At 33.4% G+C, this 72,089-nt stretch overlaps 6 protein-coding genes across 7 annotated transcripts; 4 read left to right on the top strand and 2 right to left on the bottom strand.

Annotated features, from left to right (window-relative positions):
- The first annotated feature begins 17,536 nt into the window (after positions 1 to 17,536).
- LOC130960535 (thioredoxin H-type-like) lies at positions 17,537 to 21,637 on the top strand. Its single transcript, XM_057885949.1, has 5 exons — positions 17,537 to 17,860; positions 18,713 to 18,774; positions 19,162 to 19,284; positions 20,871 to 20,993; positions 21,295 to 21,637. Exons 2-5 carry the CDS (start codon positions 18,754 to 18,756, stop codon positions 21,454 to 21,456), a joined length of 429 nt encoding a protein of 142 aa, XP_057741932.1. The 5' UTR covers positions 17,537 to 17,860; positions 18,713 to 18,753; the 3' UTR covers positions 21,457 to 21,637.
- Positions 21,638 to 28,903: 7,266 nt separating this feature from the next.
- On the top strand, positions 28,904 to 30,956 carry LOC130962348 (mannan endo-1,4-beta-mannosidase 6). The gene is made up of 6 exons (XM_057888570.1): positions 28,904 to 29,047; positions 29,137 to 29,413; positions 29,514 to 29,708; positions 29,810 to 29,932; positions 30,112 to 30,323; positions 30,524 to 30,956. Exons 1-6 carry the CDS (start codon positions 28,917 to 28,919, stop codon positions 30,954 to 30,956), a joined length of 1,371 nt encoding a protein of 456 aa, XP_057744553.1. The 5' UTR covers positions 28,904 to 28,916.
- A 289-nt stretch (positions 30,957 to 31,245) lies between these two features.
- On the bottom strand, positions 31,246 to 34,368 carry LOC130962347 (serine/threonine-protein kinase STN8, chloroplastic). The gene is made up of 5 exons (XM_057888569.1): positions 33,536 to 34,368; positions 33,122 to 33,295; positions 32,556 to 32,960; positions 31,975 to 32,338; positions 31,246 to 31,766 (listed from the first exon to the last, which is right to left on the bottom strand). Exons 1-4 carry the CDS (start codon positions 34,136 to 34,138, stop codon positions 31,988 to 31,990), a joined length of 1,533 nt encoding a protein of 510 aa, XP_057744552.1. The 5' UTR covers positions 34,139 to 34,368; the 3' UTR covers positions 31,246 to 31,766; positions 31,975 to 31,987.
- A 2,017-nt stretch (positions 34,369 to 36,385) lies between these two features.
- LOC130962505 (phospholipid-transporting ATPase 1-like) lies at positions 36,386 to 44,023 on the top strand. The gene is made up of 11 exons (XM_057888709.1): positions 36,386 to 37,982; positions 38,079 to 38,409; positions 38,496 to 39,222; positions 39,339 to 39,462; positions 39,581 to 39,800; positions 40,000 to 40,458; positions 40,574 to 40,718; positions 41,872 to 41,952; positions 42,457 to 42,555; positions 43,059 to 43,440; positions 43,521 to 44,023. Exons 1-11 carry the CDS (start codon positions 36,386 to 36,388, stop codon positions 44,021 to 44,023), a joined length of 4,668 nt encoding a protein of 1,555 aa, XP_057744692.1.
- Positions 44,024 to 46,541: 2,518 nt separating this feature from the next.
- Positions 46,542 to 48,293, bottom strand: LOC130962504 (protein MAIN-LIKE 2-like). Its single transcript, XM_057888708.1, has 4 exons — positions 48,231 to 48,293; positions 46,894 to 47,618; positions 46,719 to 46,800; positions 46,542 to 46,640 (listed from the first exon to the last, which is right to left on the bottom strand). The coding sequence occupies exons 1-4, from the start codon at positions 48,291 to 48,293 to the stop codon at positions 46,542 to 46,544; spliced, it is 969 nt and encodes a 322-aa protein (XP_057744691.1).
- Positions 48,294 to 64,782: 16,489 nt separating this feature from the next.
- On the top strand, positions 64,783 to 66,674 carry LOC130960873 (WRKY DNA-binding transcription factor 70-like). 2 transcript variants are annotated; one of them, XM_057886373.1, is made up of 2 exons: positions 64,783 to 65,340; positions 65,904 to 66,674. In XM_057886373.1, the coding sequence occupies exons 1-2, from the start codon at positions 64,943 to 64,945 to the stop codon at positions 66,496 to 66,498; spliced, it is 993 nt and encodes a 330-aa protein (XP_057742356.1). In that variant the 5' UTR covers positions 64,783 to 64,942; the 3' UTR covers positions 66,499 to 66,674. The 2 variants fall into 2 exon arrangements, with proteins under 2 accessions (XP_057742356.1, XP_057742355.1); XM_057886372.1 differs by having other exon boundaries at positions 65,901 to 66,674.
- Positions 66,675 to 72,089: the final 5,415 nt, after the last annotated feature.

The following is a 72,089-nucleotide window of genomic DNA, read 5'->3' as shown; positions in this document are numbered from 1 at the left end:
GATAATACAACTTCATGTAACTATATACATACGATTATACTTTTTACGATACGCTTTTATATATATAAGCCTAATTAAGATCGTATTATATTCCATTTTTTATACAAATAAAATTTAGATTGTGCATGCATCTCAACATACATATTAATAGGAACTTTTAATTTAAATTTATTAAATATTATGTTAACTAAAATCTGTAATATGTTTGAGATTTACGCTTTTAAATTAGCAATTTAAATATTTTTTAATTACAAAGTTAAAATTATATATATATATATATATATATATATATATATATATATATATATATATATATATATATATATGTGTGTGTGTGTTTTGGCAAATAATATTCTTCGGTTGTTGAATTCATTTTTATTTTTTTGCTTTTATCTAATTTTATTTAAATACTTTAATATTCCAAAATTATAAAATTATAAAACTGTAAATTTCAAATCTAGGTTATCATTATTTAAATTAACGATTTCATTTGATCTTATTTTTAACTTATCTATATATATAGACAGCGACATATACATACATAAAAAATATACGTATATGAATAAAATATCTATATGTATATCTTAACAACACGTATATAATTTTTTCAACAAATTATGAACTTGAATATAATCGTAGATTAATAAAATAAATAATCCAGATATATATATATAACTTTTAAATATAATGAAATTTTGAATATTCATACTTGTTGATCAATCGGTCAATTTTAACGCTGCAGCATGCTTACTGTAAACTCAAAAAAAAATATCTGCCATCAAATCATGTCATACCTACTCTTTGTGACCCTTGTGAACTAAACTCTACTGTCCCACCCACATCAACCCTATAATATACATCTGGCATTTTCACAGTAACAATCTCACCCAACCAACATGTGAATCATAAGATTTTCTATTTAAATAAATTAAATAAATCTTTAATTTATTGAAATAAATATTTTTTAAAATTATTACAAAAATAATTTATTTAATCAGAGTAAATGAGATATATATCTTTTTTCAAATTTCATAAACCTTATATTTTTTATCAAATTTTATAAACATTATTTATAGTGTAAATAAAATACATACAAATTTGGTGTAAACGAGATGTGTATTTATAAATATAAAATATAAGTTGTAAAAATAATAAAAATATTAATAATTTAAATTAAACAAAACTCTTAAAAGTAGAACATTTCCTATAATAAAAAAGAAGTGCAGTTTTAAATAATAGAGAAGCTAGACAATTTTAAAATAGCACATTATTTAAAAATTAGGACGCCACGTGTCACTTAACATGTAAAAAGGTTATTCATAATCAAAATAGTCCCTGAAAGTTCAGACGTAACTCATTTTCATCCTTAAAATTTTAAAAATGAGCCAAATTAGTCCTTATATGATTTTTTTTATGTTGTCTTCATAATATTAAATCGAAAATTTTTTGTTAGTACTAATTTGAATATTATTTTTAGACCTTAATAAACAATTTTTTTACATAAAATAATAAAAATAATTAAATTATTATACAGTTATTTCACATATATTTTAAAATTTTACCTTTTCGAATTGTAAATTTTTATAATAATTTTTTTATTTAAACGAATTTATCAAATTATTGTTAATTTATATCAAATTTAATTTTTTAAATCTCACTAATAATATAGTAGTTATCTTAAAATTTAAATCTTTTAATTTGTTGAAAGATCTTTTTAAAATTAAAATATTTAAATTAAAAAAAACTACTATATTATTTAGTCAAATTTAAAAATTAAATTTTTGAATATATAATCAACAATAGTTTCATAAATTCATTTAAATAAAAAATTCCACTATAAAAAATTACAATTTAAATACATAAAATTTTAAAATATAAATGACAAAATAACTTTATAATAATTTAATTCTTTTAATTATTTTATATAAAGAGAATTTTGTTTATTAAGGTCTAAAAATAATATTCAAATTAGTACTATGAAAAAATATTTTAAATTAATATTATGAAAAATTTAAAAAATATATAACGACTAATTTGACTAATTTTTTAAATTTTAAGGATGAAAAGACTTACGTCTGAACTTTTAGGGACTATCTTGATTATGAATAACTTTTTTACATGTCAAGCGGGGCGGCGTGGATGTTCCCTTCCGCCTTCCCCTCTCCCCTAGAAACAACACTCCCCCCATCCAATGAGCGACTTTCCCCGAATCCCATCCCCAACCCTGCTTTCCTTTTTTTTTTTCCTTTTTTTAATTTTATATTCTTTTAGTTAGGAGTAATTTGGTAATAAAAATAAAAAATTTCGTAAAATGACGATTTTAAACTAAGTTAAACCTTCCAGATCATTTTGTAACAAAAAAAAGTCGACAACGAAATACATTTTCGACTTTACGTTAAGAACCAAAATGTATTTAACCCTTTATAATATAATTATATATATTTTTTATTTTAATCTTCTAAAAAATTTATATATTTTTATTAATTATTCTATAGAGTACACAGAGACATACACTAGTATATTATAATAACAGAGATGCATATTAAACATTATATGTATTATAATTATTAAAATAACTCTTTTTCTCTTTATCTCTTTACTTTACTCTGATTACTCTGTTCTCTGTGTTTCTCTACTCTGCTCTGAAACAGTTAACTTTCATATATACCTACACTAGTCGCAACTCAAGTACTAACTAAGTTGCCCTAGTTCGTTCACTAGTCTCTGTCTGTTTTTCTGTTATTAAAACCTTACAGACTTTTCTTTAATTTTATCTTTCTTCAACTTTTTATCTTTCTTTTATCTTTGCCTCACTAATATGTTCTTACACTCCCTAAGTGTTTATGAAAGTAATTATGAGATTCTGCACTTAAAGTTGTCTTTCTAAAGCTTTTACAGAAAACTGCCTTTTTCGCATTATTTTATTATTATTATTAAAATATTATTTTTAATTAAATATTATGTAATATTTTATTATTATTTATTATTTTATTATTAAATTTTCGAAAATTACTTGCCTTACCTTTTAACCTTTAAAATTAACTTTTTACTCCCATAACTTTTAATATTTCTACTTTAACCATCCTAACTTTCAAAAATTACCAAATACCCCCCCAAACACCAAATTAATTACTTCTTCGTGTTCTTCAAACTAAGTGTACGGAACACTTGTAAAAATATCTCTAAAAATTATTTTCTGAGCTACTAGCATAAATGACACTAGTAACAATTTAATATGATAATAGAACATGAATGAGGCCTTAGCATTGCTAAAGTCATCAGAGAGTGCGGGTGCTAAGCTGCACCAGTAAACCGTAAATCCGGTTAAACCGATTTTCTGTTTTTAACAAAAATAGACCAGGTAACCTTATAATATCATTCAAGCATTTTATAATACTAATATAATGATAATATTATACTATTATCTCTCCTCTCATGATCGAGTCCGGTTCATCAAACAGAGACTATTTACGAAAGTCAAAATCAAAACTACCAACCGATACGGTTCAAAAACTAGGTTCTTCGCGATCGAGCTTGCCTCAGAGGAGGTTCTAGCTTAAGGATGACATAATGATAATGAGGATTGAGATGCTTGATGATATAACAGAGGTGTTCCCTTTACTGATCTTCCGGAGAAATTCGTACCTTCAGAAAGATCTCGCATACTCGAAAATCAGGGTTGTTACACTGAATTAATGACTGTGCTGTTTGATTGTGTGGTTGGTTTCTGATTGAGATTTGCTTATGAGAAAGAAAAGACTTTGAATTTCTGAAAATGTTAAATACTGCCTCTTTGAAAAGGTTTTAAACGATTAGCTATTGGATTTTAGAAGTGTTTTTAAGACAGTGATAATCACAGAATCTGAAAACAGTTTTCTTATTGAATATCTTCTTATGACAACTTGAAACTTCGTGGTGAGACCGTGTGGTTAGGTTCTCACCCCCTACAGCTTTACCTTTTCAAGAACCGGATGAAGAAGCGTTAAGAAGAGTTATACTGCGTTTGGTTGATATGTTGTTGTATTAATTAGATTATTTTATTCCCTCGTCTTTGTTATTACAAATTTGTAAGAGGGATAGGAATTGTATGTTTTATATGTATTATATTATGAGTTATTATGTAAGGAGTCTTGTATATGAATCTATGCCTGTTTGTATTTTTATTAAGATATAGTGTTTATTTCCGGTTTTCAAGGAAATCAGTGATACAGTGTCGAGTCACAGGCTCCTATTTTAGTATTTAGTATGTAAAGTAGTCGTAATACTCCTTGCTATCAGAGTAGCGCAGCTGGAAGCGTGACTTCTAATAGTGAGGGTGTTACATACGTTATATATAAAATACAAAAAATAATTAAATAAGAATATTAATACTTTATTTTCGGATAAGTTACTTAATTGAATTGTTTGGAATCTAAAATTATCAGAATATAAGTTTTTAACATTGTAGACGTATTTTTAATATTTACATATCTATAGAAACCATTACATGGTGTAGTGGTTTCAAATTTAAAGTGTAGCAATCGATGTGAGATTGAGTGATAACTAGAAACTGCTACAGGATGTAGTATTTTTTAAAGAACATGAATTATAAAAAAACTGCGAGAAGTTATCACTATTATGCAATTACATATAAATTGTTATAGGATGTACCGATTTACTTTCCAACTTGAAACCACTACATCCTATAACGATTTCTATACATATGTAAATGTTGCAAATTCATTTACAGTATTACAAATTTTTTATTTTCATAATTTTAAATTTCAACCAATTTAATTAAGTAACTTGCCCTTTAGCTTATCATAAGGATAAATTTATTACTACTATTTTTTTATTAAATAATACATACTTTAAGTTACATATAATATAAATGAAGTATTAACGTGATTTTATTTCTAAATCAAAACCCTAAATAATAAAAAGAGGCACCAAATTACTATTGTACTATAAACCCTAAATAATAAGAAGAGGCACCAAATTCACTATTGTACTATAAACCCTAACTCTTGACATCAAAGCACAATTTTCAGTGCTACACTCAACCTCTTAAACCCTTAAATCTTAAAACCTTATCACTTGGCACTACACAATGAAGTCTAAATTTATAAATTTTAAACCACAAATCTCAAATCCTAAATCTTAAACCGTCATTACTCAACCCCAAACACTAAATCCTAAACTATCAACTCTAAACATTAACGTATAAACCCAATAGCACATGCCTATTAATGTTAAATCTTACGTCCAAAATTTTAAAACCACGCCATTTACCTTTAACACTAACTACTAAAACCAAAACCCTAAATCCTTCACCCTAAATCCTAGACCTTTATTCCTAGACTTATACTCTAAATCTTAATCTATAACCCTTAACATTACTATAACCTAAATGTTAAATGAATTACTCTTCATCATCAACCTCTAATTAAACTTCCAAACTCAAGCCTAAAATTTAAACACTAAATCATACGCCATAAATATAAAATATACAGCATAAAGATTAACTGTTAAATCTTAAACTATAAATAATAAATTTTTAACTCTAAATACTCGATTCATATCATATCCTATTATATACCGTTAATTTTATTTTATTGTCAAATAACTCTAAATTATATACTTTAACCCCTAAATATTAAAATTCAACCACTTAGACCATGCACTCTAAATCATAACATGTATATCCTAACCCTATAAACTGTATAAATCCTCAATTCTATACTCTAAATTCTACATTAAACTATAATTCATAAACCTTATATATTTGACTAATAATAAAAGTAATAGTTGTGGACAATTTACCATAGTTATTATTTTTGTTATATTATTCTGGTATTATTATTAACTTCTAACATTATTATGAATTTACTATGTCTATCAATATTATTTTATTCCTTTTAAAAAGTATCGTTAACTTTTTAATTTTATTAATATTTATTGTTATAAAAATAAACAACCATATAGCGTGAATTAATTATTATACCAATTACTGTTATTATTATTATACATTAACACCATATACTAAGAACTACTCATAAATTATCGTCAAATATGTTTTTTTATTTTTTTTTTTTGGTTTTAACTTTTCTTTTTTATGTCACTTTTTTTTGTATTCTTTTTGGACTAAAGTCAAGATCCATTACCTATATGTCTCATAATCCAAAAAAAAAATTAATACCCAATCAATAATATTTATAAACAAAGCCTCATTCTTGTAAAAAAATACTAAATGCTCAAATAAACTTAACTGGCCCAATCCATAATTTACAAAATTCTATGAAAAACAAAAACAATCATTTTTAACCAAGGCCCATTCTCATGTCACATTAGTACTAATCAAATCTAATTCAATCAACTTTACAAATTAAGCTGAGCACATGCATAAGGGAACAATATACTGTAGCTTACTGAAATAGTTCAGAAATTGTCTTTGAAATTTTCTCACTCTAGACACTTGTCATTAATATACTTGGACAACACATTAATATATGTGTAGAAAATTTTTTTTGTCTACACCATAGAATTTACCATGTTATAATTATTTAAGTTAATTATTTTTATGTTTATAATATGTAGAAATTCTTTAAAATTGATGATGGAGTAGCTTGACAAGTGAAAAGATGATAGATGTAAATTGTTTAATGATAATTATAATTGAAATTTTACTAGAGAGCAAAATCTAGCCTTGTGTCCGAAGAGAGTTAAAGTCAGCTTGGAGCAATGAGAAACTTTTATTGATTATAGATTAAGGTCAAGAACTCAAGTAATTGTGTAAACACACACACATTAAATATTTCACTTTATATTTGACAAGTTGCTAATTGAATATGCATGTGTAGAAAATGTGTGAGAAAAATGCAGTTAATCGAGAAAAACAAACAATTTCTCATACACTCAGATCCAAGATGATTGCTAGGAAGAAACACGAGTTGGTGTGTGATTGAGTCTTAATCAAGATAATATTTTGTTATATAATTTTTACATGCGTTGAAATTGAATTTTCATTTATTGATTTGATAGGAAACTGCAAACAAGAGAATTTTTACTAAAATTGAAATGTATCTAATTAGTCACAAGAAAAATTATGGATCTTTTGTTAATGATGGGGCTAGAGAGAAAAGTGTAAGAACTTTCATAATTTTTTGCTTTGTGTTGTTAATGATGATGGAGATTATCATAATAATGATGCCTTTCTCAAATTTTTATCATAAGAACACTTAGCTTTGCTTCAAGCTAATGAGAGTTCTCCTATCGATGATGCCTATATCAAGTTATTTGGAAAAGAACACCCGGATCGTGTTAGAGGTGTGAGATTTGGTATTTGTCCATCCCAAGTGATGAATTCTACTAATAGTTTTTGAGGGGTATCTTCTTCATATAATCATGACTTTGATATGACTAAAGTTTGCTCTATGAAAGTAGAATTACAAGAGAATAAAGCAACAATTTTCTTATTACAAGGCCAAGTGACATATTTCATTAATCATTGTATGGATAAAAAAGTACTACATAACTTTCCTACAGCTACAAACAATAGGATAAATATTATATCTTCTTTTTTTTTGTCTGAATCTTTATTGCCAATGTTTAGTAAATAATGATTTAGTTATTGTTGTTCATTATTCTAATTTGTGCGGATAATTTATGCCTATTAATGTTAGACTTAAATTCTTAATTGGACGGATCATATGATAGATGCATGTGAATAACCACAACGCAAACTCTCGTGACTTGTTTTAATGTAGATTTGCATGCTCTTATTTGGTATTGATGTTTTCCTTGTGCAAGTTCTGTTGTTCTGGAATCATAGCACTTGAAGCCTGTTGTGTGAGTTTCTCTCTACTTAGACACAACTTCTTTTGCTGTCTTTTTGCACTACTTATAACTTATTTGTTCATGAATTATGCTATTATTGCCACTTATGCAAAAAAGTCTTTATTTAGTAAAATAATTTGTTGGTTTTTGTTTTATTCTAACATATTTTTATTTATTTTCAATCCTAGGTTGCAGAATTACCAATGGAGAAAAGGCCACCTTCTACTATTTCATGAAGTGATTGTAGACTTTTATGATTGAAGTGACTGAAGACTTTTATAATCAAAGTGATTGCTTATTTTAGGCTTTCAGTATAGTTAAATATTAGAAGCAAAACTCTTTTTTAATTCAATTTTAGGATTGTGCTATTTGAATTTACTTAATATGTAAATATAGTTGTTAAACCCTTATTGTGTATGATTATGTAAAACTTATTAAATATATGTTATATTTTAAAATGCAATGTTCATACTATTTTGGTAGATTTTTCTACTTTATTTTGAGGGATAGATTCTAATGTTATAGTAGTTATATATATATGTTAGGATCAAAGCATTAGGAAATAGTTTATATATAAATTTGTTTATTTAAAAAAAATGCTACAGGTATTGCGGCGGTTAAAAGAGCCAAGAAAATCAACTTTAATTTCTGTTAGTCTTTTTGTGGCGGTTCCAAACCGTCGTGACTGTTCAACGTAAACTTTCAAATTTGCGTTTTGCGGCGGTGGTGAGGAATTTATAACTCACAAACTAACCGGTAAGTGCATCGGGTCGTACCAAGTAATACCTTAGGTAAGTGAGGGTCGATCCCACGAGGATTGATGGACTAAGCAACAATGGTTGATTAATTTACTTAGTTAGACAAGCGGAAAATGGTGTTTGAGAGTTCAAAAGCATCAAACAGTAATTTCAGAGAATTAAATAAACAGGTAGTAAACAAGTTGCGAATAATATATGAGAAAACAGTTAAGCCTTCAGAGTTATCTATTTTCCGGATTGATTGTTCTTACTAACTTTTTTAATCATGCAAGATTTAATTCATGACAAACTATATGTGACTAAACCCTAATTTCTTAGACCTTTTTAGTCTCCTCTAAAATTCATCAACCGCCAATTCCTTGGTAACTTAATTCCAATTAGAGGGTGAAGTTCAATTATAGTTTATATGCCACAAAAATCCTAATTACCCAAATATAAGAGGATTATATGTCACGTATCCCGTTAAGTCCAGATAATTAGAAATTTAGGAGAATATGTTTTCAAGCTGTTGTTCAAGTAAAGAACTTTTTTAAGTTATACAAGAACTCAATTAGAACCAAGGTCATACTTCCGTTCCACCCAGATTCATAAAATAAAGAACAAAAATAATTCTTGAATCATAAATCAGTACATGAATTAAAATAGAAAAATAATAGTATCAATCCATACAATAAACAGAGCTCCTAAACTTAACAGTGGAGGTTTAGTTGCTCATGGTGTAGAGAGAAAAACTAGGGTTCGTAAAACTGTAAAGTGCGGAATGAGGTAGAAGAGAAGAGAGGAGAAAAGCCCGAAGGGCTGATTCTTTTTCCTTTTATATCTAATCCTAATTAATGTAAAATATATTTTCTAAAACTAAAATAATATTTTTCCTATTTTAAAATAATATACAAATTTAATCAAAATTAATTTATCATTCTTGCAAGCTCTTGGACGTACATGGGACCACTAGTGTTATTGGAGTCCACGCTGAACTTGGCTTTTTCCAAGTTCAGCGTGGAGAAGGCAGTGTGGTTTTGTGCGCGTTCCTTTGAGTCCACACTGAACTTGGCTTTTCCAAGTTCAGTGTGGGATGTGGCGTGTGCTTCCCTGGGAGTTTTCAAATCCACGCTGAACTTGGCAGGAGCCAACGCTGAACTTGGCAGGAGCCAAGTTCAACGTGGAGGAGGCAGATGTTGCTGGAGAAGAAATGTGCACTATTATATATCGTTGGAAAGCCCTGAAAGTTAGCTTTTTAATGTCGCTGAAAACACGTCAATTGAGCCTCTGTAGCTCAAGTTATTTCTGTTTGAGTGCAAGGAGGTCAGGATTGACAGCATCATTCGCTTTCTTCCTTTTCTGCTACAAAATTCCGTCAAATCCATCCGAATGCTTCCTGAAATAAATAAAATTGTACACAACTCAAAGTAGCATCCATAGTGGCTAAAAGATATTTAAATTTTGATTAAACTCAATAATTTGAATGCAAATTCATTAGGAAAAGATAGAGAAGATGCTTACGCATCAGTTGCCAAAACCGCCGCCAAACATATGTGCTTCCTGCTTCAAGCACATAGTGGCAGCCCAAAACTGCCACGATTTGCCGAGTGTTTCTTGCGTTGGTTGTTCCATCGGTTCTTTAAAACCGCCACCGCTGCTGTGTCAACAGTTGACCTAACCGCGCTTTGAGTACCGTCGCGACTTGAACATAGCGGTAGTTTAAACCGCCGCTAACAATCCAAAAAACCGCCGTCACTTCTCTGTTTTGTTGTAGTAATGGTAACCTAATTATTATTCACAAATGTATTTCTTTACTTATCTTTAGTTTTCAATTTTTCAGTTATTATTTTCGCAATGACCTAACTATGTAATTCTCTACCACCAGAAAAACTTTGAGCAATCTTTTAGGATTAATCATTGACTAAATTTTTTTACCTTGATCCACCTGTCATCATATGTACCAACAATCATAGTTCTATTCTAAATAGAACTATCATACCCACCATAAGAGTATATTCACTTAGAATTTTTCAAGAGTTTCACTTCATTACATATCAAATTAAAACTTTGTTAAAATTCATGGTGCAACTTCTTTAATAGCTCTATCAAAAAGTTCATGCTATTGACTTAATTAATTTACTCGCAACAAATCTTGCATCATTGCAACCGGTGTTATTGTCAAATTGTGAATTTGCTAATAGAAATCTATCATTTTCCATGGTAGCTTGGAGTATTATAAGAATATCCTTCTCATTCTAACAAAAAGTTACTAACGTTACACTTGGAAGAGAGATTGAGAGACATAAACTAAATCTCCGTATTGTATTTAGTATAAAATATATTGAACAAAGTTATGCTTCAGTATTATATTTAGTTTAAGATAAATATAGAGATTGAAAAGTAGATTTAGAATTTAAAAAGTTAAATGAGAGTATTTTTGAAAAAAAATATTATTAAAGTTTTAGTTTTCGTCATAAAAAATTTCAGTCTCCTGTGTTTTCATCTTCTGGCACTACCACAAAAACGGTGTTTAGCCACCAAATTTTAACTACGAACACTAAATCGTGATAAAAATAAATGAGCGTGTCTTCTATTTATCACGAAACATTACGACAGTGGCTAAAATTTAATCTTTTGCTACGAATAATATTTTTTGTAGCTGCATTTCTTGCTTACATTAACATACCATGGCTATTCTGTCTTCAATAAATTAATTTTTTAAATAAATTTTTAATATATAGTATCATTTTTTTAATATTCTAACATTAACACATATTTATGAAATTAAATCTAAAAATATAAAAAAATGAATTTAGATAAAATAAAAAATTATAAAAATAAAGATAATATTCTAATATTTGAGTTAATTATAAAGATAAAATTTATTTAACTAAAATAATATAATTTGAATAGATAATAAAAAGTTCAATAATTTGTAAGTATAAATTTTTTTTTAGTTTTTATTAAAAATAAATTATTTATCATTTTTTGAATTTAAAAAAATGAGAATAAGTTAAAAAAAATTAATCTTTATTTATATGGTTTAGTACATACTATATATTTTTGTGAGTACTGTACTCTTATTATATGTATAATTATCTTTTTAAAAATTATTTTGTGAAATTATGAATCAAATTTTTTATTTTTACTATTATTTAATTGGTATATTCCATTAATTAATTATTTTACAATTAATTTCAGTTATAAAAAAATTAATACTAATTAATTTATAAGTCACTTGTATAAAAGTTTGAAATTTTATTAAGTAACAAAGAAATTAATTTATAAAATTTCTTATAACAATTTTATCTGATAATTAATTTGTCTAATGTAATAAAATTTTAGTAACTAATTTAGTAATTAAAATTAAACATTAAAATTTTCAGGACTTAATGTATAATTCTTATTATATTGTTTCATGTATAATAGGTAAATAATTAAATAATAGTATATTGTTTAAATCATCAACTATCAACTGCATGAAATGAGAGATTGTGATGGTCATATATTTATTAAAGTAGTTTTTTGGTTATTTATTGTTATTGTAATAAAAATTAAAAATAAAAATATTACAAAATCAAAATTTAAATTTAAATTTTTTATTATATTTGATCATTAAAAAATAAATAAATAACTATTGTATTAAAAATAAAATAATTTAAGGTATATTTAGTAGATAATAAACAGTAGGATGAAAGAAATATTCTTAAGATTAAAGAAAGTTAAAAGACAATTTAAACAACATTGGTCAAGCTGAATTTTTAAAATTTAAAATTTTAATATGCGCTTAACTTCTGAAGTAGTTTTTGGCGGAAAGTTAAAATAATCACGGACAAATTTTAATATAACTTCCCATCATTCACGTTGTCTTTTAACTCCTACTTTTCTGCAGCACCTTAAAAGCACTCTCTTTAACCACACTATATGAACCCTATCATATGACAGGGTATCCTCCAAACTCAAAATACCGATTTTTTCTTTGTTATTTGTTAGTTTTTTTAGTAGATTTTTTCGTGAAGCAAAAACATAATAATTCAGAAGAGACCCTTTTAGCAGAACTACGATAACACAGAATATCAACAACAATGAAGAATTTGCAGAAGGTTTGGGTGAAATAAGTCTCAACCAACTGTACCTACCAGAAAAGATTATAATGACCCTTTAGTTGTGAATGTAAGTATATGAAATTTCAATTTTTTTTTACGTGATTTTTTGAATTCTAATATTTAGTTTATTTTTTTTATTCAATTTTATATTCATTGCAGACACTTTTATGGGAGAAATTACAACTGGCAAAAGGACGACAATTCAAGTTTGACATTTAAAAATGGATGAAAAAGACATTATGGAACTTGATGGGCATGGACAAAATCGAGATAATGACGTAAATTTATTGATACAATTTCTGGGTGTAATGGCTCGTAGAGCAACGCTGTAAATTGGAAAGGTCTTTGGTGTTGAAAATGTACGATGTGTGATAAATTTAGAGAAACTAGATGAAACTTTAGAGAAAAAGCTATGGATATCACAACTCTGTACAAATTTTTGTTATCAAAATACAGTGATAAAGTGTCTAGTTTATCCAGTGATATGTTAGACATTTAATTGATATATTTAATAAGTAATAGTTGAAATTTTAAATATATTTAATCTAGAAGGGATTAGAATTTATTTTATTTATGTTTAATTTTTTTTATTTCTTATTATATATAAGTTTAGACTATTATTATTATTATTATTATTATTATTATTATTATTATTATTATTATTATTATTATTATTATTATTATTATTATTATTATTATACTGAATTCTTATTAGTATTTTTTTATGGAAAAATTGTTAGATATTATATATTTAAAAAGTTTGATTTTTGTTATTAATGTAATATATATAAATATAATTTTAATTTAATAAAATTATTCAATTAGAGCAAATTAGTATAAATTAGTCCTGAATTGTATGTAAAAAAGATAGTGAGTTAGCCACAAGATAGTGAGTTAGCCACAAAAATAGTGTGATTAAATAATTCAACATTAGCCACACAAAAAATGTGGCTGAAAAACCCGGCCTGCACAAATTAACTATGGATGAAGTGTAGTAGAATTATACTTTTTTATTTAATTATTTTTATTTAGCCACGGCATTATGCGTGGACAATGATATAAAAATTGTAGCTCTTTGAAGGTCTCCACGATGTTTAAAATTGTGGCTAATAACGCTAAAATCGTGGCAAATTAAAAATGCAACCCCCCGATTAGCCACAAATATTCTTTCGTGGCCAATGTATAGTTGCTACGGTTATCTTAGAGTTTAGCCACAATTTTTTTAGTGGCTAAACCCCTTATTTCTTGTAATGTGGAGATACTAAACGGACTAAAATTTGTATTCCATGACTAAAATTTTAATTTCAATCTTAGACCACCAAGCACAATACTAAATCCTAATTCCCTAATCTTAATCTCAATTTCTAAAAACAAATACTGCTTAAGAGAGATAACATAAAACTGTACTTCAAACCCTCTCTTTAAATCTACTCCACATGAAAAAATGTCATACCCAAATTGGATTTTTCTGATGGTGCATATAGCTATAATTGAATCAACACATTCCTGACTTGAATCACTACAAGTCAAAATTTTATCCTTTTGTCATATTTTTCAGTCAAACATCACAACTCCAACAAGCACCTTACAATTAAACATTGAAGTAGTGTGATTACATTGTTAACAGTACACCAAATAGATTTCATACCATATTTTTATAGCATCACACTTTCTTCCAATAAGCAAGGATAATTTTTAAACAACAAGGAACCATTTTTTCCATGATGGGAAAGATTAGATAACAGTGCAATATTAAGAATTGAACATTCCATTAATCACGAGCTCCAACTAAACCAAACTCTAAAAGAAATACTTCCATATTTAGAATAATTAAACAATATCCTTTCTATACTTTTTCAACAAGTACCATTCATATATAAAAAAATAACAGATATGTTCTTAAATATTTCCAATGTATAAACTTTCACATTAATTTTTTTTAAATATATTATTCGCATCTCTTTTAGAGAAAAAACCTCTCTTAGTATGTAATTTAATTGTTACTTTGATCTTATTAACTTTTTCTCGGTCTTCCTTGACACTGCACACATAAACAAAGTAAGTCTCTCGCTATTTATAACCTAAAAATCTTATTGTACATTTTTTCAATGCATAATAAATATTATTTAAATTTATACATTTTCATATTGTTTTAAAATATGACGAAAATATTATGTTTTTTCAAGTATATATTTCGTGTCTCTGGTGCCAAATTTTGGGTGACTAAGTATGACTATGTGTTAGACCAACTAATAATAAGTTGAGATGTGTTATGGGTGGATGGATGTTTAATTTGTAGATACACCAGAGAGAATTCTTAATTATATATATCTCTCGTGGTAAACAATCTTTTTTTACAGCATGATTAATTGCGAAAATTTATGATAAACAAGGGATATAATGATATATCTATAACTTGAGTTTCGTCTGTGTCGTCGGATACAAGATGTCCTTTACTAATGTTACCCAATCTTTCTTTCTTTGGGTTTTGAAAATGTTCAATATTTTCTTCATTGTCATGTTGTAAATATTGTTATCTAAATAAAATAGTTACTATGACCGATTAATGTTGTTATTGTACTTTGTATAGTCAAATTCTGAGTCTTTCACCAATATCCTTTACGTGTTTCAAAGTATTTATTCGGTCACCTTCCATTTCAAATTTTCTTGCCATTATTTACAAAGTAAGTATGATTCTACGTAAACAATACTGCCAAGTTTGAGAATTATAAAATCAGCCTTTAGAGTTTTTAACTTTGTAATGTGATATTTGTTGACTAAATTTCTACCGTGATCTCTAAGATTCACAATTTTTATTATTTTAGTCTTTTAGATTCAAAATGTATTATACTAGTTCTCGAAATCCAGCTCTAGACATCATATTGGTCCTTGGATCTTTTTCATCAGTAAGTTAATGAACAAAAAATTGAGCTAACTCTGACTTGCAATGTTAGACACATAGCTAAATAGTATCTTTTGACTTTAGCTTTTAAATAAGATAAAAATGAAATTATTTTGAAGAATAATGAAAGGAGATATAATAATTTGCACATCATATAAACTTTTTTTTCTCTTTTTGTTTTCCCCTTGTTTAAGTGTCAAAATGAAATAACACTATTTAACCATGTGTTCAGTATAGTAAGTCTTAGCCAATTTAACACTTAACTCGCTAATTCAATACTAGAAAGGGTCCAGAAAACGATATAATGCCCACAACTAAATTTCAGAGACTATTATAGATAATTTTAAAGAACTAAAATAATAAAAATTGTGAATTTAAAAGACCACTTTAGAGATTTAGTAGACATTTGTTATCTTTCTTTTTTCTCCAAAATGTTCTGCAAGGGTTGTGGAGGGTGTAGTGCCCTTGAGTCCGTTACATTGAGCCATACTCGTCCAATGCTGGCCTCCTATCGACATTGTCCTGCACTGTTCCATTGAACAAACACAATGTCAAACTCGAAGGAAAACGCAACTAACAATGAACACAAATCGAAGAAGAAGAATAAGAACCTATAATAATATTTTTTTTTTGAAAGGACAAGCTCAACACAACAAGTGGAGCAAAAAGTACAAACAGAACTAAACAAAAAAAACTATACAAAATTAAATCTTGATACCCTTATCATCTTCGGCAGTGCCATCAACAATAGAAGGGATTAATGGATGCAAAAACAGCTTGTGGGAAGACTCCTCTCAAACAAGCATATCAACGTGGCCTCGATCCAGTTAGCCATGGAAAGTGTTTGGAGGGAACCTGAAGGATTGAGAGTGGTGGAGATAAAGCCTAAGATCTACCAGTTCTTTTTCAACAAAAAGTCTGACCTTGAACGCATCCTCAAGGGAAGTCCCTCGATCTTTAGAAACTCTTGGCTGCTGGTGAAATGATGATGGAATAGAGAAGAAGACCCAGTTGAAAAGGGGACGGACGCAGCTGAAATAAAAGTACAAATGTAGGAGATTATAGAACACTACAAAACTGTGGATAATATATCCGATCCGATAATTTTAATGCGAATCAGATCAAAATTTTAGTTATATCCATCCAATCCGCATTTACCCCTAATTAATTCCTTTATCCTTAGAAACAAAAAAGGTTTGAGAATTATAAAATCACTGCACTTTATTTGTTATATATATCATAAATCATCGTATGCAGTGTTATTAGTGAGATATTTACAGACTTCTGCAGGGTAAGTACACTATTTAAGTAGTTATACATGTTTCAATGTTTGGGTGTTTGGCGGTTCATGAAGCCGCATAGCGATGAGATAATGCTGTTCACGAAGCTTTAACATGCTTCCCACCAAGCATCAATGCTACTTACATATGTTCAAAAGCTTAAGGTTGACCTATTCACTCGAGAGTCCAATAAAAGCGTGGCACGTAGACATGGATTGACTTACCCACAAAATACTCGCAAGTAATAGTTACACATAAATTAATTTTAAAAAAAGGCATTTTTATTTTTAATAAATTTTAAAAAAATTAATTTTATCAAATAAATTACTCTTTTCATATAATAATATTTGTCAAAAATTTATTTTTCAGATATACATATAATAAATTTGATTAAAAGTGACAAAAAATTAATTTATCTTCTAAAAATAGCTAAAAATAAAAAATTAAAATATATCTAAAATTTCTTGAATATTTACTCAAATATTTTATATAATGTAATGTCATATCATGAATTAAAATAGAAATTGTGAATATGCATTCCTCAATAACTTGTGGAATCAAGCATCAACCGTCAACTTAAGAGATTAACGCATTATCAACCGTTCAATTCATAAAGATATCGTCCTGTTTATTAGGTGTATTAAATCAACATTTCGTTCTATATTCAACTACATTCCGGTGTCATCAATGACTTCGATAAATAAATTTTGTTTCCACAGTCCTTGTATGCTTTAGGTGTCATCAACTTATCCTTCTTCGTCTTGTTTAATTTAATTATTACTATAAATAAATAACTTGGTCTGAAAAATTTAACGCTCCTATAGTATTATCCAAAAAATTCATTGATAATAATGGAAGACGTCATGATGAAACGCTCTAAATCATCATCATCATCATCTTCCAGCTAATGTTGTTTACAGCTTAGTCTCCAAATACACCAATTGTGTTCTTAGCTCCTTTCCTTTTCAGTAAAACCTAAAAATTGGGGTTTCCAAGCGATCTCGAATCTCAATTTTTGAGGTAATTCAACAGTGCTCTTCTCTTTATCTGGTATTCAATGCTGGTTTTTCTTTCAATTTTTCTTATGCCCAATCTCAATCCATGTTTGCATATGTAAAATCGCTAGATTTAATTTTTTTTTCATGGGGATCTCTTTCTCGTTTCCATTTCCATATGAATTGATTTAAAGACGCGAACTTTCAATGTTCTCATTGACCTAAGAAATTTTCTGACCAAATGTTTGGATCCCATTTGCATCAATGAAAATGAAGGGGGTCTCTGCAGAATTATAATTTGTTCACTTGAGAATTCACTTATTAAATATGCCTAATATGTATAAATTAGTGTTTGGACTCGTTGTTTTCTCTGTGAATTGCATCTTTGTATAATCTCTTGAGAGTGCTTTCTCTTTTTCTTTAGTGCTATATATAAACAGCAAGCAATCTCTTATGGTTGCAGTTGCCAAGGACCTTAGATTGATGTATATCATGTTTTCTACTTAACTAGTTGAGAAGGCCTGAATGTTAACCAAAGTGGTTTATAAGAGTAAATGTGTCTTCCTTAGCATGTTTTATGTCTGACACTGGAGCATAAGTTCTATTTTGTTTATGTTTATAACCATGTGATTTCTAACATCAATAAGTGAACAGTTATGAAAGTATGTATGTTAAATCCTGAGTAGCTAAAACCTATTTTTGCTTTGCCTTCGGTGTTGATGTAGCTCGCAAGTTGCTTACTCACTGATCAACTATTGCATTGATATATCATTCATTTGTGATTTAGTGGTGGTTTTCTTTCTGCCATTCACTTTGATCTTGAAGGACTTTGAGAAATTCGATGCGCTGATGAAATATTTGGTGCTTCTACTTGCAGGCTTAACTAAATTTTACAACTTTTGGCTTCAGCACAATTAAATGGGGCTTTGTTTAGCTAAGGTGAGAATATTTTTACTTTGGATTCTTCAGTCATCATAGCTATAACTTACTGGTAATGGAAGATCATCGACCTTTGCTGCTCCAATTCCTTGCGATAGTTTCGGGCTCCAAAATCTTTGGCTTATTTAAATTTAGCAACACTGTAGTACTCCAATCGCAACATAACTCTGTTCATCTATAGTAACCTCCTAAATTTTCTTACCTTATCAAGTTATCATTACTACCTGCTAGTAAGAATAAAAAGAAACAGATATTAGGTCTTTGATGGTAGTGCAAGTTTTCACTTTTCAGGACCCCAGAGCTTCTAGAACTTTGTAATGTATCAGAGCAAGTCATTCATTGATAAATTCATTTGACTGAGACTTTTAATGTTCTCAATGTCTGTAGGATCAAGATAAAGATGATGATTCTGACCATCATGTGGACATGGTTTCTGGGAATGTGCAACTTATTACCACAAAAGAATCTTGGGACCAAAAGTTGCAAGAATCATCGAAGGATCACAAAATTGTAAGTTTTGCATCGCTTTTCAATTTGTAGCCCAATAATAGTTAATGCTAGCTTAAGGTCAATTATCATTTTATTGTGCTGTTTTACAGAATCCAAAGTTAGTTGGCTTGTTTTACAGAATAAAAATGTATTTCAATTGTCAAACACCAGTGCCCCCTAATCCTATCATAAAATATTTTGTTGATTATATCGGAAACTCTGGCTTTCACTTATAGTTTCTTTACAATAAGTTTAGTTGACTAGTATATAAGCATTTTAGTTATGTTCCAATTATATTTCAAAAATGATACTCAACATGGTATTGCCTTAATTTGTTAGAAAGGGTAAAGTATACTTTTGTCCCTAATGTTTTTTAAAAGTTTTAAAAATACCCCTAATGTTTAATTTGTTTCAATTTTGTCCCTAACGTTTTCGATAAGTTTCAATTTTATCCCTACTGTCAAATTTTTGTCAGTCAACATCTGATCAACAATTTTTTCCAGTTTTACCCTCAAAATTACTGTTCATCTTCTTCTTCATCATCATCTTCAAATATTTTTTCTCTCTTCTAATCACTCTCCTTTCTAAACCCACTTTCTGAAATTAGACTCTTGAGACTTAACCCTCTTTTTTATGGTGTCATGGGATTCCGATTCCTTTTAATTGGATTGGTCACCATAAAAATTCATTGTAGCAAAGTTCTCTGGAAAGGGTGGACAACAACTATTTTCTTGGGAACATTTTTTCGGGAAACAAAGAGGGAACTTAGGTTGAAAGTTGGAATCTTTTGGAAAAAATCAACGGACTAATGCTTTCACTTGAAGGATTTGATCTTACCTGAGACTCAATTGGGTTGATTGATTTCAGCTTCCTCAACAATTTTTCTTTCAACCAATTCATTCTTTGCCCCAGAATCAAAAAATAATAAAAAGGAAAAATTGAACTTGATTTTGTTATCTGAACAAATTAGGGTGAAGATTGGGAAAATAAAGCTTAAACTTTCGTTTTTTTTCTTTGGATTCTTCTTTTGATGTAGTGATGTGTTGGACTCTTAGTTCCAATGGCTTGTTTGGCCAGTGATGGTTGCTTCAATGGTTGAGGGGAGAGAGAGAGAGAGTAGTGTGATGATAATAGTGGTGGTAGGTATAAAAGAAGGGTAAAACTGGAAAAAAAATTGTTGACCATATGTTGACTGTTAAAAATTTGATGGTACAGGTAGAATTAAAACTTATAAAAAATGTTAGGGACAAAATTCAAACAAATTAAATGTTAGGGGTATTTTTGAAATTTTTCAAAAATATTAGGGACAAAAAATATACTTTACCTTGTTGGAAACCTTAAACTACAATGTCTTATTACTCTCAAAATTGGCATGAGGAAGTCCTATATATGTTATAGGGTTGAACATTTTGCGAAGGACATGACGTCGGTCATTGCTAGATTACTACCGAAGGATATTATGTTCACTTAATATGACCTCACCTCCTCCCAATAAAAACCCTTTTAGTTGTTGCAAATTTTACTTGTATATTCCCTTTTCTTTCTTTGGATTTGTTTAATTTCCTTAGGCACAATAATTATTAATACCAAAGCTTCTTGTTCACCAGCTGATTGCAAATTTCAGTGCTGCATGGTGTGGTCCGTGTAAGCTTATTGCACCATATTACTGTGAGTTGTCAGAGAAATACTCATCAATGATCTTCTTACTAGTTGATGTGGATGAACTAACTGTAAGTTTTGAAACTATCAACTATTATTACCATTATTATGAATAATGTTACACATTCAAATCTTTTTGTTAATCAAGTTCAACCAAGTTGGCCTAATATAACAAAAATCAGTTATGACTAACATTATTCCAAGTCTTATTGTTTAACTTAGTTGGACTTGGTTCATAAAAAAACTTGGATATGTAGTATTACTTTATTGTTATAGCTATTTGACAGAATAATCATGTAGTAGTTTCTCCCTGATGTGATGTTATGGAGAACAAAACAAATCATGTTCTAATCAATGTTTTGCATTTTGCAGGATTTTAGTACTTCCTTGGACATCAGAGCCACACCAACCTTCTTCTTTTTTAGAGATGGACAACAAATTGATAAACTCGTAGGAGCCAACAAGCCAGAGTTGGCAAAGAAGGTTGCTTTGTTTTCTACTTCATTTGGTTCCTCAATACCAAATTACCAGTAGTACAATAGTGATTGTATTCATCCTTTGCTACTCAAATGGGTTTCTTGTAGTGGAACTAATGTCAGTATGTATAGTTAAAACGAAGTTTGTCCTTTGATGAAATATTAAAAGACTATTGTGCCTTAGTATTTGACAGAATTTTACTTTTTTATCCTCTCATCATAATTGGTGGATTTGATTATGACATCACTCTTAAGAAGGGCTATATATGTTTTCCCAAAACCAATAAGTCACAGAATAAGGAACCAATGAAAATGTTGGAACTATTTCTAAACTAAAATGAGACCCGCGCGATGCGCGGAGCGGTAAATTAATGATAGTATATAATAAATATTAAAAATTATTATATTTTGTAGAATTAAATTAAATATGCAAACTAAATTTAAATTTAAAAATTTTATTTAAAATAATTTGTAGTATAAAAGATTTGGATATTAGAGTTGTATGTACAAAATAACATTTTTATTTGGTGGTTTGATTTTTGTATTTGATTTAGTTAATGAACTTAGCCTTCTTATGTTGCGCTCGTCCTCTTTTTTATTTATTAGTTGTTATTAGAGTTGTTACTTTCTTCTTTCTGTAGTAGGTTTAGGCATGTTCTTTATGAATTGTTGAGTTATATGCACTTTTTATTGTGTTGTTTGTTCTATCTTTGCAAGTATGTTTTTCTTCCGAAAATGTGTCTTGAATTTGTATGGTTTTCTTTCTCCTTAATCTCTTGATGGGTATGTGATCTTCGTTTGATGATATTAGTGTTGGCGAAGTTGGTTCCTATAATCAATGAATAATTTAAATTAGAAATAAAAATGATGTCTAAAATAAGGGATTTTTTTAATATTACCTGTTTTATTTGTTGTAATGGGTGTTGAGATTCAGTATTTTTTGTTAGAACAAATGTTTTGGTAACAGTGTATTGTTGAGAACTTTATTTAAGATTAAAATCATTTACATTGACTTCAAATATAAGTGAGGTTGCAAAAATTTTTCAATTTGGGTGGTGCTTCAAGGTCATTACTTTTCTGGAATGCCATTTGATTTGAAATAGTTGTACACAGTGGTACCTAACAATTTTTTTGTTTCGCCATCAAATAGTACAAAAATTGTTGTACCACTTTGATTAGAAACCTTTAATTGAATTTTGAACCTAAAATAAGTATTGGGTTAGTAACTAATAATTTGATAGATGGGATTATGAAAAGCATAAATAGTTACCATATTGTTGGATATTATGGTGTTTGATTACATGTGCTACAAACGTAGTTATCTCTTTTTTCATATGCTTTCTTCTTACACTTTTCACATTCAACATATAGTTATTTCCATTGAGTAAGTTTGAGATGTTGTGTAGTTTGGATATAAATTTTTTGTGCTAAATTTGATGTTATTTGAAGGAATAGTGATAAGAGACTTATATAAGTAGTTCAAATAGTATGGAATTTGAATATTTGTAACGTAAAATTTATTATGATTAATAATATTATTAGGACATTTGTAATATGAATGTTTATTAAGTTATTTATAGAAATTAATGAATTAATTATTGGGGTTATAAATTTATTGTATTGTTTATAACGGCAAGATATAATAAATATAGGGATATGGATTTAATGTCTTTGTAAATTGTAAGTTACAAATTTGGTTAAACACTATTAATTTCTAATTATTGTCGTTGGTATTATTGTATTATTTTTTTGTATATTTTATTTTATTTTTTACTGATTTAGAAATAATAGTTGATTTGGCAAAAATTGAGTAGTTAATTCTAAAATTTTGCTAAGTAAGCAATGTTATTGACATGACATTAATAAAAAGAGAAAGATGTTTTAAAAATAATATAAGCAACTTATTTATCTACCTTTATATATTAAGAGTAGAAGCTTGGGATCATTTTTGTTACTTTTGCTTGATATGTACTAAAAATGACAAAGCAAAAAAGAAAGACCAAAATAGGACAAATAAATGGAGTAGTTAGTCTTCCCAAGTTTCACAATTGATTAAAAGAATGTCAATATTCAACAGAGCTAGTCAAATACTCTCTCTAGCTTAAAATTTTTTTTATCTTTTTAATTTAACAGTAACATTACAAAATTACTAAAAATCTAGCACTATAGAAGTGTTTTCTTTTTTGCTGTATTGATAGGATTACTGTACTATGTTAAAAAATTAAAAATAATTGAAAAAAAATCAATATCACTTGATAATTCTCAAATGAGATATATTTTTCTGTGGTGGTTTCTAATTTTAGCTGCAGATTGGTATAATTACTCCATTCTACTTTAGAATTTATTTTTTCTATTTTTTTTTTGGAAAAAAGAAAAAGTTGTGAAAGCTTGATTTGAGAGGGAATTAGTTATATACACTTCATGCCAAATGGTGTAAAATATGAATAAAATCATGGTTGTAAAACTCTGAATTTGACTCTAATACTCTCTTGAGTTTTTAATTTTAGATTATCAACGAATAAATAGGGCTATTGAAAATGATATTGAATAACAGAATGAGAAGAGTAAACGGCAAAGTTGAAAATTTTTAGGAAGATACCTGGAACGAATTTCCTACATTGGCGGCGCCGAATGGTGACATTGGTCTGAGATCCAGAATCGAGCTCGGCAGGAAAACCGCAACAGGAGGAATGGAGTTTGTACTGTTTCTGAAATTTATGCAATGCGGCTCCGTCGGGGATGGACATCGCGATGGACAATTTGTTTTGAGGGAAAAACAATGGCTCATGGGACTGGAAGAGGATGGAGGAAATAGAATTTTGGTACGGAAGAGGTGCGAAGAGGAAGAGAATTTCGAGAAATATGAGAAAAGTTGTTTGGGGTTTTTTGTGTATTTTTTTATTTGAAAAATAAAAGTTGATTTGGCAAGATTTGAGTGGTGTATTCTAAAATTTTGCCAAGTAAGCAATAGTGCTGACATGGCGTTAGTAGAAGAAGAGAAATAACTTAGAAGTAATGTGGGTAAACCTATGTACTTACTTTCATATATTAAGAATAGATTTATTAGACTGTACCATAAAAGTTATACAAAGTTATACAATGTAAACAGTTGTAACAAACTCTGAAAATAAAATATTCTTCTAAACGAAGGATGTATATTAAGGACAGCCGGGATTCTTAGGCTGCGTTTGTTTACCGGCATAAGATACTGATACAAAAACACATATAAAATTATATTTAGCAGATGAGATAGATAGAAATATTATGTTCAGAAACACTGAATTAGTATATTTTGTATCTGTTGACTAGATCAAATCAAAATCAGATTCTTAATTCCTTTCATAAATCTTTTATATAAATAGAATTAATTATAAATCTTTTCCTTTTTAGGTTTAGCTTAATTTTAGGGATTTTATTATTAGAAATCTTTCCTTTATTTTAGACTAGTATTTTTCCCTTCTTTTCTATTTTCTAGTTATTTCTATTTCTGTAGTTCCTTTATAAAGAGGCTGATTCCCTGTACATTTGATAATACAATATATTCAAACACTTCAATTTGATATCAGAGCAAGATCTATGCACTGTGCCTCTGATTTATAGCTATGGTTGACAGTTCCTCAGTCATTAATCCTGAACAGAAGGAGAACACCACTCCTACTCCATCATATTTAAAATCTGAGCGATGGGTACTAGTTAGTGGTGACTCACATTCAGTTCAGATCACCACATTTCGACAAAATGGGTCAAACTACCTTAGGTGGTCTCAATCAGTTCAGATGTATATCCGTGGAAGAGGGAAGATTGGATATCTCACCGGTGAGCGAAGCCAGCCTAACATCACTTACCCACAATATCATGTGTAGGATACCGAAAATTTCATGGTGATGACATGGCTGGTGAATTCAATGGAGGAGGATATCAGCAGTAACTACATGTACTATGCCACAGCCAAAGAATTGTGGGATAGTGTCAAGGAGATGTACTCTGATCTTGGAAATAAATCTCAAATTTATGAACTTACTCTAAAAGCTAGAGAAATTCAACAAGGGAGTGACAATGTCACCAAATATTTCCACACATTGAAGCAGGTGTGGCAGGATCTTGACCATTTCAATAACTACAAGTGGAATTCAGCCGCTGATGCCAAACACCACCAACAAACAGTGGAAGAAGGGATGATATTTTAGTTTTTTGTAGGCCTCAACGTGGAGCTAGATGAAGTTCGTGGCAGAATTATTGAAAGAGCAATCCTACCCTCAATTGGAGAAGTATTTGCTGAAGTTAGAAGAGAGAAAACTCGTAGAGCTGTGATGATGGGAAAAGACAAGATTGAACAAACCTCTTTGGAGTCTAATGCACTTTTAGTGGCACTTGCTGCACTTAAAAGTTCATCAAATCAGAAGCACCCCTCCAATCTTTGGTGTGACCTGATGATTAGATTTTTGACGGTTTAGAATTTCACTAATGAAATCTCGTTGTAAAGTATAGTTTCTAAACCAAACAATAATCCTTTCATACAAAAAGTTGTTTGTCACTAGTACAAACCCCTAAAATTTATAAACCGAAGTATTTAAACCTCGGGTCGTTCTCCCTAGGATTTACAATAAAGTGTCTTGTTATTGGTTGTGAGTTATTTTGGGGTTTTGGATAAGAAGCATGAAAAGTAAATGGTAATGAAAATAAACTAACAACTAACAAAGCTCTTGGCAAGATGTGAGAACTAGAAATCCTATCCTAATTACCTTTCTCAACTGTGATGAGACTTGTTCATTGCTACCACTTAGTTAACCTCTAACCATGGAGGAAAGTCAAGTGGATGAATCAATTTGATTCCTCAAGTCCTAATCAACTTCTAAAGGAATGACTAGCTTTAGAGATATTCAAATTAATTAGCAACTTCTAATTATCAATCAACAGAGGAATTAGATAACTCAAGAGTCACTAATTACTCTACCTAGGCCAAGAGGAACAAAACCTACACTATATCTAGAAGAGACATTTCATCAAACACATAGAGTGCAATACAAGTAAACATTATTAAATGCAAGAATTAAAGGAATCTATAACTACAAAAACAAGAGATCAACAATAGGAGAGCAATGAAGAACAATTATTATGAATTACCTCTTATTGAATTGAAAGAAAATGGAAGTAGCAATAGTGGATCTACAACAAAGTATAAGAACAACATAAAGGAAATTACAACAAAGGAGTAGAAGAATGATGAATGTAACAACAATGGATTGGGAAAGTAAAAGTAGAAGAGAGAATGAATCAAAACCTAGATCTAGAAACTAAACCCAACCCTAATTCTAGAGAGAAGTGAGAGCTTCTCTCTCTAAAACTAAAACTAATCCTATGTCTATTCTCTATGCTTCCTAATTGACTAACTAATGATTGTATGCCTTCCCCTTAATCCTTCATCCTTATATTCCTTTCCCTTAGCAATTGGCGCCAAGAATGGGTTCAGAAACCCTCTCAAATCGCCAGGCACGTGTTGCATTAGTGAGGTCATGTGCCGTCATCGACGCGCACGCGCACGGTACGCGTGCGCGTCCCTGGCTTCTTTCGCAATGTGCGCGCGAGCGCCTTGTGCGCGTACGCGTGCATGGCCTAGATCAATTCTTTGGCTTTTTGTGCTTCTCTCCACTTGCATGCTTCCTTCCTTGCTCTTTTGATCCGTGCCTAGCCTATTTCAATCCTGGAATTACTAGCAAACACATCAAGGCATCTCATGGAATCAAAGAGGAACTAGAATTCATCAAAATAAGGCTTAAAAAGCATGTTTTTACACTTAGGCACAAATACGGGAGAGATTACAAAACCATGCTAATTCATAGGCTAAATGTGACAAAAGGTTATCAAAATACTCTAAATTCAATACAAAATAAACCGTCAAATTGGGGTTTATCATGACCACTACAATAAACTTCGTCAAACCCGAGAAACCTGTTGGAAGATTTATGGAAAACCAGCACATCTTAAAGGCAGCAAACCTGGTCCCAAAATATGCTCTACCCCAACTGTTCATGAGGCTAAAAAATCATCATTAAGTAAGGAACAGGTTGAGTAGCTCATAAGGCTGTTAAATTCCAGTTCTGTGTCTAGTACTCCTAGTGGTTCTTTGGCTCAAACAGGTAATTTTAGTATTCCTATGTCCCTTAACTGCACCTCAAACTTGAATGCACCATGGATTGTCGATTCAGGTGCATCTGACCACATGACCAGCCTCTCCCCTTTATTTAAAACTTATTCTCCTTGCTTTGAAAATGAAAAAAATTAGAGTTGTTGATGGTAGTTTTTTATCTATTGCTGAAAAAGGTACAATTAAACTTTCCAAAAACATTGACCTAAGAAATGTCCTACATGTACCAAAGCTTTCTTGTAATCTTCTCTCTATTAGTAAAATCTACAAGGATTCCAATTGTGCTGTGACATTTTTTGATACTCATGGTATTTTTCAAGACCGGACTTTGGGGAAGATGATTGGCAGTGCTAAGATGATGGATGTGCTTTATCACTTTGAGGATATTTCAGAGGATAAAATAGCTCTAGGATTTAGTGGTATAAGTTCTATGCCTATAAAGGACCAAATAATTCTCTGACACAATAGACTAGAACACCCTAGTTTTTCATATCTCAAACATTTGTTTCCAAGTTTGTTTAAAAATATTGATTCTTCCTTACTTAAATGTGAAAGTTGTATTCGTTCAAAGAGCCATAGAGCTCCTTATTACTCTCAACCTTATTTGGGGTTCAAAATTACAGACGAGAAGCAGCACCGGCACAAGCATCATAAATTCATAGTCGCTATGTTTATTGTGATACCTTTTCACTAAAATTGAATTCTTTTTCAAGTTTTAAACTTGTTTGAATTGGTGTCTTAGATTAATCTTTAGCATTGCGGCATATCACTATGCATTAGCAAGAACAGTTATATTGATTTCAACTACTACAACTAGTGATTCAAACCAAAGAGTGATGATAAATTGAACCTTGCCTACAATACAATACAACGTGTGCCTGCCAAGTCACACCGACAAACCTTGCTTTGGCCTTCTCATCCTGTTTTCAAGTAGCCACAGGTATGACCTTTTTGGTTTGTGTTTTCTCCTTTCCATAAATTCCAAACATCAAGTTCTTCAAGAAATGATTCAGATGGAGACATCACATCTAGGATTCACTTCCTCTATATATAATGCATGTTTGTAACGATCTTCAAATTCTTACTCATACAACAGCTAGTTTCCAATCCAATAATGTTCCCTGCTTTGTGGAACCCACCTGAGCGTACCTTAGGCGTTAGGACTCACATTTTTGCAACTTTACTCCTACCCTTGAATATTCTATCCTCTTCTCAATATTGATCAGAACAAAAACTTAACTTGGCTTTAAAGCTTAGTAATAGATCAGAAACATGGTCTCAACTTGCACACTACTCTTTAGGGTGATCACATATATAATGTGGTCCATAACTAAAACAGAATGTGCATTCAATACCTGGTTAATAAGCTTGCTATGGAGAATCAAAGGAGTGTTATTACCTTGATCCTTTTTCTGATCCTTACTAAAAGCGTAAGTTCAACTGAATTTGATAGCAGTGAATATGAAGAAGGGGAAAGCCATTCCATATCCTTCCAAAGCTCTAGGTATGTATTATAATTTACAGTTCTAGAAATAAACATGCATGTTGTGTCTTCCATTGGGCATTGATGCATGATATTGTGGTTTCTTTAAGGAGCGAAATGGGAGATGTCGAAGAAGGTGAATGGGAGATGGTGCAAACCAAGGGAAACCAATTTGTGGTGAGGGACCAACCTTTCTATGTGAATGGATTCAACACATACTGGCTGATGGTATTTGCTGCGGACGAGTCCACCAGAGGAAAGGTCAGTGAGGTGTTCAAGCATGCATCCTCAGTAGGCATGACAGTTTGCAGGACTTGGGCCTTCAACGACGGTCAATGGCGAGCCCTTCAGAAATCTCCATCAGTTTATGACGAACGCGTCTTCAAGGTAGTAACTCTAATCTCGATCTATATATATATATATATATATATATATATAAATTAAGAGATGAAGATTGTTGGATTCACATCATAACATCACAAGACAGGCACTAGATTTTGTGGTGAGTGAAGCAAAGAAATACAGAATAAGGCTCATACTGTCATTGGTAAACAACTGGGAGGCTTATGGCGGCAAAGCGCAGTATGTCAAATGGGGAACTGCTGCCGGCCTCAACTTGACCTCCGATGACGACTTCTTCTCACATCCAACTCTCAGAAACTACTACAAGAACCATGTTAAGGTGAAAACTTCCTTCAGGATTTTGACACTTTCTGTCTTGTCTTGTGTCAGTTTATTCCTCAAGAGTCAGAGTCGAGACTAATTTGGTTACAATACTATTAGACGGTGCTCAACAGAGTAAATACATACACAAACATCACCTACAAGGAAGACCCTACAATTTTCGCTTGGGAACTCATGAATGAGCCTCGATGTATCTTGGATTCCTCAGGTGATACATTACAGGTTAGCCTCTCCATAGCTAAATCTTTCCACTAAAAGAAAACAAACAAGGTTTGTTTCATTTCCCATTCATCATCTTCTTCAACGTCTCCCATTTCTCACTAGTATTGCATTCTAGTGAAGTAGTAATCAGCAGTTCTTTCAAGGATACCATACTTTACACATATTTGCATGTGCTTTAGGAATGGATAAAAGAAATGGCATTCTATGTGAAGAGCATTGATACGAAGCACCTAGTGGAGATTGGTCTTGAAGGATTTTACGGACCCTCGACACCTCAAAGATTTCAGTTCAACCCAAACGTATTTGCTCAACAGGTTGGAACTGATTTTATCAGGAACCACCAGGTTCTCGGTGTAGACTTTGCTTCTGTTCACATCTATCCAGACTCTTGGTAAATTTATTCAACGTTAACTGCAAACCTTCCATTCAAACAGCTGCAATTATATCCATATATCATTTTCATATGCAAGTGGGTACTGGCATACACTGTTATGTAGATATGTCACAGGATTTCTATTAATTTTCCAACATGCACACCTTTAGACATGAACATGACATCTTTCTGACTAAGAATTAATTACCTGGTTGAAGGATTTCACAATCAATTGCTGACACCCATCTCCCATTCATAAAGTCTTGGATGGAAGCCCACATCGAGGATGCTGAAAAGTACCTTGGAATGCCCGTTGTTTTTGCCGAGTTTGGTGTATCTTCAAAAGATCCTGGTTATAATTCATCATACAGAGACAACCTCATAAACACAGTGTACAAGACCATCCTTAACTCCACAAAGAACGGAGGTAGCGGGGCTGGAAGCCTTTTGTGGCAACTCTTTCCTGATGGAACAGACTACATGGATGATGGATATTCAATTGTTCTCTCAAAATCTCCTTCCACCTCAAGCATCATATCCCTTCAATCCACAAGGCTTGCTCTGTTCAACTCCTTGTGTTCTAAGAGATGTCACTGGAGTTGTAAGAAGAAAAGCATGTTCCAAAAAGTACTATATCATGATGAGCTCTAACACCATGTAGTGAAAGTCACAAATGGTATTATAGTCATATAACCATGCATGTGTTGATAGAAGTGGATGCCACACAAGAGTCTCAACTTCAGTCTTGAAATGATACTAAAAAGAAAGTAAAGAGACTGGAGATTCACCATCCCGTTCTGCTTGTGTTGTCCAATAGTATTTTTTGTTGTTTTTCTTTCTTTTTCGGTACAATGCCAATATTTCTATACATGGAATGATATAACATGTGTGATAGCTGGTAAAATAAGTTAGCATTGCAGGTCTCAGGTACATATACACTCAATTTGGCACATAGACACTTTCAAATCAAAATGCCTTGTGGAAATGAATACATAATCTTCAATCAAGTATCATCTATTAAAAGGAAAAAAAAAAAACCCACATATAACACAATGTTAATAAACTGCTACTTCACTTATCTCTATATCTTGTTTCAAGATGTAATATTATATATGGTACCACAGGCAAGGTCCTGGCATTCTCAGACCAATCACCTCCTGTAGAAACAAACCATGGGAGAATAGTGATTAAGATCTTACAGTCATTAAGTGCTCCTGCCTGAGTTTTCTGCCATATAGATTTCAAGAAAGATGTATATCTATTTAGCAGAAGCAAAGCTCCTTTCCTGTCTAACATATAAACTTTGCGATGCTTACTCTGTGGCTGAAACTGTGTATAAAGTCTTCCCCTGACTTATACTAGGAGAAAAAAACCAAACAGGAAAAATAAGAACAAACGAACAAAATCTTATAACTGATGGTTGTCAACTCATAAGTCGGGTGGTCTTCAAATGTGCTTCTCCTGATAGAAATAATATTAAGTTATTATTAACACATAACATATTCAATTGAAGGCTATAAAAATTATGAAGATGGATATATTTTGATAGAGCAAGATCAACAGCAGCAACAAGAAACAAAGAATTTCTACTAAAATTATCCCTATAAATCTGAAAGGTCAATGAGGGATCAAAACATGAAAGAATCAGAATATACGAGGATATACTTACTTTGCTAGGCGGATCACTTTCTGTCTAAGCTTAATTTCGAGAGGACTGCAGCTGCCTGATCCCCGCCCAGAAGAAAATAAGGATGTCTTAAAGCAGCAGCAGCAGATAACCGTCCTCTTCTTAGGTAACCTCTCTCTGATATAAGCTTTGTAGCTAAGTCCCACCCTCTACCAGATTCACTATCCAGAATTTGAAAATCAGGCCTGAGACGAGTATAGTCTCTCCATTTTTTCAAATCATATCCGCAGCTTTTTATTTCCAGATTGAAATTCCTCAAAGCAGCAGCAGACCTCAACGATGGTATTGCCATTTGCAGAAGCACAATCCCAGCCGAATACATATCAAACAGATCAGGACTGTTTAACTGCAACAATCATCAGATAATTCCACTTCAGCTCTTCCATGCGGAATTCATATATATAATGCACACATGTGTGGAACAAATAGTGAGAGGCAATTAACATTAATATATTAGGAGATCATGACACTATATTGAATTAAGTCTGTCCCAAATCTTCACTAAGAAACTGATGCACCTAGTCATGAACTTTGACTAGATGAATATGGTAGAAGGAACAAACCTGCCACAAGATTGGCGAAAGGAGAGCTGCAATTGGCTCTGGTGGAGGACTCGGCGTTTCTTCTGGAAGTACATATAATTCCGGGGGACAGTAATAAGGATCCAGTAGTGTCTTGTTGGGAACATAATTCTTTCCAATCCGTAGGTCAGTTGCAGCACCAAAATCAATGAGTTTAATCCGACCACGCTTAGTAACCACCAAGTTGTCTGGCTTTATATCCCTGTGAACAATTCCCGTGTCGTGAATTTTCTTAAGAGAGGTAATAATCTGGCGCATTACTTGCTTGATGATCAAGGCATTTCTCTTAGAAGAGTCTGCGCCTCGCAAGATTCGTCCAAACATGAGGGATTCTAAGTTTGAGGGGAAGTTGCGATCTTTCATGTAATCACCAAGAGTGAGATCTCCCTGTGAAATGCAGGACCCTCCATTTAATGTGAAAGTAAACTAAGAACCAAACCATACTAAGACAATAATTTTGTTTTCTACTAGTAAGATTTAACATTAAATTAGTAGGCATGCGCTATACAGAAGAATAGGAAGAAGAAATATCAGCTTATTTAGAGCACCTCAAACTTCCAAACAAGCCATTTTCCACCTTTTGTGAACTGTGAATTTGTTTTATCAGCTACAAAACTTCCAAGGAATTCGGCACATGTTTCGGGTGCTGCTCTAGCGAGCCTGTAGTTAAACCACTCCTCAAAATCACCGAATTCTCGGGCCCCTTTGATCTCAACCTTCACCTGCAAAAAACAATTCTCAATTGTTAGTTTGTTGATTTCTCACTCTATCCCCAATGTCCCAACAGGCTAACGACTAATCTGTAGTGAATTTCAGCTCCATTAAGGATTTGGAGCTGCTGTGTACAATTTCGGAATTCGAAACCCCGAAACCCAAACCGGAGGAGTGAGCTAACCACTCGATCATCCCAACTTGGTTAAAATTGTTACATTGTTATGCGATGAGATGAGATAGTAAGATACCTTTTTAAGAATGACTTTGTCCTTAGATTGAGATTGGGGAACAAGAGCAGACCGAGGCGGAGGCCGTCGTGGCCTCTTCTGGTCCGCCGGCGAGTCATTGAGATTCTTTGGGAGGAGTACACCAGAGTACACAACGCCGAAGGAGCCCTCGCCGAGCTTTTCTCCGACGAGAAAATCAGTCCTCTTGAGGTTCCTCCTTCCGGAATAACTGTCCAGCGCGAGCTGAAGAGGGGCAAGAAGGTATGCATCGATGGCGCCGATGAGAACCCCGGGCCTTGCAGTGAAATAAATCCAAACAAGGCCGCCAAAAGCCACTATCCACCACCGCTGCGTCTCCGATAAGCCCTGAAAGTAAGGAGCATTCTCCAACTCCAACAAACCGGTTGCCACGTCATCAAAGAAAGCATTGCACTTGATGAGGCCCCTCCTACTCTTCCTCTTTGAAGTAATGGGGAGTAGTTTTTTGTGAGCAGGTGAGAAGCAGCAGATTGCCGCTATTTGGTTGTTATGCAAATTATAATAATAACAATAATGCTGTTGGACTGTGGCAGTGGCGGTTGGAGTTGGAGGGAGTAGAGAAGCCATGCCTAACACCACATTCATTTCATTCCAATCCCAACAAAGAAATGACGCCTTCAAGCTTTCCACCTTGGCACCTTCCCCTCTCAAAAATCAGTAACGGTTGCTCTTTTGCCACATCTTCACTCCCTCCTCACTACTCAGTGCTCACCTCACTTTATGATTTTATCCATCACTCTCTTCTATTTTTCTTGGTCCAAATTAAGGCTTCAAATGGAAACCTCATCCATCAAACTGGAAGGCCCAAAAACATTAAACTCCTCTCCTCGCACTTCTTTCCAAGGAAAACTGACCAAAGAAAACAAATAAATAAAACTAGGGTGGGAACGAAAGTATTGATTAAGTTTTTATTTTTTAAAAGTAATTTATAAAAATTAATTTTTAAAAAATAATTAAAAAAAAGTATAATTTTTATGTTTAGTAAATTAAATTAAAAATAATTTTTAATAAATACAAGCATCAATAATTATATTTAGTAAAATAATTATTAAAATTTAAAAATGCTATAAAAAATATAAATTTAAATATTAAATTTAAAAATTATTTAATATATGAGATTATATTAAATTTTTTAAATTTGGCTAATAGTTGCTTTAAAAAATACAGCAATCTTTTAAAACGTAAGTCCGGACATATAATATTTTTTATTTACTAAACACAAAATAAAAAATTTGTACTTTTTAAAAGCACAAACACCTCTTTAAAAAACTTTATCAAACCAAACTTAAATCTATAGGATTTTACGTTTTTACTAAACAATAAACAAAATTTTTATTATTTTATTTTAGTCGATATTTATCATTCTAGATGAAAAATATGTTCCATATCTATGTAAAAGCTAAAAACAATATATACATCCGGGTTTTAAAATCATAATTTAAATTAACAAATAATATTTATATCGTTTAAATAAACAAATAAATATAATAAATTATTTATAAAAATAATATTTCCACCTATTTATAATATATTTTAAGTGAATATTTATATTAAAAATATTATTTAACATTTTTTCTTTAACTTTCATTTAAAATATTTAAAAAAAGAAAAAAATATACACAATATATACCACAAAAGTTACAAGAGATCGGCTAATTTTTTTTATTATGAAAGTAGAAGTGGTGATATACTTTAATATTGTAATTTTTGACGTTTTTTAAATCTGTGGAAGTACACAAATTAAAGGGTAGATTTTTGTACTTCAAAATTTTTATTTTTTTTAAACACAAATCGGACGGTCCGATTTGTGTACTCTAAATTTTTTTTATTTTTTCAACACAAATCGGACGGTTTGAGTACAGAAATCGGATGATCCGATTTGTGTACCTAAAAATCTGACGATCCGATTTCTGTATCTTTTAAAAATTAGACAGTCCAATTTATACTACATACATTAAATTATTCTACATTTTAAAAAAATACTACAATTAATCACAATTTAAAAAAACATTATTATTAATCTAATATTAAAAATAAAAAAAAAGTGACAAGGGGTCAGATAGATATGACTGGTGAGTGAGCTGAGCTTAGTAAGCAGGCAGGTATGCAAATGCAATTACAAATCATGCGTGGTTCTCCGCTTCTGTCTCATTTCCAACCTCCATGTCAATTTAGCTGTCATTCTACTTACTAATCTTACATCTAACTGTTCATAATCTATTCATGAGACACCGTTTCATTTTCTTCTTTATTTTTTTTAATTTTCCTTTTTATCTCCTTTATCGATTTGGAATTGGACCCACAAAATTAATTTTAAATAATATAATTTTTGGTTTGCATTTGAAAGGCAAAAAGTAATTAGGTAGACGACGTGAGCAGATCCCATATTCTCTGTTTCTCTATGCATTATTCATTCAATCAAACCTCTCTTCTGACATAACGCCCCATACCCCTTTTCTTGTCATTCCCCTCCCAACCGCTTTTGTAATTTCAGGTACGAACATTTCATCGTTTTGTCTCTCTCTTTGTTTCTTTCCTTGAATGTATTTGGATTCCATTCCATCATTTCACATGTTTATTTATTTCTCCTCCATTTTATGTTTTAGGAGGCTTGCCTTCTGAGTTGCTGAACCAGAAAACACAAGTTCTGGGAGGGGAGTAGCTTGAAACGCTCTTCGTTATCGTCATTATTATCATTATTATCATTATCATTGTCATTGTCATTAACATCATTCAATCATTCATCATTCATCATTCATCATTCATCATCATAATTAAAGAAAATGCAAACGAAATAAACGTATGTAAGGCCATGGTGGCGGGCATTGTTTCATGCTAGATGTAAAGCTTCGTCGATTATTCACGTTATTGAGCAATGTCCTCGGAATCGGAATCGAACCGGTGTTGGTAAATTTGTCTAAAGGCCATGCAGTGGAAAGTTTCCCTCTATTGAAGGAGGGACAAGGGCGAGGGCAAGGGCAGGAGCAGGGTCAAGGAACGCCAATGGATTCGCATCGGCGTTCGCATTCGAATTCTCTCTTGCCATTTGAAATATGTGAGAATAGTAAACCTCATCATCATCATCATCATCATCGGAGTCGGAGTCGCTTCAAAAGCGGGCAGTTCGATGACGGCTTTTACGTGCATGAAGCCAATGCCAGGTCTGTGTACATAAACGATCCCAAGAGAACCAACGAGAACTATGAGTTCACAGGGAACGAGATCAGAACAAGCAGCTACACTTTGCTTACCTTCTTGCCTAAGAATCTCTTCATTCAGTTCCACAGAGTTGCTTATCTCTATTTCCTTGCCATTGCCGCTCTCAACCAGCTTCCTCCATTGGCTGTCTTTGGAAGAACCGCCTCTCTCTTCCCCCTCCTCTTCGTCCTCTGTGTCACCGCCATCAAAGATGGCTACGAGGATTGGCGCAAGCACCGCTCCGATCGATTCGAAAACAACAGGGAATGCCTCGTGCTTCAGGAACATGGTAACTTCCGCCCCAAGAAATGGAAGAGAATACAAGCCGGCGACGTGGTTAAGATCTCCGCCGACGAGATGATCCCGGCCGACATAGTCTTGCTGGGAACGAGTGATCAGAGTGGGATTGCCTACATTCAGACCATGAATCTGGACGGAGAATCGAACCTGAAAACAAGGTTTGCGAGGCAAGAAACGGTTACGGCAGTGACGTCAGAATCGTGTGGAGTCACGGGAGTTATCAGATGCGAGAAGCCTAACAGGAACATCTATGAGTTTGCAGCCAACATGGAGTTTAACGGGAACAAGATTCCGCTGAACCAATCCAACATCGTGCTTCGGGGTTGCGTGTTGAAGAACACTGACTGGTTAATCGGAGTGGTGGTGTGTGCCGGACAGGAAACAAAAGCAATGCTCAACAGTGCAGCTGCTCCTCCCAAGAGAAGCAAGCTGGAGATATACATGAATAGAGAAACCGGTTGGCTCTCGATTTTTCTTTTTGTGATGTGCTCCGCCGTGGCCCTTGGGACGGCCGTGTGGCTCGTCCGCCACAAGCAGCAGCTAGAGACCTTGCCTTACTACAGGAAGACATACCTCAACCTTGGCCCCCATTTTGGAGAAGTTTATAGATACTACGGCATACCCATGGAAATACTCTTCTCCTTTCTCAGTTCCGTTATTGTCTTTCAGATCATGATTCCGATTTCTCTCTACATCACAATGGAGTTGGTTCGTGTGGGACAGTCTTACTTCATGGTGGAAGACATGGATATGCATGATTCTTCTTGTGGATTAAGATTCCAGTGCAGGTCCTTCAATATAAATGAAGATTTGGGTCAGATACGTTATATATTCTCTGATAAGACTGGAACTCTCACAGAAAACAAAATGGAATTCCGGAAAGCTAGTGTGTTTGGAAAAAATTACGAAAGCTCCATCCCTGTGCCTCCTGGTATTGTTTTGTATTGTATTTGTTTATGGAACTTCATATCTTCAATGTGTGTTGCATTGACAATGTTAATGTTAATGTTATATTTTATCACTGCAGCAGTTAAAAGTAAACGAAGATGGAAGCTCAAATCTGAAATTCCCATCGATTATGATCTGATGACATTGTTGCAGAAAGAAGAAGATCCAAGTAGCGAGGAAAGAGTTGCTGCTCACGATTTTTTCATCACGTTGACTGCTTGTAATACTGTGATCCCTGTTGTTAATGGTTCTAGGCCTTCCAAGGAAGATGATGGTGTAGTTAGCATTGATTACCAGGGAGAGTCTCCCGATGAACAAGCTCTGGTTTCTGCTGCCTCTGCATACGGTTACACTCTTTTTGAGAGAACAAGTGGACATGTTGTTGTTGACAAAAATGGTGAAAAAATCAGGTAAAGAATAAGGACTAGTTCTCTTTTGGTTTTTGGTTGCAGTCTAGATGTTTGATGTTTTGCTTCAATTGTATTTGCATGCATAGACTGGAAGTGCTGGGGATGCATGAGTTTGACAGTGTGCGGAAGAGAATGTCTGTTGTTATTCGGTTTCCGGACAATGCTGTGAAGGTGTTAGTTAAAGGCGCAGATACTTCCATGCTTAGCATCTTGGCAAATGACAAGGACAGTGTATGGCATGCGACGCAGACTCATCTGAATGAGTATTCTTTGGAAGGTTTGCGCACACTTGTGTTGGCTTCAAGAGATCTCTCAGAGGAAGAGCTTCAGGCGTGGCAAAGCGCCTATGCAGAAGCCAGCACAGCATTGTACGACCGGGCTACCAAATTGCGCCATGCAGCATCCCTCATTGAATGCAAGTTGAAGCTGCTTGGAGCTACCGGGATTGAAGACAGGCTGCAAGAGGGTGTCCCTGATACCATTGAGTGCCTTAGACAAGCTGGAATTAAGGTCTGGGTTCTAACCGGCGACAAGCAAGAAACTGCCATTTCAATTGGTGTCTCCTGCAAACTTCTCACCCCAGATATGCATAAGATTATCATAAATGCCAATTCCGAGGCTCATTGCAGAGATCTCTTGGTTGAAGCTAAAGCCAGATATGGTGTGAGACCTTCGGGTAAAGGACATGGGAATGGCAAGTGCAAAACCGTTGCTGATTTAGGAAAGGAAGAAGAAGAAGATACAGCTCCAATGGCACTCATAATTGATGGCACCAGCTTGGTTTATATTTTGGAGAAGGAAGCAGAATCAGAGGCAAGATTAGATTATTAGATTTTTTTGCCTTTCTAATTTGGAAAATATACTGTATGTCAAACTTGTTCATCATAAACATATTTATTGTTTGTTCTCCGTTTATGTTTTTTCAACAGCTTTTCGACCTTGCAACTGCCTGTAGGGTTGTGATATGCTGCCGGGTTGCACCCTTGCAGAAAGCAGGAATTGTTAATCTTATTAAGAGCCGCACAGATGATATGACATTAGCGATAGGAGACGGTAATTTCTTTTCTACAAGCCTTGTTTCCACTTTTACATTCAAAATTCAGATATAATCTGGTATTAACTTTTGATCACATCATACATGTTCTTATTTTTTGGCTATTTTCTTGGATAGGGGCCAATGACGTGTCAATGATCCAAATGGCGGACGTTGGTGTTGGAATATGTGGCCAGGAAGGGCGCCAAGCAGTGATGGCATCAGATTTTGCAATGGGTCAATTTCGGTTCCTGAGAAAACTACTACTGGTTCATGGTCACTGGAATTATCAGCGTCTTGGCTATCTAGTTCTTTACAACTTCTACCGTAATGCTGTCTTTGTTTTCATGCTATTTTGGTGAGTATAATTCTCTTTTGGATATTACAGGCCCTTTGAACAAAATCGGTTCTTTCTTTCTTTTAACTACTTTATTTGGTGCCATCCTGAAACTATATATCCATAGGCTGAGAACTAAATAAAGTATAATATATCCATATTAGGGTGGTATTTCTTTTTTGTAGAATGACTCTAATGGCATTGTCTTCCTTGTCTATAGGTATATACTGTGCAGTGCTTTTTCTACAACTTCTGCCTTGACAGAGTGGAGTTGTGTATTATACTCCGTGATATACACATCAATACCTACCGTGATTGTTGGTGTTATGGACAAAGACTTGAGTCAGAAGACTCTGTTGCAGTATCCGAAGCTGTATGGTGCTGGTCATCGGCAAGAGGCTTATAATATTCGATTGTTTTGGTTAACAATGATTGACACACTATGGCAGAGCCTTGTTGTGTTCTTGATTCCAGTACTGACTTATCAGAACAGCTCAATGGATATTTGGAGCCTGGGCAGCTTGTGGACAATTGCGATTGTTATCCTTGTAACCGTGCACTTGGCTATGGATGTTAATGGTTGGATATTGATCATGCATGTTGCTGTATGGGGTTCAATTTTCATTACATATGGTTGCCTCATAGTATTGGACTCTATACCTCTCCTTCCGAATTACTGGTTAGTATATGATTGATATCTGTTAAGAAACCATTTTTTTCCAAAAGTTTAAACTGATAGGACGAGGTACATAAATAGTTATATCTCTAACTAATTATATGATTTTCATTTACAGGACTATTTACCATCTAGCGTGCTCCCCAACATATTGGATAACGATTTTGCTTGTAACAGTTGTGGCATTGCTCCCTCGATTTGCATGCAAGGTTGCTTCTCAAATCCTATGGCCTTCAGATATTCAGATAGCTAGAGAAGTTGAGGCAATAAGTAAAGAACATGGAGATTGGTAGGCAGGGCAACAAGCTAAGTGTATAGTTTGTTTTGCGTTATTGTCTTCTAGAAACTAGGCAACTCTATTGCATTGCATTCTTTGGCACTTGCGGTTGGATAGATCATCGGGTAAGCCTCTTTTATTTTGTCCCTTTTTATCTCCCTATTTTCATGGATAATGCAAAGTTCCAAACTAGCTATATATAGCTAATTTAAGTGTCTAATTAAGAATAGCTTAATTATTGATTGCTCTTTCTACAAATTATACTAAATATGTTTGGATTTGGTGCTTTTTTTGTTGAATCAATTCTTCATCCAGATGAGTAGCCGATGAACAGAACGAAGTGATGGGATACAATTGAATCCTAATGTGTGATTAGGCATATAAGTATTGGGAAATCACATGGAAATTTATGAAACCAAAGCCTAGTGAAAACATATATGCATGGCTTGGGTAATGAAGGTAAAAGCAGGAGCAAGTTTGGAAGGGGATAAGCTCACAGAAGATGATCAATTTCATGCAATTATCTTATTTTTGACTTTGGGGGGCATTGCCATTGCCATTGCCGTTGAAGACCTGAATATATATAATATATGATGTGACGATGATGATCTTAAAAAAAATTAAATGTGCTTGTTTGAGAGAAATTAAGGTTCTGAGAACTGAGTCCTTGCATTGGATGAGTGTCCCTACTAGAAAGTACGCGTGCAATTTCCACAATGCTCCTATGTATTTTATGTATGCATGTATGAATATTTTTTTTGTTCTTTTGTAGTCATAGCCACAACCAACATACCCAAAGGGCGAGTTTAATCTCATGCAGAGGGCGTCAACTAAAAGATATAAACTACATTTTTTCAGCTCCTTCCTGTGCCATGTCAACAATGATATGGCATCATCACCTAGCTAGTATTTTGACGTCTCTGCAAACCTTTGATGACTTCATGAAAACCGTCTCTAACATGCATAACACTTTTCATTATTTATTAGAATAGCAGTACTTCTAACCAAGTTTAATACAGTTATAAAAGTTAGGACTCTAATTTTGTTTTAACTCAGTTATTTCCTTCTTTTTTTTTCCTTTTCAAATTATAACGACGTAGATGCAATAGTATAAACTATAAATAATGCATTTTCAATAGTTGGTGGTTGATTCTGGAAATGCCAACAATATTGGAATTGCGTGTCTGACTACCATTGGTCCCCTTATTGTACGTACCAACGTACATTTGTACGTATATATGTGTCTTCTTTCGGCGAAACAAATGACAAAAACTAAATATGAATTTTTTTTTTTAAATTATGAGAGAGACTTAAATTCGAGGCTTTTTAAAGATGAATGATTATTTTATTTGAGCTATAATTTATTAGTAAATTAAATATGAGCTCTTAACTCGCTAAAATAACAAAGATACATCATTTTATATTCTAGACTTCTAATATAATTAAAATAACAACCATTCTACATGTTAAAATAATTATACAAAATTACACACCATTCGTTATGCAAAGGTCGCTCTTTCACTTACTCTCTCGGTTTCAAATTAAAATTTTTAAAATTTAAATTTAAAAAAAGCAGATACTAATATAAAAATAAAAAATTTCTAATATTAATTAAAAAATATTTGATTTTTTTAGTTAGACTCATTTTTAAGTTCAAGAATTTAAATATGGTTTTCAAGGGGTGTTTTCGTTGTTTATGGAGGAAAAATGTGTTTTACGTCTAGGTGGACGTTTGGGGTGAAGGCCAACACGCAGGGGGCGTGGTGCAGGCTACACGTGAAAGGCGTGAAATTGACGTGGCAGCATGTGGTTGGAGGAAGAGGGTATTACGGGGGGGGGGGGGGGGGGGGGGGGTGATGGAAGGTGGTTGGTTGTTCCTGCAGCACGTGGGGGACGTGCTGACGTGGATGTATCACGTGGGGGCGTGATGAGTCAGCACGCGAGGGCGTTTTGACACGTGGCAAGCTGTGATTGGCTGAGACAATCATTACGTGGGGGGCGTGGTGAAAGCTCTCCTCTATATAAGGCAGTGCTCCGGTTCATTTTCATTCTGAGTAAGAGTGTATGAGTGTTCTTTGAGTGTTTTTGAAGCTTAATGGAGGGTACCGCAAATTTGGTGGTGTATCGCAACGGTGAGATAATACGTAATACTCATGAGGGAGTGAGGTTTGTGTGCCAAAATCCGTTTTCGTTTGTGGTTCCATGCACCATGACGTTAATGGAGCTTCAGAATGGTCTCTGTCAAAGCATAGAGAACAGTACGTTAATGAGAGTGAGCAGAATTTTGTATCGGAATCCGATTATAGTTTTTGGTGGTTTAATACAGTTTGATACCATGCCAATCACAGACGAAGTGAGTATGCAGAATATGTTTCAAATTCACCGGCAGACTCAGATGCGACAGCCACAGATTGAGCTGTATGTTGAGTTTGAAACCGTAGAGGCGGAAGGGACTCAAAATGATTTAGAGGTGTCGGATGATAGAAACGCAGTGTATGAGAGAATGAATAGTGACAGTGACGAGGACTTCGAAGCCACTTATGAAGCCGGAGATGAGGATGAGGATGGTGATGTGGGAGTTGAGACAGCAGCGGAGAATGTAGTGGTTCATCCCTCGACCAGTCAACCGATGAACGTGCCACGTTTTATGCGTGAGGTGGATCTCGACACCATGCATGCACCGGAGTTTCCGGAATATTCAAACATAGGTGTGTGATGATTAAATAATACGTTGTTGTTAATTTATGCATTGGATTGATTAGTAAACGATGATTTCTACTTTCTGTAGGCATTGCTAATCTTGAGGATGGAGAGTTCTGGATTGGAATGGAATACAGTTCTAGAAAGACGGTCGTGGCAGCAATTAGAAGTTACACTATCGCTAGAGGAGTTGACTACGACGTGTATGAGTCTGAGCCACAGACGTTCTATGCAAAGTGCAAGATGTATGCGCGTGGGTGCGATTGGCTTATCCGAGCCAGCTTGATAAGGAAAAAAGGTTGTTGGGAGATACCTAGATACAACGGTCGACACACGTGCTCAATGGGAGTGATTTCACAGGATCATTCGAAGTTGGACTCGGATACAGTTGCGGAGGCTATAAGGCCATTGGTCGAGACTGACCCGTCCATCAAGGTGAAATCTATAATAGCCGAAGTCCAGTCAAGGTTCAACTATACCATCAGTTACCGAAAGGCTTGGTTGACAAAGCAGAAGTCCATAGCAAAGGTTTTCGGTGATTGGGAGGAGAGTTACCAAGCCTTGCCATGGTGGCTCTCGGTTATAGTTTAGAAGATGCCTGGGTCAGTTGTCCAAATAGAAACACGACCGCTGTTCAACAGGAATGAGGAGGCGCAAGGGGTAAAAATACTTCATCGCGTATTCTGGAGTTTCAATCCATGTATTCGGGCATTTAGGCATTGTAAGCCCCTAGTTCAGGTTGATGGCACACACCTATATGGCAAGTACAAAGGTACACTTCTGGTCGCTGTTGCACAAGACGGGAACCAGAACATTGTGCCTATCGCTTTTGCCTTGGTGGAAGGGGAGACAGCCGACGCGTGGCACTTCTTTCTTAGGAATCTGCGAATGCATGTTGTAAGAAAAGATGGTGTGGGAATGATCTCAGACCGGCATGAGTCAATTCGGGCAGCAGTGAATCGTTCCGGAGGTGACTGGCAACCTCCAAGAGCATGGTGGATGTTTTGTATAAGGCACATCGGCAGCAACTTCCTACGAGCATTTAAAGTCCCTCACTTGCAAAAGCTTGTGGTCAACATCGGGTATTCAAGAACGGTGGAGGAGTATAACATCAACTATAAAAGGTTGGAAGAGCGAGGCGAGGCATATGCCAGGTGGTGCGATGACATCGGACTTAGACATTAGGTATTGGCGTTCGACGAGGGACATCGATGGGGCCATATGACGACGAACCTTGTCGAGTGCATTAACTCAGTGTTAAAGGGTGCCCGTAATCTACCTGTGTTGGCACTAGTCCGAGCAACATATTATCGGCTAAATGAACTTTTTACGCTGAAGAGTGCCGAGAGTCACGAACGCAAGCGTGCTGGATTTACCTATTCCGCATTTGCACAACAGCGGATTGAGGCAAATATGCATCAGGCTGGGAATATAGTTGTGCACCGTTTTGACAGACGGAATGAGGTATTTGAGGTGCGCGAAATGACTAGCAAAAAGGTGTTAGTCGTTGATCTTGCGCGATGGAGGTGTGACTGTGGGCACTTTCAGGTGGAAAGAATACCATGTCGCCATGTTATTGCTTGCTGTGCTAACCAGCGTCTCGATTGGCAGCTGTATGTGCATGATGTGTACAAGATGACAGAGATCCGTAAGGTATATAGATTCGAGTTCACACCGTTAGGTGATGCCGAGACATGGCCTGATTATGAGGGATCCACATTGGTCGCTAATCCTGCCCTAAGGCGAACGTCGAAGGGTCGCCCGAAATTGACCAGATACTTGAACGAAATGGACTCACGCGACATGCGTGGTCCTCGGATATGTCGTCTCTGTGGTGCTCAGGGTCATAGTCGGAGTCGATGTCAGCGTGCTGGACCGAGTGGTGCGGGAGTTTAGGGTTTTATTTCCTTCGTGTTTGTATCTTTAAATTTGCAATTTGTCAATTGAGTTTTTTTTATATTAGTCGTAAGTCGTTTTTGTATTTTCAAATCTGAGATTATCCATTGATGTTTAACAACAAGTTAATCTAAACATTTACTATCTTCGTGAAGCAAATATACGAAAGATAAATACGAATTACATCGGTTAACATACAGAACATTAAATATGAATTACATTAAACCTTAGGAATAAATCTAAAAAACCCAACGGAATGCTCACTTCCTACGAGCCATCCAGTGCAGTGCCTTACCCATCATGCCCTGACCTGGCCGCGACGGAGTATACCTATCAGGCGGATTTCGCTCCGTCTGTAGGTCATATGGGTGCCCCGGATCCCGGTCATCTGCACCTGGAGCGACTGACCCAGCTGCCTCTGCCGAAGTAGCCGACCCAGCTGCCTCTGCCGGAGGAGCCGACCCACCTGCCTCTGCCGGAGGGGCCGACCCTCCTATCCATGCTGGAGCGGATGCACCGGGGTAGTACTCGTCAACTACTGTGTATATCCGCCGAAGGACTCCACTATCACACGACGCACCCACTGACGAGTGCTCGGAAGCATGACCCCGCAAACCATGCGTCGGACCGACGGATGCCCCATGTGGATCAGCCGACCCTGACGGTGAAGGCATAGCACTAAAATCTGACCAACAACCCAAACTAGCGTTGGCCCAATTCTGTTGTTGCTGATCTCCGTGACCGCCGGTGGAGAAGTCAAACCAATCATCACCGTCTGGAATCGTCAGTATGGGCTGAGAGTGCTGAGAGTGCTGAGACTGGCCTGGGTGGCTTCCCTGACTGTGATGGCTACCATGACTCTGGTCCGGTGGCTGTGGTACATAATAAGGAAACGGCTCAAACACTGCATGCTGAGGTGCAAGTGGCTGAGGTGCAGCTGGGTCCTGAGGAACATAATCCGACAATCTCAGCATATGTCCAAACGAGCGCACATACCAATCCCGATACTCCCTGCTCGGTATAAAGTCCCAGGTCGGAAGGGGGTGCAGATCCCGCAGTCGAGTGTTTCGCCTGTTGCCCCACTCCACTATCCATGGCCCATGCAAAACTGTCCAGTCATGCTGCTGCACTCCGCGAAGAGCAAGGCAATGCTGGTCCAGTGGAATGTCCCTTGCTCCTTGCGGGGGAGGCTGTGCGAATCCAAACTGACGCATCACTCGAACGACAACAACGGAGCAACGGTATCACACACATCAAGATGTCCATGTAACTCACCGGGTATGATCATTCCTTCGTACGGCCGCCACTCAAACTGTCACATATAATTCGTACGTCATAACCCTAACATTAATGTTTGGAAATAGGAATCACAAGAACCATAAATATTTACCTCCTGCATGTAGTCTATATCAACCCTAAAATTCACTACGGTCTTCGCTAACCACGATGTGGTCCGTTCCGAATGGCTCCACCTGATACATCATACGTTGAAAAAATTTACATAAGTAACTTAAATGGAATATGCATAGCGAATATAATCTCCGACAAGAACCATAAATATTTACCTCATGGCAACTGGTATCTCAGCAGGTGGAAGGGTATGTCTCGGTACCGGCGCAAGACACGGCATTCGCTCCCATGCCCAAACAAACAACAGATTAAGAGGGCCATCCATCTCCTTCGTATCATATCGTGACACACGGCACAATGCTCTGTAAAGATGTGCAAGACATGCTGACCCCCAACTATACGTATGGATCCGCTCGAAATCGCGAAGCAACGGTAGATACTTCGCGTGGGCGTATGCGGTCGACTTATCTGTGAATAGGGTCGACCCTAACAAACAGAAAATCTGGCATCTGACGTATCTCCTTATGGACTCTTCAGTGTCCAACGGCTTCGCATCTCTGATACGTCGAACCCAACCAAGCTTTATATAGGATTTCAAATTACCACTGACTACTGGTTCACGTCCAAATACTGCCATGCTCTGACTTCGAACGAAGTCACTACTACTGTTAGTCCATCCACTCACAGGTTCTCCATCGATTGATAAGCCAAATATATGTGCGACATCTTCCAATGTCACTGTAACCTCACCCACCGGCAACACAAAAGTGTGACTCTCCGGCCTCCACCTTTCAACCAAAGCAGCTAATAAGGGGTGAAATCCTCTTATCACCCCAATCCTCGATACGTGGTAGAATCCCGTGGCGCGTAAGTAATTTTTCACCATCAAGTTCCACGTCTGTGGCGGATCCAGTTTACGCACCAACAAATTCTTGTTAGGCTGCATTAACAAAAATATATTTATTAGATAAATTATAAATATAAATTTTTTAATAAACAAATATTAACATATTTATTTATTTTAATATTTTATTTATTAAAATCATTAACGTATATTTCAAAAAGTTTATGCATATATTTATTAAAACCCTAAACCATATATTTATTAGTATACAAACCCGTTTAAATCGATATACGTATATATAAATATATTTTACAATAATAATAATAATAATAATAATATTATTATTATTATTATTATTATTATTATTATTATTATTATTAATATTTATTTTTAAATTAATATTAATATAATGCATATATCTAATATTTATTTATTTATTATTCTAACAGTTATTTGTTTATTTATTTACAGATTATATATTTTTATTTTACTATATTATTTTAATATTTTATGGTAGAAAAAATATATTTTATTATAGAATTTTTATTATTATATCATATAATATACATTTTATTCTAGTATATTTTTATAACATAACACTAATCTAAAATTAACAGAAAAATAAAATATAATTCTAAAATAATATGTTAAATAACAAAAAAAAAACAGAAATTTAACACATAATAAAATTATAAATTACCAACTTACATAAACTGGATGATCCAAATAATTTATAATATGTCCCTCCGGAGTACCATAATTACGAACCATTTCTTCAAATAAAACCAAACTATTTTTTTTTTTCTTATTTTCCAACCTTTATCTTTTTTCTACAGCAACCTTCTTCCCCTCTATGTAATGTTAAACCCAAAATCACCCTAAGAAACACTCTTCTTTCTTCTACTCTCCCTAACACCCGCTGAAATTTATCTATCACTACACACTTCTACTGCTTCTACTGCTTGTATATATAAGCATGGGAAGGTTGTGAGGCCAGCAGTCAACACGCCCCCCCTCCCCCCAGTAGTGCTCGGCCTCCTGCATGCTTGCCACGTCACCACGCCCCCTGCGTGGTGGATGCTCCTTTTATCCTCCAGTAAATGACCTCATTTCTCCATAACCGGCAAAAACACCAACACCTTTTTCATAACAAAAATAATTTCTGTCATTTTTATCGTATGTACCTTTTTTAAATGAGAGAGAGAAAAAGAGAATAATAATTAATAAAAAATTGAAAGAAAAGAAAACTACAAGCTTTTAAAAACTTCGAAATACAAAGTAAATTTAATTTAATTACAGTACTATAATTTTTTAATTGGAATACGTCATCAAATATTAAAACAAAAAGAAAAAATATAATGCAGTAATTAATATTCTAGGGAAAAATTTTAAGATAGGATAGGAGAAATTTATAATTTTTTCTTTATTATAGGAGATTTGAATTTTTCTTTTTAAATTGTCAAAATAATGTGATAAATTTCACAGGAATCTCAAAAATAACTTTTATATATCAAATAAATTATTTTAAATACTATATTCATTTTAAATTTCTTCATTCAAGCACATTATCCAATGTTCTTGGATAGCGTAATTTGAAAGAACTAAATTAATCATATTTTAATTTGTCTTTGAGTGTTTTTTTTTTTTTTTAAGAAAAAGAATAGCTTCAGCTATCTTTTATCAACAATACAATGGTATATTTTTCAGCAAAACTAATTAGCTGACCTCTTAATAAGTTTGATTGTTTGAGAATCCCAATGTGCTCTCATCCATACGAAGATGAAACCCTACTTATTTATTAATTTACTACTTGTCTAAACACATGCTACATAGTAATTTCTGTTAATTAATTAATTAATCAGTTGGAGGAACTTCTGCTGCATAGCATGTATAGAGATTAGAGGCCATATATATTTATGTATATGCACTTATTGATAGGCCAGATTTAGAGATTAGAAAACATAAAAACAAAAAACAAAACAAAATAAAATGGACTAATAGTTAAATTAATTTTTAAAAAATAAATTATTTTTTAAATTTATTTTTAAAAAATTTATCAATTAAATTAGTCATTTAAAAATTATAAATTAATCACTTTATTCTTTTATTATTTTATTAATGATTTTTGTTAATAATTAGTAATATAGAATATTAATTCATATTATACATGATACTTATTATGTATACTGTGAATTAATATTTTATATTATTAATTATTGACTAAAATAGTAAATAAAATGACAAAAAATACAAATATAATTAATTTATAATATTTAAAAAATTAATTTGATCAATAAATTCTTTAAAATAAATTTAAAAAATAATATATTTTTTAAAACTAATTTTTATATTAGTCCAAAATAAACCAGTCCAACTCAGTATCTTTTAAATATTATTCTTTATTCAAATTTTTAAATATTAATTAAAAAAAATTAAAACAAACACATCCAAATAGATTTATTGTCTTTTTTAATTTAAAAACAAATCTAAAAAAATAGAATAACTAGATTAAAATTCAAAATTTTAAATTTAAATCTTCTTAACACTAACATATCCTAAATAAAATCTTAAATATATCTTTAAACACAGATTTTAACTAGTTACCTCTCCTCTGCAATAATAAAAAAAACCTTTTCTCTGTAAAAACTAAAAACCCAAAGTTGCAACGCCCCCTCTACACCGCATTCATCTTCTCCCACGCTGCACACCTCCCCCTGCAACCCCCCCCCCCCCCGGCTGGGCGAAGAATGATACCTGACTTATAAGAAAACCAGCTAACCAACTTGAACTAACAATTTGCTGATTGTAGAAAGAAGAGAGCTACTAGTAGTCAGGAGTAGAATCTTTTCTATTAGCTGTTAATATGAGTCAATTTCTGTTAGTAATTTGTAGTTAATTAGAAGTCAACTAATATGGCACCTATCTATGTATCTATATAAGGAAGTAACACTCACAGTGTAGTTGAATTTTGTGATTCAGTACATCTAAGCTTCTTTTTTTCACTCTCCTCTTCTCCAATTGTAATATTTCACACGCTCTTGCTACAAACACTGCATCATTTCTCATGGTGCGATGAGCGTGGGCTCCAAGTGAGTAGCGTGCGATTCAAGAAAAGCGTTGAGAGAGAAGAATGACTTGATCGCTGTCTCTCAATACAATTCAGAGATTTAAGTGTCTGTATCGTGCATATCTAGAACGAATATCAATGGCAGAACCTAATCATAGCAACCAAGATTCACCTGATACAACAACCATCGATCTGCAGGGCATCGCTTACTTCCTTAATCAAATCACTGCGCTGCAAACTCAATTGAGTCGAGGTAACAATCTGATTCCTACCTCATTTTTCAATTTGGCACAAGAATTACATTCTTCAAACCCTTAGCATCTTCATCTTTTTGAGAATTCTAGAGTATTGATCATGAACGTGATCTCGAATGGAAAAAATTATTGAGCTTGGAGGAGAGCAATGGTGTTGGCGTTAGAACCAAGAAACAAATTCAGTTTCGTGGATGAAACAATAACCAAACCAAAGAAGAGCGATAACTTGTTCAAATCTTGAAAAAGGTGTAATAAGTACATAATGTCTTGGCTTAATCTTTCTCTGGAGTCAAGCATCTCTCAATCAGTGATATGGAACAACATTACTAGTGATATTTGGAACAACCTCGAGCACCTATAACACTAGGGTGATAGGTACAGAGCGACTGAGCTTCAAGAAGAATTGTATTCTGTAAGACAAGGCGATCTTGATGTAACTTCATACTACACAAGATTAAAGACAATTTGGGAAGAGCTTGATAATTTTAGAAGAATTCCAGTGTGCCAATGTGGCGTAACCTGCAATTGTGGGTTAGGAGTAATAACCAGTCATAGGTGTGAAGATCGAATAACCAGGTTTTTGAGAGGGTTAAATTATCAATATTCGGGTGTGAGATCACAAGTGATGATGATGAGTCTTTTTCCTAGCTTGAATGATGTGTTTTCCATGCTCACTCAACAAGAAAGACAATCCCAAAATGAGTTGCTCTTCCGACATATCATGAACAATTCTACTTCTTCCTTAAATTTTATAGAATATGGACAAAACAAAGAGAGAGAAAGTGGTAGAGGAGAAAGAACTCAAGGAGGAAAGAAACAAGGTAGGAAGGTGCAATAATGTGCACATTGTGGAAAGTTGGGATACAACATTGAAACATGCTACAGTAAGCATGGTTATCCTCCACACTTGAAGCAAAGGAATAGTGGAGAAGTTGCTGTAAACTATATGGCAACAACAAAAACTGAGGAAGAAAATGAAAAACTTAGTAGCCAGCTGGTTGGAAGTAGGATTGTCAAATCTGGATTCACTGCAGAGCAAAGACAAGCTTTATTAGCACTCTTGAGCAATTATGAGCTAAAGCTCATTCAAAGTACTGACCAAATTGTGACACAATCACAGTCACCACCTCATCAAGGTAATTTGGTACACACATTCTTCAATTCAAAACAAGTATTAAAACACTAACAATTTCAAACAATAAGTGCACTGCATGGGTAATTGATACTAGGGCTACAGACCATGTATCATACTTTCTTGATGATTTTCAAACATATCATAAAATTGATCCAATTGTAGTGCGGCTGCCAGATGGCACTATTACATTCAGCAACACAATTGGAAGTTTGGAACAATAATTTTTTTCAAAATATCTGTATTTGACGAATGCATTATACATACCTTCTTTCAATTACAAGTTATTTTCGGTGTCCAAACTCAGCCAAATTGAAGACAGTTCTATTGGATTCTGGTTACTCACAATCAAAGTCTGATATAGTTTGTTTACCAAGTCTCAGCCGAGTGGATATATATATAAGGAGGATCAATTTCAACTATAGTGATCATCGCTCGTCTTATAAATCCTTTCAAATCATAACAATTAATAAACCAAATTTTATATTCATAATTTAGCTTGTAAAAACTCCAATCAAACATAATATCTCATAGCATTTCACCAAACTTATCACTGATTCATTCAATCACGACCTCCGGCCTAAAACAAAATCAAATTATGCTCAAACCACTATAATCTAAACCAATCAGTCACAATCACAAGTAATGAAGTTCAAACACAATCAAGAGCAATTACAGAAAGTATGGCAATTAACAGTTAAACAGAAATATTCACATAGACAAACCAAATACAATATACACACCCAAATAATGTCACATAAATGCATATGATGCATACCTGTCCTATTGGCCATGAGCTCATGTGTTGGATATAATGTCAGACCCGACACATCCGGTAGCTAATCTTGACATAGAACACCATATCATAGAACAAGTGAGACTAACTGCAATCCTTGCGTCTACCCATGCAGGTGCTATTTCACCACAATCTTGGATGTAAGTGGGATGAACAACAACCCTTACATCTACCCAAGCAGGTGCTTTTTCACCATAATTCTGGATGCAAGTAGGATGAACCACAGCTCTTACATCTACCTAGGCAGGTGCCTTTTACCACAATCCTAGATGCAAGTGGGACGAACCACAATCTTTATATCTATGCAGGCTGGTGTTTAAAATCTCAACCCGGATCAAGTATCAAATCTTTATCTCATTTCAATTATATCATAATCAGACATAACTAAGCTCAACATCAAAACTGCAATTATATAATAATTATATTTCAATCAACCTCATCATTAACATAATCATAATCATCACCAATCAACTTTAATATTCTTCTCATTCACTTTCATATGTCATTCTTTACTTTATTACTTTAGGGGCTATCTAAACACAACTTTCAAGCTTCTCAGGTTCAACTTAAAGTACTATCAAGATCCTCAACATTTACTTTATAATTCTTGGCATTCACAAACTAATTTTTCAAATTAACAAAATCATAAATATTCCAGTTTTCTTTAACTGAGTTATCAAACTAATTTCAATAATCTATTCCTTCAAATCCATTTAAAATTTCCAAGAACATAACTCTTAAATTAAAATTAATTGAATAAACTCACTTTCGATTTAACCAAAAATCACTTTTACCCAAAAATTTAATGCATCCAAAATAAACCATTTTTAAATTCATTCTTCTGAAAAGTAAGTTAAATCCTCATTTTTACTCAACCAAAAAATTCCAAACTAACTTCAAAACCTTTTCAAATTTAAACCTCTCCTTCACAAGACTAAAAAATCATCCTGTTTGCAAATGAAAATCTTATCTGAAATAACATAATCATTTAGTCTTAAATCAATCACTTAAATTATTTTAAATCAAAATCTATTAAATTAAACTCTACGACAAAGTCTAAAGGGCAACAACAAGTCTCATTTTCTTTAGTATTCAATTTTATTTAAACTTATAAAAATTTCGGCAGTACCTCCCCTAAAACTTGAACTTTGCCACCTTCACGGGTCCCATCCAAACATCCCTCAATCCCTTTTCAACCATTTTCAGTATCTAATAATTTTCAAATATCATATCATTTTCAAATATAAATTCACTTCCAATATCAAACCAATTCTAATATCAATTCATTTCCAAATATCAATTTACTTTCAATATCAAACCAATTTCAATATCAAATTCTTTTTCAAATATCAAGAAAACCAATTCAACAAAGTCAACCAACAAACCAGAATACTCAACCTCCTCAAATAGTCAATAAATCAATCAGGCAAACAATTACATTCATCCAGAACAACTCAATTCAATCCATAAGACTCAAGTAATCATAAAAATATATTTTTTATATTAATATCGACTTGTAACAATTCTTGATAATAAAACGGTTTTAAGAAAAAGCCCCTACCTTGGATAGTCAAAACCCCCAAAATTAAACGCATCTAAAAACCCTTTTTCTCGGCCTGCAATTCCGCAGCATCCAATCCAACTATTTCCAGCAGTACCAACAGCCACTAAAGCACCATACAATAATAGTAACTCAACTCTGAGATATTAACGTCGCAAGAACCTTAGTAATATATAACATAACAGTGACTATAGAGGTTCAGAACAAGGAACAACTCACTGTACTTATGAATAAGTGAGAGAATGGAGCAGCGGTAGCTCCGGTGGCAACTTCTGGCAAGCAGAACAACGATAGAGAGCTCTGGCGGTGATGCAAGAGCTTAATGTCACATGCAACAACCATTAAACTCAGCATGCAGGAATTAGAACTCGACCCTACGTCACCAACACCTCAGAATCTCTAGCAGATTATAATAGAATAGTAATTTCAAGGGTTTCAGAAACAAAAATGCTTATCGTAATTAAGGAGAAACGACTGAACAGAACTGTGGTAGCTCCGACGGTGGTTTTGACGACCACAACAATGGAGACAGAGCCAAAAGAAGTGGCAACAAGTTCCCATCGGCCAGAACAACCGACTTGACGGAGGCGGCAGCAACTTTGTCTGACACCAACGGCGGCGATGTAACTCTGGTAGTGATTGAGAAATGTCTCGACGATGACAATGGAGGCATGGTAGCAACGGTGGCGGAAACTTGTACGAATGGTGACAGTGAAGCACGAAGACGCCGGCGGTAGCTCCTCCTTCCGCGTCTCCTTCTCTCTCGCGCAGGCTCCTTGACGACGCTTCCCAACGGCGGCAAATGGTAGCAGCAGCGGATCTCTCTCTCTCTCTCTCAATGGTGCACTCTCTCTCTCCCTCTCTCTTTCAACGGCGACGGTGGCACCCAACCACGCTGGCGCCATCCTCTTCTTTCCCTCTCTCTCTCTCTCTCTCTCTTCTTCTTCCTTAATTCTCCTTTCCTCTCCGTTCTTTGATCATCCCTCCTTCTCTTTTCTTTTTCTTTGTTTTTGCTGCATGGGTGTGAGAGGTGAGGGAGAGGGATAGCGGCATGTGTGTGTGAGGGTGAGGGGAGGGTACGAGTGAGTTAGGGTTAGGTAAAATTAGAGTTTTCTTTTGGGATTATAGGGTTTGGTAAGAATTTTAATAAAAATAAAAGGGTAGAGTAATAATTTTAAAACCAAATTAAATACATATAATTATTTTTGAAATATCATTTAATTGTTAACTTGTTAATTATTTTCAAATAAATACTAATTCAATGAAAATTGGAGATAATCAAATTAATTCTCCTTTATTTATAAAATCATATTCAAATTGAAACATATAAAATTCTCATTATTTTTCAATTACTAAAGTTTTAAATCATAAATAAAAAATTACCAAACAAATATCAAAATCTCTAAAATACCACCTTTTATAAATATAATAAATTATAAATAATTTATTATTTAATTTTCAAAAATTTGGATCTTACATTACTCATTTATGTTGATGATGTTGTGATAGCTGGAGATGACATGACCGAAATTAACTTCATCAAATCGTTGTTGGATACAAAATTCAGAATAAAAAGCATTGGTGACTTGAAATACTTCCTAGGCATAGAGGTTACCCGAAGCAAGGAAGGTCTGACCCTGTACCAAAGAAAGTATGCACTAGACATTTTGAAAGACCATCAACTTGAAGACTGCAAACTAGCTTTCACACCAATCGATTACTCTTCGAAATTGACAAAAGATGGGGGGAACCACTGCCCTCCAACACTGAGTATAGAAAGCTCATTGGCCGATTACTCTACTTAACTAATACTCGACCCGAAATTAGTTTTGCAATTGACAAATTGATTCAGTTTCTTGAAGCACCACTTGATGTGCACTTCAAGGCAGCAATCATGATTCTCAAATACATCAAAGGCGCCCCAGCCAAAGGTCTATTTTTCCGTATAAGCACAGACATCACAGTCACAGGATTTTTGAATTCAGATTAGGCAGCTTGTCCAAGCACTAGAAGATCCACTACTGCCTATTGTTTATATGTTGGAAGCTCCATTGTGTCATGGAAGAGTAAAAAATAAACAACTGTAGTTGCCTCTTCCATAGAAGCTAAGTATCAGGCACTTGCATCAGCTACTAGAGAAGCCATATGGATAAAGAAGATCTTGTTAAACTTACGGTTGGAACTAAAGCAACCAGTTAGCATCTACTGTGATAGCTAGGCAGCAATTCATATAGCCTCTAATTCAGTTTTTCATGAACGAACCAAGTATATTGAAGTCGATTTTCACATTATAAGAGACAAGCTGCTCGAAAAAATCATTCATTTTTTGCCAATTTCTACTTGTGAGCAAGTTGCAGACTTATTGACTAAACCTCTTAATCCAGGAACCTTTTCTGTTCTTATTGGCAAGTTAGGTCTAAAAAATATTTTCACCCCTAACTTGAGAAAGAGTATTACCTGATTTATAAGAGAACCATCTAACCAACTTGAACTAACAACTTGCTGATTGTAGAAAGAAGAGAGCTACTAGTAGTTAGGAGTAGAATCTTTTCTATTAGTAATTAGTAGTTAGTTAGAAGTCAACTAATGTGGCACCTATCTATGTGTCTATGTAAGGAAGTAGCATTAACAGTGTAGTTGAGTCTTGCCATTCAATATATCTAAGCTTCTTTTCTTTACTCTCCTTTTCTCTGTTGCAATATTTCACACACTCTTGCTATAAAACATTGCACCATTTATCAAAGAACTTCTCCATCCGCGACGCACAGCTCCATCAGCGACTCACAGCTCCCCCACAAACCTCCCTAACCATGCGCGCCTCCTCCGTCTTGGTTCTCCTCCATTGTCGCGATCCTTCTCTGTCTAAGGTACTTATGCTTACACAACTATGTATGATTGGGGGATTTTGTAATATGTGTAACACCCTACCACACAGAGCTTTACACCTAGGATGTAAAGCAGAGGTGGCGAGGCGCTACGACTTCTAAAAGTAAAATTTATATATGTAATATAGTGAAAAAGATTTATAACTAGGAGCTTTTGAAGAAAAGTTAAAATCGAAAATGGTAAAATGAAAAGCGCAACACTCACAATACGTAAACGATAAACAAAAAAGATAAGAGAAGATAATATAGATATAACCGAAAGAGAGTTACAAGGTACAAATATTAAAACTCAAGACTTGGCTGGCAAAGATAACCGGCTTGAGCACATAGTTATATAACATATATGTAAGAGAACCCAAGAATAAACCCAAAATATAGAGTTACAGAACCTATTTCTCCAGAATAACCTCTAAGAGGAAGTTAATATATCAGTACATAAGTAGTGGAAATAAAAGTATCTACGTATATACATATATCCAAAATAAAGCCCCAAAGACAAGAATCTCCACTATCAAAAGCTTCCAGTATGCCTCAGCGAGGTGCCTCACATCCTGCATCTGAAAACTACAAAATATGTATGAGATGAGAACCAGAGGTTCTCAATATGGTAACGGTGCCCACATAACTAACATATAAGGTCCCAACATTACTCAATACACCAATTGCACCAATTTTACAAGTATGGTCACTTCCATACAATAATTCATTCTCAACAATATAATCCATACCAACAACTCACATATACATATACATTATCAACCCCATCAACTTCCTCATACCAAATGACAACCAACTTAGCCAATCCACATTTAATTCAACACAATATACTACAACATCAATAATCATTATCATATCCAAGTCCAATATACATCACCATCAATATCATTATCAAAACATCTTAATTATCATTGTTCAACACCCCTCCCCTCAAAGTTAAATTCTCAACATTCACATCTTCCAATCCCAACAATCAAAATCATGTAACACAAATCATCAATACCATCATTTCTCACCCAAGTTCAAGATAACTCAACATTTACTTTAAGGTCACTAACCACTAATCATACATACATGCTTCAACCTATCTTATAGTTATCTAGCTTATGTTTTTACAAGACATTACATTTTAGTTACGAGAAACTGAAATCATACCTTGACCGATTCCTCCCTAAACTCAAAACCACTAAAATTCAAGCTTCAAGGTTCTCAATCAACTCCAATAATTCCAGCCACCAAGGATTTGTTCCAAGAGCTCTAATTCACTAATTCAACCTCCAATTTAACATAAATTCAATCCATTGATGATTGGAGTATAATCCAATAATATCTAATGTTAGATTACACCACTTTATTCAGATAGAATTGAAGAGAACTCCGAGACGAACGTGTGGCCACAAATAGCTCATCAATCGGAGCTCCGAATCAAAAGTTATGGAAGATTGAATATTTGAGTGGCAAGGGTTTTATGTTTGCTTCCCTTCCCTCTCTTCTCTGCGGACAAAAGCATGAATGAAGAAGAAAGCTTGATTTCAAGCTTATATACATGGGGTTAGGTCGGTGGGCTTGGGCCCACTTGGGTCCGGTTCAATCGGTTCGGCTCGTTCGGCCCAATTTTGGACTAAATTCTTTAAAATTAGTGTCAAAATTTTTATTTTAATTAGCTCTACCTCATTAAACTATAAAATCCCATTTTCTAATTTTTTTATTAATAATTAATTTTTTAGCTAATTATTTACTAATTTTTTGGGTTTTACATCCTACCCACCTAATTTAGAATTTTGTCCCAAAATTCAACTACTTACGACCAAGCGTGGTTAGTCCTCTCTCATCCTAGTTCAAATCCTTCGGTATGCTTCTCCTCTCCGACTTGATTCTCATGTTACCTTTACTAATGAGACCTCCTATCTTCGGAGTTTCTTAATGTTGACATTGTCAATCCTAATTGGAGTCATTCGAAATTCTAGATCTTCTTAAACTGAACTGGTTAAGGTTTTAGGACATAAGTTGCATGGAGAAATACATTTCTAGAGCTGCAAGGTAAGGAATTCATTGCTCAGGTTCAAAAGTACGGTAATAAAAACACTTGAGATACTACTAGTTCAGTTTGTTCTAATACCTCAAATGGCCCAACATACTTCGGGTTAAACTCTTTTATGTTGATTGCTCATCTGTTATCAGTTGTCGAAGTAATTTTCAAGAATACATAGCTTTTCCTCCTTTTGACTCTCTAGGTTCCCTCTCTGGTCGGCGGAATTTCTTTAACGGCTTTGCACAACTAGAACTCTTAACTCGAATTTCATTTAGTCCCTCTTTGTTGTTTCGGCTATCATTCCAATATCTAAAACACTTAATTTCTCCGGGTCCACATTAATACAAAAGCAATTAGCACTCTGCCTTAAACTCCTGATATTTGGTATATAAGTCCTTTCTTTAACCCTCTATACTTTTTCCCTATCCTTCTTGCTCTTTTCTTGGCTCCCTTGATCAACGGACTTTAACATTCTTGATAGTTCCTTATCCTCTTACTGTGCTTCCCAAACTCTCTCGGCTTTACGATTTCTTGAAACTCGTAATCGATCCCATCTAATGCCTCCAACTATTACCTCAACTCTCTACTTTAGAATGCCATTTACTTAACATTTACTTCTCCTTATTCGTCCTTCATACAACACTTGGAGACTTTCTGCTGAGAGTGTCCATCACCACACAACGACGTTTCCTCTACGTGCCCCCAGAGTCCTTCAACAATACTTTGCTGTGTTTTCGAGTGATTTGCTAAGTTCAAGTATCACGAATGCTTGCTTTAAGGTTGATCTTCTTTTTGAGGTTCGAAGGATCTCTTTCGCATTCAAGTGTCTATATACACGGTATATCCTAGCGCATTGACTTAATCCCAGGCAATGCAGTCGGTAAGAACTAAGGCTTCAAACTCCTCTTGATCTCCTCATCTCCCGCATCCCGAATTCTTACTTTAAGGAGCTAGCATCATGATTATTATATCAAGGAATTGTACGAGGTATTAACTAAGTTTGAGTTAATTTCAAAAAGGATTTTAATCTTAAAAGTGTTCAAACAACACAAGGGTATTTACTAAAAAGCAAAAGGACGTGTTGCAAGGTGATTAAAAACAGTAAGGTTACGAAGGAGAGTACTATATTTTCAATAAATTTTCAAAATTCATGGATCATTTGTTCATATCGTAACAAGGTCAAGCTTACCGCGGAAAGGACAGATTCATGTGCATTAGGAGTGCAGTTCAGAGAATGATAAGACTGTTGTTTAGGAATAAATCCAAGATAGAACCTTAGTACAGCTTTTAAAAGAAGGAGTGGGTTGAGTCATGAAGATTTATTGACACAAAGCCTGTGACAAAAATTGTTTCGAACATTTGGAATAATCTCGTGATACGTGGTACGTTGGTAGCCCGTACAAACCATCCAACGGCAAGGAAAAAGGAATTTTAAATTTAGCCGTTATAAGTTAAGAAATTAGTATATGCGCATTCAAGTCATCGGTAAAGCCTGGCAGCTTTAACTCAAAGTTCTCATCTCCGTCATAAACTAAAACTAATTGCGGCATCCCATGATCATAATCAGCAATTAAATTTAGATTAGCAATTTCGTGATTACCTCCGCCTGGCGACTATGCCCGATCAATGTCCTGAGTTCTCCGGCGGGGACAGTCCCTGGAGATATGACCTGGCATTCCGCACTTGTAATACAGTCCTAAACCCTTTCGGCAAGGCCCATTCGGGTGGAAACTTCTGCACCTTTGGCACCTCATATCCTCTGAATAATTAATAACTTGCTTCCCTCTATCATTCTTCCGGTGCCCACCACTCTTTTTAAACTCTTGGTCCCTCGGTGCAAAGTATCTATCCTGATCTCTCCTAACAAAGGATTGATGGTCATCCTTATCCAAGGCTGCCTTTCCACACAATCCTCAACAACTCGGCTCTTGTTTACCAATTCAGAGAAAGTTCGAATTTCCATAGGCCCAACTGAGCTTAGAATGTCACTCCGGAGTCCTCCTTCATATTTGATACATTTTCATTCCTCAAAATCTCTCGGAGCACCCTGACAGATTCAGGAAAACCGACATAGTTCTTTAAATTTATTTGTGTACTCCACATCAGACATTTGACCCTGTTTTAATTGCAGTAGCTCAAGCTCCTTAGCGTTTCTAGCAGAATTAGAAAAGTATTTTCTGTAGAACTCAGTCCGAAACACACCCCAAGATATCACAGCGCCATCTGGTTGTAGAATATGTCGTGTTCCCTGCCACCAGTATTGGGCTTCATCATGTAATTGGTAGGTCGCGAACTTCACCCATTGTTCCTCGGGAACTTGCTGAGCTTGCAAGGCCCGCTCCAGTGCTTGGAGCCAATTATCAGCTTCAGTAGGGTTTGTGGTCCCTCTGGAGATAGGGGATGTACCTTCAAAAAAGTAGCTAAGGTCATTGGCCCATCATTTCTTTTTCTGCCATTTCCATTATTTGCTTGATTTCCTAAAGCAGCAGCTGTGGCCTGCATAGTCGCAGCCAGGTTCTCCAGGGCAGCCATGAAGTTTGCGGGGTTGTTCACATTTGTCTCGTGCTCCTCATTTTGATTCCTACTTCTCCGTTGCCCGCGACCGCGTCCATGAGTCGCCATCTGGTCCTGTTCACGCCAAACAAGTGATATCAATGTGATCAGTCTCAATATCGCAAGTCTAGCGCTTCAAAGTTCCAAATGCAACCACATGAACCTTATGCTATATTAATCAATCAGATATCCTAAATAGCACGTAAACACAACTCGGAGTATGCTCAAAAGCATAGTCAGTCCGTTTCTCAGGCTCTACAGGAACAAACTGCTCTGATACCATAATGTAACACCCTACCACACAGAGCTTTACACCTAGGATGTAAAGCAAAGGTGGCGAGGCGCTACGACTTCTAAAAGTAAACTTTATATATGTAATATTGTGAAAAATATTTATAACTAGGAGCCTTTGAAGAAAAGTTAAAATAAAAATGGTAAAACGAAAAGCGCAACACTCACAATAAGTAAACGATAAACGAAAAAGATAAGAGAAGATAATATAGATATAACCGAAAAAGAGTTCCAACGTACAAATATTAAAGCTCAAGACTCGTCTCGCAAAGATAAACCGGCTTGAGCACATAGTTATATAACATATATGTAAGAGAACCCAAGAATAAACCCGAAATACAGAGTTACAGAACCTATTTCTCCAGAATAACCTCTAAGAGGAAGTTAATACATCAGTACATAAGTAGTGGAGATAAAAGTATCTACGTATATACATATATCCAAAATAAAGCCCCAAAGACAAGGATCTCCGCTATCAAAAGCTTCCAGTATGCCTCAGCGAGGTGCCTCACATCCTGCATCTGAAAACCACAAAATATGTATGAGATGAGAACCAGAGGTTCTCAGCATGGTAACGATGCCCACATAACTAACATATAAGGTCCCAGCATTACTCAATACACCAATTGCACCAATTTTACAAGTATGGTCACTTCCATACAATAATTCATTCTCAACAATATAATCCATACCAACAACTCACATATACATATACATCATCAACACCATCAACTTCCTCATACCAAATGACAACCAACTTAGCCAATCCACATTCAATTCAACACAATATACTACAACATCAATCATCATTATCATATCCAAGTCCAATATACATCACCATTAATATCATTATCAAAACATCTTAATTATCATTGTTCAACACCCCCTCAAAGTTAAATTTTCAACATTCATATCTTCCAATCCCAACAATCAAAATCATGCAACACAAATCATCAATACCATCATTTCTCACCCAAGTTCAAGATAACTCAACATTTACTTTAAGGTCACTAACCACTAATCATACATACATGCTTCAACCTATCTTATAGTTATCTATCTTATGTTTTCACAAGACATTACATTTTAGTTACGAGAAACTGAAATCATACCTTGGCCGATTCTTTCCTAAGCTCAAAACCACTAAAATTCAAGCTTCAAGGTTCTCAATCAACTCCAATAATTTCAGCCATCAAGAATTTATTCCAAGAGCTCCAATTCACCAATTCAACCTCCAATTTAACATAAATTCAATCTATTGATGATTGAAATATAATCTAATAATTATCTAATGTTAGATTGTACCACTTTATTCAGATAGAATTGAAGAGAACTCCGAGACGAACGTGTGGCCACAAACAGCTCGTCAATCGGAGCTCCGGATCAAAAGTTATGGAAGATTGAATATTTGAGTGGCAAAGGTTTTATGTTTGCTTCCCTTCCCTCTCTTCTCTGCGGACAGAAGCATGAATGAAGAAGAAAGCTTGATTTCAGGCTTATATACATGGGGTTAGGTTGGTGGGCTTGGGCCCATTTGAGTTCGGTTCAATTGGTTCGCCCCGTTCGGCCTAATTTTGGGCCAAATTCTTTAAAATTAGTGTCAAAATTTTTATTTTAATTAGCTTTACTTCATTAAACTATAAAATCTTATTTTCTAATTTTTTTTATTAATTATTAATTTTTTAGCTAATTATTTACTAATTTTATGGATTTTACAATATAAATATAATTTGGATGTGCTAAATCCTAATTTTCACGACTCTGTTAATTTTGAATTTGAAATATTAATGTAATTTGGATGTCTAATGATCTAATTTTTTATGTGCTCATATTATTCATGTTAATATTGGATGTGTTTGTGTTTTGCTGTGTTATTTTTAATTTTTCAAAAATTATATATGAGAATATTATTGTTTTTGTAAGTGTTAAGGATATGTTCATTTTTATTGGTAATTTTTGCAGTTTATCAATTATTTGGTGTGCAATTTTACAATTTTAGTTGTGTAATTTTATAATTTTAGATGTGTAATCTTATAAATTTAAAATTGTAAACAAATCATATGGATATGAGTTTCGAATGTGTTAATGAAATAATTAACGGATATTATTATCATTTTAGATGTGTTAAAAGAAAAAGAATTCAAGAGAGATCCGTACATGTGATGTGAAGATGGTGCATTGAAGAGAAAGAAAATAAAAAATAAGTAATTTTTTTATTTTTTAAATAATCAATATCGTAAAAGTAAATATTTAAATTAAATTAATTAAATAATAATGAATCTTTACAAATAAAAAACATAATTAATTAAAAAATTAAAATAATACATCATTAAATTTAAAGATTCAACAAAATCCAAATTTTAAAAAATAAATAACATTTTTCAACAAAAACAAAACACCATGTGAGAGAGAGTTAGAGAGATTAGAGATTCGAGATTTCGAGAACAATGCAATGCAAGGATCAAATATACAAGCGCCCGAAAGGGCCCACGAATTGGAAATGACGTCACCTGGATGACCTCAGGTGGTGCCAACTGCCAAGCAGTACACATGGCAGATCTCTAGCCGTTGGATGGCGACGCGGCTCATGAATCCGTAGTTGACGTGCTGAATTTTAGTTAAGGTTCTATGGATCTTCCTCACATTCCCATTATTATATAGAAATAGCAAGTTGCTCACTGTTCGTAGTGCTTTTAATTTCTTTAATTAATTAATTAATTAATTAATTGTGTTTTGTCTCACTCACATGAGTGAATATAAATGTCAAGGAGTAGGGAAAGGAAGAAGGCGAGGGTTCCTTTAACAAGTACTATAGCCAGATCTGTCTAATATCCATAGATTAGAACTGCAACATGAAAATGATTATGGAGGATGATGATATTGTTAGCAGGGAAGATGGTATCAAGGCAATAATCGAGGAGGAGCTTGTGAGAGGGCGTGACTTTGCCAATCAGCTAAGACAACGTATCGTCACCAATAAAGAAGATGATGACTCAGCTGATCATCAACGGCTTCTCAGTAACGTCCTCACCTCCTTCGCCAACACCCTCTCTCTCTTGAACAAATATCCCATACATCCAAATCCAATTCGTCTTCACCAATCTTCTGCTTCTTCCTCTTCTTCCCATAATAGTGATCTTCTCATCATGCAAATGCTGCACCCGCAGATCCACCCTTGCTTGCTTACATATGACAACCACATTTGCAAGACCCCGCCGCCGGCGGACACAAGAGGCTCTTATCGGAGAAAGTAATCATCATTCATTAATCATTACTTATTATTATTTATATTATTTTTCCACTGCTCGATCTCTTGATTTTACCTTTACATCTATTTATAAAGAGAAATGTTAGGACGTTGTATTTTTTATTTATATATATTTTATTTAATTTCTCGCATCTGAATTAATAGTGTCATGAGCCTATATATTTAGATAGAGAGAATATAGGATAAAATAGGGATAGAATCATAGAAATGCTTAAACTTCGTCTGTTATTCCTTGTTATTACTAAATAATTGTTATGAATAGGTTCTGAGAATAAAAATATGTTACTTTATCTATAGATTCATTAACCTAGAAGTAGCCTTGAAAATACACCCTAGGTGGTTATTTATAAGAAAAAGTTTAGGGTCAGCAATTTTATTAAATTCTGCCCAACATATAACTGTAAGAAAAAGTGAGCCATTGGATTGTGAAATCTCACACCATTAAACTCATCATTGATAACTATTTAATGGTCACAAAAGTTGTTGCTCTTAACACTCCTCTATTTATTTATATTATTATTTGTTGTTGGTGGTGCTTGTAGAAGAAACATAGAGACATGGAAGAAGGAGACGGAGAATGAAAGAGAGGAGGATGGGCATCAATGGAGGAAGTACGGACAGAAGGCAATCCAGAATGAGAAATACACAAGGAACTACTTCCGATGCACTCACAAGTACGAACAGGGATGCCAAGCAACCAAGTATGTTCAGAGAATTCAAGAGAAGCCTCCGTTGTACAGGGCCACCTATCATGGCCGCCACACCTGCACCAACACAGACACTACTAATAACCACGTACTCATCATGGAGGAATTAGATCACCCTACTTCCTCCTCCTCCTCCTCCATATTCCTCAGCTTTGACAACTCCTTCCCTAATCCACCAACCAATCCCTTTCTTTCACCATCTTCTTCTTCGCTTTTCCCCTCAACAGCACCGCCGCTACCTCCGATGATGATAGTGGAAGAGGATCGGCAAGTTCTTCCCTCAACTACTTCAACCCACCCCGTTTTGGATGATTCGTCAAGGCATCATGTGGTTCCTATATTATCATCCTCAGAAGATAATAATATTTGCTGGGATGATATGATGATAGCTGCCATGTCTCAAGTGTTATACGGTTCTGTTGATGAGGGATGACGACTTTCTCTCTCTTAGATTTTAACATAATTATAAGGGTAGAAACTCATATGGCCAGTCTGATAATTAAGAGTCGTCAAATGATTTGATTGATTCGATCAAATTTTTATCTAACGATTTTTAGTTATCAATTTTACGTAAAGTTGATTGTACCTGAATTTTCATTAATTATAAACTCGAAATATTAAGTTTATAAAAAAACAATTAGAACTTTATTTAGTTATTATATTTAGATTAATTGTTATTAAAATTAATAAATATTAAATAATATGAGTTATAGATGTTTTTAATTTTTTTTAAAAATATTTAATAACTAAAATAAATTAATTAAAATTTATTTTATTTAATATTTGTTAATTATTATAATAATTAATGAATATTATATATGATACTTGTTTTTTTGTTTTTTTGGTATTATTGTTTTTTTTTACTAAACATTCCTGATTACTAGCTAAGTCCTATCCTAGGAGTTTTTTGTTTTTTGTGTGACTGTGTTGTTTTTTGGTGACTGTATCCTAGGTCTGTTTTGGTCCACCATCTTTCTACTTTCTTCTTTTTTGTTTTTAATTTTATCGGAAGGATAGGTAGCTTTAATTAATGGTTTATATATCCTACAAGCGACAAGAGTTAGATAGATGAAACTTATATGTTGTTCAGTTGTTAATTGTTACCCTTTTTTTGTTTTCTTTTGTTATTCTTCTTTTTGGTTTAGCTTGTCTTTTTGTTTAGTTGAAACCGCCGCCTTCAGCAGCCTCTCATATCATTGCAATGCCTTTATTTTCTCATCCATTTTGTGTACTAGAAAAAAGAAGAAGAAAGATGACAATACACTTTTTTCCTAATTCTAGTAGAAAAAAATAAAAATACTTCATATTGATTTAAATATAAGATAAATTCAAAAAAAAATTTAACCCCCTTAATATTTCTCAACTTTTATGTCTGTAAAAAATATCTTTAGTGTACAGTAATACACACAAGATAACTTCAAACAAAAGGAGCTAATAAAAAGCTCCACTTCAGTACTTCTTTAATTTACTACTTATACAGTTATACTACTTCAGTGTACTTCCCTTGTTAGATTCTCATTTTATCATCAATGATAATTTATTTGTGATGGATGCTTTTATGATAACATCTTAATATAAAAATAGCATTGTGAATATTTAGGTATCAAAGGTGATGTGATCCTTTGAATATTCTGCTTTATTCATGAGTAGTGCTAGAGAGTCGGGCCTAAGTGTAGAATGTGTACAATTGGCTAAATCTTTGATCCATGAATAGAATGAATATCACCCACTCCTGACCTTTCGGATCTAGAACTCTAATGTCATATAATGAAACCACTCATCCCAAAAGCGTAACCTGATAGGACAATGTAACACTAATGATTATATCTCTAATACTTCCTAAATCTCCATTGTACGCACTGTACGCTTAAGTCATTGGCTCCCTATACTTTCCCTTTATTCATTTATGCTTGTCGCCAAAGAAATTTAAAGCACCACGAGCGTATTACAGATTAGAGCGTCAAGTGCAATGAACATACAGACTAGAGAGAATTGAATTTTGAGGAACGAGAAAGAGTCAAACATTAAAAATACCTTAAACTCAAAACTAAATGTATAAGACATGCAAAAGGTTAGTTCAATTAGTTTAATCAAAATATGTTCTCTAAGAAATATATGAAGGGTATAATAAAATTAACAATATTGTTTGAAAAAAAAACAGTTAAAATAATTTAAATTTATTTTATTTAATATTTATTAATTATTATTATAAAAATTAATTTTAATTAAAATATCCATGCATGTGTTACTAAAAATTAATTTTAATTTGGTCTCATTTGTTTTCTGTGTATAACAACTTTGTTGTAGTAAAAATAGATGTGTGAATGGCTTCACATATTCTTATTTTTTTTTTCTTCTCATAGTGTCAAATTATGGGTGAAGTAAAATTTGAATTTTCGATATATATTTAAATAAATGAGTGAAATAATGATTTCATAAGTCATTACTACAGAAATGGTAGATAACGGTAGTTGGAAAAAATTACTGCTAAATGAATATTGATGGCAGTTGATGCAACAAAAAAGAAGAGCTGTCATTAGTTTGGTATTAAGAAGCGGTTGTGATGGAACTACCACAAAATTGACATATTGCGGTGACGAGTAACACAAGATAAACTATTAGCGATGGTTATCGTTTAACCGCTGCAAAATATTTTTAATTGAAGACTTCCTTTTTTAAGGAGTCCTTAAGGAGTTATTAAGTTTTAAAATTCATTGCATGATCAATTGTGTCTATGTTTTTATTTATAGAAAAAGTGTAGATAAAATATTCTAAATCGGTCGAAGTAATTTTATACACATACTGAAATTCAAAAACATTGGCAAGGCGACAGGATGAAGAGGTAATTATGTGTCTATTATCTTTCATATATTTTTTCGTATTTTATGATATTCATTTGTTATATGTATGATTGTGAAAATATTTAATGTGATTATAGGAGAAAGCACAACAAAGGCACATTGATAAAGAAGAGGTATGGACTATGGTTCATAAAAAAAAAGATGGCTCGTATATGAATGATGATACGCGTGTTATTGGAGTAAGTATTGGTTTATAATTATTTACATTTCTTGCTCTATTCATATTGCTAACTTTGAAATCACAATAACCCAATTCTAGTATGTCTGTAGGAAGCGATTGTGAATATTGAGAGGCAAAATGGTTTCTCGAAGGAGATTTCACATCATGATTTGGTTGCACGAGTCCTTGGAAAGGAGCATCCAAGACAAGTTTAGGGGATAGGTTTTGGATTATGTCCAACCAAAATTATTCGTAATACTACACAACAATCGAACTTTGGATTGCAAATTGAGGAGTATCAGAAGGAGATTATAGAATTAAAGACAGCAGTAGCAGAACTAAAGACAACGACAACAGAAAAAAAACCAAAGAGAAAACCATGGAGAATCTATTGATATACATAATCCAACAATAAGGAGACACTTTGTCATCTGACGTTGCTGCAGAGCTGAAGTCTCTAGGGAGCGCAATAAAATAGATAGAAATCTTTTAACAACTTTTTTTTTTTTGCTTTATGAACGGTGCACTTTGAGGACAAATTGCTATTAACTATTTTATTTTGACATATATATATATATATATATATATATATATATATATATATATATATATAATTTAGATTATTCTAACATTGTGTTTTTATTTGAATTATGTTAGTTTATTATAATTAGAAACATAATCAGTTACATTATTATGTAACATCTTCAAATTAAAAGATTTTTTAAATGGTGATTGTGATATGAATGAAAATTCAAATAAACTATCTAAATGGAATACGAAACTACGTTTTTAGCAGCAATTACTAATAAACGTCACAAAAATTTCCATTTTTTATAACTGATATAGCGTTAACCGTTGCGAGATGAGGTCTCAAAACCGTTCTGATCAATAGCAGCGACAGTTAATTGTCGCAAAACGTTTTTGTTATTAACTACCGTTTAACAGCGATTATTCTAACGGTCACAGAAAATCGCCGCTAAAGATTTACTAACGCCATATATTTTAATAGTCAATCAACCATTGTCATATATTTAGCGATAGTCAAAAAACTGCCGCTATCCAAAAAATTAACTACCACTTCTGTTGCTGTGAGTAAAGTTTTTCAACTTTTAATTATAGGTAAAATAATGTACTCCTAGTAAGTTACAATTATTATTTTTATAAAAGCTAATCATCTACGTAAAACTAAATAATTTTACAAAACCAACTATAAATAAGTTTTGTAAGGATTAAATTAACTAAAAGTATATGAATAGAACAGATTTTAAAATATTAAAAAATTAATATCATCCTAATAATATAATTAAAATTTTTAAAATATAATTTTTTTTACTTTAAATATATATGAATAGAACAAACTTTAAAATATTAAAAAATTAATATCATCCTAATAATATAATTAAAATTTTTAAAATATAATTTTTTGACTTTTAAATGATTATATCTTAAGTATACCAGGTAGCTTGGAAAAGTAAGTTTACTTAGTCACACTTTTATTATTTGTTTGATCTTGTTGAGGAAAAAATAGAATTATAGAAGTTAGTCAATAATTAATTAACGAAATTCTTGCAGAACCAATAATGAAAAATTATGTATTATATTCGAAAACTATAAAATTACACTATTAAAATTCATACTTGCTGATGTTTAATCCTTATTCGTTGACGTTCATGTGTGTCCGTGTGCAACATTCAAAACTGGTACACTAGACTTTCCAACATTTTGATGAGACTTCTTTGTTCAATAGATTTATTAGGATTCACACTGACCAAAAGAAAAGGCCGGTTGAACGACTTTGAATCTTTGTCTTAGTTTATTGTTTTTTAACCACCTTTTTATTTTTTATACACAGCTATCATAATCTTTCTTTGTCCACTCTCAACAACCAATGATGCATGTAAATTCATAGTTATTGCTTGCTAGCTGCAGATCTATTTACATTTCAGCAAAAAAAATATTCAAGGGTTAGTAACATTTATTTAAGAGTTTCTTGGATAGGCTTACATAAATTCATGAATAGAAGTTTCTTTTTTTTTTTGGTCAGAGGAATAGAAGTATTTTAATAAGTGGGTCAATTGTTCTCATAATTTGTTGAATTCTTGTGTTCTAAAACGCGATTACATTATGTTTTTATTTCCTTCCTTATGGCCTATGTAAAACACAAATTGAGTTAGTGTGTAACATAATGGTGTAATAATGGGGGTGATTAACACATATTTTGTTTTATCATAAGAATTAAATTAATTTAACCCAATCTCAAAAACTAGTCTAAGGAGTGATATACGTCTCATGTTTATAAACATTCCTTCCCTCTCATGAATAATTATCTAGAGCTTAAATATCTATAGGTGAATACTTCAGTAACATTAAACTGAATAAATTTTGATATTATACTAAAATTGAATGAGTCTAAATTTTAAAACTAATTCAAAAAAATAAGAGATACTATTTCACATTTATAAACATCATAAAAATTTATTATTCTTATAAAGTGTGAGATTTTTAACATATATATATATATATATATATATATATATATATATATATATATATATTCATATCCATTTATATATAAAAATTAGTTCTCTATCCGTAATAATATTACGAAAATATAAATCTTTTGAAATTACATTGATTTTTTTTACATTATATATTATGACAGAAGAAATTTATAAAATCAAACTACTTTTACAAAAAAGTCGTGAGGACAAAAGTCTTCATCGACTAAAAAGATCAGGATCTTCGTAGATACAAAAAATCAAATAATATTATTTTCATATAAAAGAGTTTAATTTTTCACTAATAATTAATTTTGACATTCATTATTTAAAATTTAAAAGAATTTAATATGTATATTTTTATATTTGATTAGGTGTTATTACACAAATAAAAATAATTAATTTTGATGCTTGTTATATATATAATTTGATATTAGTATAAAAAAATTATATTGATAGTTATAAAATTAACACAAAAATATTTTTTTATATGATTGAATTTTGA

The sequence above is a fragment of the Arachis stenosperma genome, chromosome 2 (assembly GCF_014773155.1).
Source record: "Arachis stenosperma cultivar V10309 chromosome 2, arast.V10309.gnm1.PFL2, whole genome shotgun sequence".
NCBI classification, from domain to species: Eukaryota; Viridiplantae; Streptophyta; class Magnoliopsida; order Fabales; family Fabaceae; genus Arachis; species Arachis stenosperma.
The sequence above is the reverse complement of the archived record's forward strand: the minus strand, read 5'-3'. Positions and strand labels throughout refer to the sequence as shown.

Bases quoted from the DNA above. Each gene is read 5' to 3' on its own strand.
- LOC130960535 (XM_057885949.1), top strand. From the start codon at position 18,754: ATGGGGCTTTGTTTAGCTAAG. The intron at 18,775-19,161 runs GTGAGAATATTT...CAATGTCTGTAG, and splicing joins TGGGGCTTTGTTTAGCTAAG to GATCAAGATAAAGATGATGA. The intron at 20,994-21,294 runs GTAAGTTTTGAA...TGCATTTTGCAG, and splicing joins TTGATGTGGATGAACTAACT to GATTTTAGTACTTCCTTGGA.
- LOC130962348 (XM_057888570.1), top strand. From the start codon at position 28,917: ATGGAGAATCAAAGGAGTGTTATTACCTTGATCCTTTTTCTGATCCTT. The intron at 29,048-29,136 runs GTATGTATTATA...GGTTTCTTTAAG, and splicing joins ATATCCTTCCAAAGCTCTAG to GAGCGAAATGGGAGATGTCG. The intron at 29,933-30,111 runs GTTAGCCTCTCC...CATGTGCTTTAG, and splicing joins CCTCAGGTGATACATTACAG to GAATGGATAAAAGAAATGGC.
- LOC130962347 (XM_057888569.1), bottom strand. From the start codon at position 34,138: ATGAATGTGGTGTTAGGCATGGCTTCTCTACTCCCTCCAACTCCAACC. The intron at 33,296-33,535 runs GTATCTTACTAT...TGTTTTTTGCAG, and splicing joins ACAAAGTCATTCTTAAAAAG to GTGAAGGTTGAGATCAAAGG. The intron at 32,961-33,121 runs GTGCTCTAAATA...TGCATTTCACAG, and splicing joins GGCTTGTTTGGAAGTTTGAG to GGAGATCTCACTCTTGGTGA.
- LOC130962505 (XM_057888709.1), top strand. From the start codon at position 36,386: ATGCTAGATGTAAAGCTTCGTCGATTATTCACGTTATTGAGCAATGTC. The intron at 37,983-38,078 runs GTATTGTTTTGT...TTATCACTGCAG, and splicing joins CTCCATCCCTGTGCCTCCTG to CAGTTAAAAGTAAACGAAGA. The intron at 40,459-40,573 runs GTTAGTATATGA...TTTCATTTACAG, and splicing joins CCTCTCCTTCCGAATTACTG to GACTATTTACCATCTAGCGT.
- LOC130962504 (XM_057888708.1), bottom strand. From the start codon at position 48,293: ATGGTTCGTAATTATGGTACTCCGGAGGGACATATTATAAATTATTTG. The intron at 47,619-48,230 runs GTAAGTTGGTAA...TTGTTAATGCAG, and splicing joins ATTTGGATCATCCAGTTTAT to CCTAACAAGAATTTGTTGGT. The intron at 46,641-46,718 runs GTAAATATTTAT...TATATGTGACAG, and splicing joins ATATAGACTACATGCAGGAG to TTTGAGTGGCGGCCGTACGA.
- LOC130960873 (XM_057886372.1), top strand. From the start codon at position 64,943: ATGAAAATGATTATGGAGGATGATGATATTGTTAGCAGGGAAGATGGT. The intron at 65,341-65,900 runs GTAATCATCATT...TGGTGCTTGTAG, and splicing joins AGAGGCTCTTATCGGAGAAA to AAGAAACATAGAGACATGGA.